General features: G+C 64.8%; 5 protein-coding genes across 15 annotated transcripts in view; 3 read left to right on the top strand and 2 right to left on the bottom strand.

The window, feature by feature from the left end:
- The window catches only part of PPP1R37 (protein phosphatase 1 regulatory subunit 37), a 38,792-nt gene extending 27,338 nt beyond the window's left edge, over nt 1-11,454 (top strand). The window contains exons 2-13 of the mRNA XM_051828466.2: nt 2,689-2,786; nt 3,761-3,806; nt 3,926-4,026; nt 4,736-4,855; nt 5,375-5,525; nt 5,620-5,775; nt 6,498-6,610; nt 7,007-7,148; nt 7,244-7,410; nt 7,492-8,200; nt 8,404-8,494; nt 9,148-11,454. Of these exons, the coding sequence (XP_051684426.1) occupies nt 2,689-2,786; nt 3,761-3,806; nt 3,926-4,026; nt 4,736-4,855; nt 5,375-5,525; nt 5,620-5,775; nt 6,498-6,610; nt 7,007-7,148; nt 7,244-7,410; nt 7,492-8,200; nt 8,404-8,486 (1,886 nt within the window). The 3' untranslated portion in view covers nt 8,487-8,494; nt 9,148-11,454. The remainder of the gene's footprint in view (nt 1-2,688; nt 2,787-3,760; nt 3,807-3,925; nt 4,027-4,735; nt 4,856-5,374; nt 5,526-5,619; nt 5,776-6,497; nt 6,611-7,006; nt 7,149-7,243; nt 7,411-7,491; nt 8,201-8,403; nt 8,495-9,147) is intronic.
- A 1,077-nt stretch (nt 11,455-12,531) lies between these two features.
- Nucleotides 12,532-21,060, bottom strand: NKPD1 (NTPase KAP family P-loop domain containing 1). Of its 10 annotated transcripts, XM_070062116.1 has the most exons (6): nt 20,499-21,060; nt 19,731-19,835; nt 17,969-18,090; nt 16,886-17,317; nt 15,408-15,539; nt 12,532-14,442 (listed from the first exon to the last, which is right to left on the bottom strand). In XM_070062116.1, the coding sequence occupies exons 3-6, from the start codon at nt 18,063-18,065 to the stop codon at nt 12,674-12,676; spliced, it is 2,430 nt and encodes an 809-aa protein (XP_069918217.1). In that variant the 5' UTR covers nt 18,066-18,090; nt 19,731-19,835; nt 20,499-21,060; the 3' UTR covers nt 12,532-12,673. The 10 variants fall into 10 exon arrangements, with proteins under 10 accessions (XP_069918217.1, XP_051684421.2, XP_051684418.2 ...); XM_051828461.2 differs by lacking the exon at nt 19,731-19,835; XM_051828458.2 differs by lacking the exon at nt 20,499-21,060 and having other exon boundaries at nt 19,731-20,041.
- On the bottom strand, nt 20,181-26,096 carry TRAPPC6A (trafficking protein particle complex subunit 6A). The gene is made up of 6 exons (XM_051828469.2): nt 25,945-26,096; nt 21,881-21,948; nt 21,682-21,799; nt 21,241-21,324; nt 21,067-21,160; nt 20,181-20,498 (listed from the first exon to the last, which is right to left on the bottom strand). The coding sequence occupies exons 1-6, from the start codon at nt 26,032-26,034 to the stop codon at nt 20,467-20,469; spliced, it is 486 nt and encodes a 161-aa protein (XP_051684429.1). The 5' UTR covers nt 26,035-26,096; the 3' UTR covers nt 20,181-20,466.
- Nucleotides 26,097-26,427: 331 nt separating this feature from the next.
- Nucleotides 26,428-28,410, top strand: BLOC1S3 (biogenesis of lysosomal organelles complex 1 subunit 3). Its single transcript, XM_017339749.3, has 2 exons — nt 26,428-26,631; nt 26,892-28,410. The coding sequence occupies exon 2, from the start codon at nt 26,901-26,903 to the stop codon at nt 27,501-27,503; it is 603 nt and encodes a 200-aa protein (XP_017195238.2). The 5' UTR covers nt 26,428-26,631; nt 26,892-26,900; the 3' UTR covers nt 27,504-28,410.
- Nucleotides 28,411-46,092: 17,682 nt separating this feature from the next.
- LOC138846698 (17-beta-hydroxysteroid dehydrogenase type 3-like) lies at nt 46,093-58,390 on the top strand. Of its 2 annotated transcripts, none has more exons than XM_070063212.1 (11): nt 46,093-46,249; nt 47,506-47,552; nt 51,582-51,657; nt 51,851-51,961; nt 52,048-52,118; nt 56,790-56,834; nt 56,960-56,994; nt 57,110-57,191; nt 57,523-57,588; nt 57,836-57,985; nt 58,078-58,390. In XM_070063212.1, exons 1-11 carry the CDS (start codon nt 46,225-46,227, stop codon nt 58,180-58,182), a joined length of 813 nt encoding a protein of 270 aa, XP_069919313.1. In that variant the 5' UTR covers nt 46,093-46,224; the 3' UTR covers nt 58,183-58,390. The 2 variants fall into 2 exon arrangements, with proteins under 2 accessions (XP_069919313.1, XP_069919312.1); XM_070063211.1 differs by lacking the exon at nt 46,093-46,249 and adding an exon at nt 47,046-47,285.
- The last annotated feature ends 6,578 nt before the right edge of the window (nt 58,391-64,968 follow it).

The raw sequence follows: 64,968 nt of genomic DNA, 5'->3' as shown, positions 1-64,968 counted from the left end.
CTGGAGTTCTCCTGTCTCCTAAATTCAGCGGCGCAGCATTTGAGGAGAGAACTAGGGGATGGAAGACCTCGCTGTCTCTATCTCTGTCTCTGTCTCTGTCTCTACCTCTCTCTACAACTCTATCTTTCAAATAAATGAAATAAATCTTTTAAGAATTGGTTTATTTATTTGAAAGACAGAGAGAGCGAGCGAGGTTGTCCATCTTCTGGTTCACTCCCCAGATGGCAGCAGCCTAGGCTTCCTCCAGGTCTCTCGTGGCTGGGACCTGGACCAGCCGGGTCGTGCCGTCCATCTTCCTCCTCCACGCACTCATGGAGTGAACAGTCTTGATAGTTCCTGGGTCCAGCCCTGGGCCGGGCGGTGCTGGCCACACGACAGCGATCCAGACGGCCTGGGCCTTGTCTCCGAGCTCCCGTCCCCGGGCAGTGGTGACCCAGGGGACAGGGCTGTGGTGGTAGATCCCTGGGGGTCGAGGAGGAGCCGTCGAAGCTAAGCACCCGAAGGCCCTAGAGCAGCTCGAGGCTTACTGGAGCCTGCTGGGTGCAGCTGACCGTCAACACAGAGGGCTGCCGGGAGCATGGCCGCCGCCCACACAAGCCCAGGCCCTCTCCCTGCCGCCCCGCGGCCTGGGCAGGGGTCTGCCCCCCTGGTGTCAGGTCAGTTTCATGGACCCTTCTCAGAATGCTGATTTCTAAAGCCAGAAAAATAAAACAAGATAATAAAGGAGGCCAGCGACAACCCCATTCAGATCCGGAACACGGTGTCTGTGACCTCTTCCTTGAGCCGCGGCGCGACGGGGCCCGTGTCCGCAGTCGTGATGGCATGCAGCGTGTGGCGCCCTAGGTGACGTGGGACCGCCTCTCCAGGACGGTTGCAAGATCTGCTAAACTGACTTCTCGCTGAATTCCAGTTGAGCTCGTGAAAAGAAGAGGGAATCTGCCCACACACGTGTGGTCCTGGGTGCTTAAGACCAGGGCATGCAAGCGCAGGGCTGGTTCCGAGTCGGAAGCTGCCTCCCAGGTGGAGCCGGCTCCTGTCCCCACCCGAGTCCCAGGACCCCCAAGTGCCTGGGCCTTGTGAGAGCGTCCTCTCCCAGGCCGCAGGAGGGCTGACCGCGGCCCCGGCCTGGCCTCTGCCGTCTCCTGTCCCGCCGGCCCCAGTCCCGCCGGCCCCAGGGCGTGGTTTCTTCCTTAGACCAGTTTCCTGTCCCGGAACGTGGCTCAGGGCTTGATGGGAAGAGGGGTGCAGGGCCTCTGGCCTAGCTGGAGCGGGAGAAGGGGTCCACACAGGGACCGTTACCAGACAGTGCTTCAGGGCCTCCTGAGGGTCCCCAGGGGCCGGGGCCTGCGTTTGTGAATGGGCACAGGGGAAACGTGCCGCGTTGCCATGGGAATGTCGGGTAGCTCAGCACCTGTGCTGTCGCCTCTGTGGCCACCCCATTCTGCAGGCCCAAGATCTCCCTCCCACTCCCCCCGCCTCTCCCCTCCCTCTCCTTCCCTCTCCCAAGAGAGATTTATTTATTTAAAAGAGAGGAAGAGAGGTCATCCATCTACGGGTTCACTCCCCACATGGCCACAACAGCCAGGGCTGGTGCAGGCCAAAGCCAGCATCCCAGAGCTGCATCCAGGCCTCTCAAGTGGGTGGCAGGGGCCCTGTCACTTGGGCCCTCCTCTGCTGCCCCCCCCCCCCCGGGCACACTGGCAGCGCCTCATCAGAAGCGGGGCAGCGGGGACTGAACCCCGCTCCAGTGTGGCCCTGGCCAGAGAGCCCCGCCCTCTCCCTGCCCTGCTGGTGACCTCTCCCGCCACCCTGGGGCAGTCCAGGCCCCAGTGCCCACAGGTGGAAACAGAGCAAGCCATTTGCTTAGCCATTCAGCTGGAGAATGGGTAAACAAAATGTGGCCTGTGTGATCGCCACTCACGGCGTCCGGGGAGGGGCCAGCTGCGGGGGGCGCAGTGTCTAATTCCGGCTTTGAAACGTTCAGCAGAGGCGAGTCCACGCAGACAGAAAACCCAGCCCTGCCTTCTCAGCGCTGGCCACGGGCTTGCCAGGGCCGGGCTGTGTGCACCTGTCGCCTGGCCCTGCCGCTGCCAGAGCACGTGGAGCTGTCGGGTGTTTGGGGCGTGGGAGTCGGCAGGGCCACAGTCATTGCCTCAGGAGCTGAGCTCCAGTCGGCTCCCTTCTGTGCCACCATGGGCACGCCGCTTCCCCTCTGAGCCTGTTTCCTCCTGGGGTCAGAGTGAGGCTTCGCTCGCTCATCAGAAAGGCATGAACACCTGCGCTGGGCCTGCTGCCACGGTGTGCAAGGGACTGGGCAGGAAGGGGTCCCCACGTGCTCCCCAGCCTCGGGGAGCTCCCTGTCACCGTCTGCAGATTTCGGTGCCACACGCAGTGTTGGGGCATGGGGTTGACCCCAACAGCCCCCACCCTGCTCTTGGGGGCTCACAGGCTGGTGGGGGCTGACACATGGAAAGTTGGATGGCACGTGTGTGGCGGCGCCCAGGGAGCCAGGCGTGCGGCGTGGAGGGCAGTGCTGGCCGGGTTTAAGGATGCCTGGGACAGCAGTGGGTGGTGAGGGGTCTCAGGTCGGAGTGTGGCCAATCTGGCAGGGAGGGGTTTGAGGGACTGGGCAGGGCTGGAGCCCCGAGCGGGGCCGAGTGGAGAGTGATGCCGGCCCTGTGTCTGCAGCCCAGAACGTGACCGTGGACGAGGTGATCCGTGCCTACAAGCAAGCCTGTCAGAAGCTGAGCTGCAGGCAGATCCCCAAGCTCCTGCGGCAGCTGCAGGTACGGCGGGGCGCCATGTTCCCAGAGCGCTGCCGGCCCCGTGGAGCGGAGAGGGCGGCCCTGTGTTCCCAGAGCGCCGCTGGCCCCGTTGAGCGGGGCAGGCTCTAGTCCAGCTCACACAGAGCACAAAACTCCATCACCAGGGGAAAGCTGGTACTTACCAGTCTGAACTAGAGACGATACATGTATCGTCTGACTTTTAAAGGTGAAAGTTCGCAGACACAGCGCAGAGTCCCCCATGTTCCTCCCCGAGACCCACGGCTCCGTGTGTGCAGGGCCCCTGACAGACACGCGGGGAGTTTCTGTTGGCGGTGGTCCTCCTCCCCACCCCGGGCGCCTTCCCTGCAGCCCGGCCGCCTGGCGGCAGGTGAAGCTCCCCAGCGCTTCTCCTCTGGACGGGCGCAGTGGGCCCCGAATGCCTGTCTCTGGGGTGCAGGTCCCTCAGCCGCCCGCCTCTGTGCGCCTGGGCTAGGGGATGGGGCCGCACAGGGGGCCAGGAGCCCTGCCTGCTTCAGATGGGCCAGCCCTGTGCTAGCCGCGTGAGCTGGCCAAGCTTGGGCCTTAGCCCCTTCGTGCCCAGGCATCAGCCAGCCTCCCCCTGTGTGGGACAGTCTGTAGCAGAGAACAGCCCTGGTGTCTATGGGAGCGCTTTGCTTTGAGCGCCCCCAGGAGGAGGCTGGGAGGAACTCGGCTGGTGCCGGCACTGCTGCGCGGAGTGCCTGCTGCGTCCCAGCCTCAGCTCAGCCTCCTGCCAGCCCTGCGCACTCTGCCCTCTGCCCGCACACCCCTCCGTTCAGCTGGGCCGAGAGGGCAGCACCCAGGCCCGCAGGGCACCGGGGTGGGCTGTATTCAGGCCCTGTGGGCACAGAGCTCCCTGGTTTCCAGCGGTGGACATGCTCTGGGCCTCCCCCGAGCCCGGCCGCAGAGCCTGGCCCTGCAGGCCGTCCCAGCCAGCGTCCTGTCTGCCTCCCCAGGAGTTCACGGACCTCGGGCACCGCATCGACTGTCTGGACCTGAAAGGTGCGTGTCTGGCAGGCGGGGCCTGCGGGGGGGCCGGGCGTGGAGCCGCAGGGCCCTTCCCGCCTCCCTTGGCCAAGCCCCCGCGCAGCGTGCGCCATGCTCATGGCCGCTGCCCCCAGGTGAGAAGCTGGACTACAAGACCTGTGAGGCCCTGGAGGAGGTCTTCAAGCGGCTGCAGTTCAAGGTCGTGGACCTGGAGCAGACGAACCTGGATGAGGATGTGAGCGGCCCTGTCCCCGCCCGTGCGGCTCCTGAGCTCTCCCAGGCCTTGGGGCAGGAGAGGCCCCTCGACACAGGCTGGGGAGTGGGGTGCGGGCAGGGCCCCTGAAGGGCAGGAGGGGCCCCTCAACACAGGCTGGGGAGTGGGTGCAGGCGGGGCCCAAAGGACAGGAGGGGCCCCTCGACACAGGCTGGGGAGTGGATGCAGGCGGGGCCCAAAGGACAGGAGGGGCCCCTCCACACAGGCTGGGGAGTGGGGTGTGGGCAGGGCCCCTGAAGGGCAGGAGGGGCCCCTCAACACAGGCTGGGGAGTGGGGTGCAGCGGGGCCCCAAAGGACAGGAGGGGCCCCTCAACACAGGCTGAGGAGTGGGTGCAGGCAGGCCCCTGAAGGGCAGGAGGGGCTCAGCAGCCTGCTGAGGGGAGAGCTGCGGCCCGCGGGCTGCCCCGGAGAGGACATCACCGCGGGTGATCGGAGCACGCCTGTCCTCTGAGACCAAGGTGTTCCTGCCTCTGGGGGCAGGGGACAGGAACAGACCGGGGGACTCCTGGGACCCGACCCAGCGGGCCTCGTCCTGCCGCAGGCTCGGCTGCTGCCGCGCAGCCGCTCCCTCCACGCTGGACACCCAGACTGCTCTCAGCTGAAGCTGGCCCCGCCCCCCCCCCCCCGGGGTCCCCGCGGCCCAGGTCCAGCCCGTGTCTCTGCCCCCAGGGTGCCTCCGCCCTCTTCGACATGATCGAGTACTACGAGTCGGCCACACACCTCAACATCTCCTTCAATAAGCACATCGGCACGCGGGGCTGGCAGGCCGCCGCCCACATGATGCGCAAGGTGGCTGCTTCCGCCCCTGAGCCGCCCCGCCCCGTCTCCCCTGACCCTCCTCCCCGCCCCCTGCACTCCGGGATCCCTGCAGGTGGCTGTGCTGGCCTCCCCCCATCACTCACACACGGGAAAGGTGGGCCCAGAGGGGAGCCCCCCATCACTCACACACGGGAAAGGTGGGCCCAGAGGGGAGCCCCCCATCACACACACATGGGAAAGGTGGGCCCAGAGGGGAGCCCCCCATCACTCACACACGGGAAAGGTGGGCCCAGAGGGGAGCCCCCCATCACACACACATGGGAAAGGTGGGCCCAGAGGGGAACCCCCCATCACACACACAGGAAAGGTGGGCCCAGAGGGGAGCCCCCCATCACTCACACATGGGAAAGGTGGGCCCAGGCTGAGCCTTCCCTTGCCAACCGTGGCTTCAAAACCAGATGACAGCTTGCTCTCCCCTGGACCGTGGGGTGGCAGGACCCTCAGAGAGCACTGGGGCCGGGCCTAACCAGCGCCCGCCCCGGCTCCCAGACCAGCTGCCTGCAGTACCTGGACGCGCGCAACACGCCCTTGCTGGACCACTCGGCGCCCTTCGTGGCGCGCGCCCTGCGCATCCGCAGCAGCCTGGCGGTGCTGCACCTGGAGAACGCCAGCCTGTCGGGGAGGCCCCTCATGCTGCTCGGTGAGCGCGGGCGGGGGCCGGGGGCTGCTGCTGGCCAAGGCTGGCGCGGGGCCTCGGGGGAGGCCCGGCCGGTCACTGCCCACCTCGCCCCCAGCCACGGCCCTGAAGATGAACGTGAGCCTGCGGGAGCTGCACCTGGCCGACAACAAGCTCAATGGTTTGCAGGACTCGGCCCAGCTGGGCACCCTGCTCAAGTTCAACTGCTCCCTGCAGATCCTGGACCTGCGCAACAACCACGTGCTGGACTCAGGTGCGTGCTGCTGGCTCCGACGGGCACACACACACGCACACACCCTGCAGCAGTGACCCTGGGTGGCAGGGCTGGGCTGGGGAGCCCAGAGATGGTGTCTGGGCCAGACTGGTAGTCGGCGGCGACTACCAGTCTGGCGACAGCTCAGCAGACCCTCAGAGCTTGCAGTGAGGTGTTGACGTGATTCAGGTGACCTTGAGTCCCCGAGAGACCACTCAGGATGAAGGTGCGGGTGGAGGAGCGCCGCAGTGTGGGGCCTTGACCTCAACCAGTCCTGTGAAAGCCCAGAAATAGAACCCAGGGCCGTGATGGCAGGTGCAAAGGCCCTGGGGCGGGGGAAGAGCTTGGGTGTTTGCTGTTTGGCAGGGGGCAGCCCCGTTAGTGGGGTGGGGGCCCCAACAGTCAGCAGGAGGAGTGCAGCGCTCCACCAGGGGCTGTGCGGGTGTGGCCCCCTCCCTGTTGAGCAGCGTCCCCTGGCCGTCCTGTGAGGACAGGGCCGGTGGGGTCAGAGGGTGACTTGGAGTCCAGCGCCCCCACAGGGCAGCGGACCCCATCTGCCAGGGGCCAGAGCTCAGAGGGCCACAGCTCTGCCCCGTGCACCTGTGAGAGGCAGGGTGCGAGTGAGCTGTCCATGGTGCTGGCACGAGCTGGCGCAGCCGGGGCGGCCCCCTGAGGGTCCCCGCCCGGGCTGCACGCCAGGCCCTGACCGCGGCCTCCTCCAGGTCTCGCCTACATCTGCGAGGGCCTCAAGGAGCAGAGGAAGGGGCTGGTGACCCTGGTGCTGTGGAACAACCAGCTCACGCACACGGGCATGGCCTTCCTGGGCATGACGCTGGTGAGTTGGGGAGGGCCCGGGGCCGCAGCCGGCCTCCGGGGGTCCCTGGGGAGGCAGCCCCTCCCTCAGTGTCGCCTTTGGTCCAGCGCTGCAGACCCAGGCAGCGCTTGGCACAAGGGGCAGCTCTTGCCTTGGCTGCTTTGCATCTGTGTGTCCCACGCTGCTGTAAGCCAGCCACGCAGGCGCACACTGGCCTGGGAGCCCCCTGTACCCAGCAGCCAGGAGGTCGCGCCCGGGGGCTGGGCCTGAGTCCTCGGAGGCCCCTGCAGCCCGGGCCAGCGCCGCGGGTGCCTGCGGGGCCGAGGCCCGCCCGGGGCTGCCTCTGGCTTTCTTCTGAGCCTTCCCTCCATCAGCGGCTTCCTCCTCATCCTCACCCCTGCCCCCCCCCCCCCCCAGCCACACACGCAGAGCCTGGAGACCCTGAACCTGGGCCACAACCCCATCGGGAACGAGGGTGTGCGGAACCTCAAGAACGGGCTCATCAGCAACCGCAGCGTGCTGCGCCTCGGCCTGGCCTCCACCAAGCTCACGTGCGAGGGTAGGGCGCCGGGCCGGGCTGGGCCGGGCCGGGGGGCGCGGGGCCGGCCTGCCAGGCACGGGGCCCGTGGCCAGCCCCTGCGGTCCCCCTCGCAGGCGCGGTGGCGGTGGCGGAGTTCATCGCCGAGAGCCCCCGCCTCCTGAGACTGGACCTCCGGGAGAACGAGATCAAGACGGGCGGGCTCATGGCGCTGTCCTTGGCCCTCAAGGTGAACCACTCCCTGCTGCGCCTGGACCTGGACCGTGAGCCCAAGAAGGAGGCGGTGAGCGGGGCTCCTCGGGGGCCGCGGGGCGTGCGGGCGGGCGGCGGGGCCCGGAGCCCTAGCCAGGCCACTCTGCCGCAGGTCAAGAGCTTCATCGAGACCCAGAAGGCGCTGCTGGCCGAGATCCAGAACGGCTGCAAGCGCAACTTCGTGCTGGCGCGGGAGCGCGAGGAGAAGGAGCAGCGGCCGCAGCTGTCGGCCTCCATGCCCGAGATCACCGTCACCGAGCCGCCGCCGCCCGCCGCGGCGCAGAACGGGGCCCCGGGCCCCGGGCCCGGCCCGGACTCGGACTCGGATTCAGACTCTGAGGGGGAAGACGAGGAGGAAGACGGGGAGAGGGACGAGGCCGGCGGAGACCAGAGTCCCTCGACCCCCTGCCCTGCCCTGGTGCCCCCCACAGACTCCCTGGGCCCTGGGGACAGGAGCCCCCCAGGGAGCCCCTCCTCCCCCTCTGAGCAGCGCATCTCCGTGTCCAGCCCGGGCCGGGGCCACAAGGTGTTCGTGGTGACCCGGGTGGAGAGTCCTCCCGAGAGGGCCGAGCCCCCTGTGCCGCCCGCCCACCTCTCCCCACCCTCCTCCCCACCCTCCTCCCCCTCCTCCCCTGTGCTGCCGCCAGCTGAGGGCGACGGCCGCCAGGACCCAGGATCGCCTGAGCCGCAGCCGCAGCCGGAGACGCCTCAGCCAGGGCCGCCGCTGCCCAACGGCCTGAAGCCCGAGTTTGCCCTCGCACTGCCCCCAGAGCCGCCCCCGGGGCCCGAGGCCAAGGCGGGCAGCCGCAGCCTGGACCACGGTGAGGCCCGGTGCCAGCACGGCCTGTCGCTTAGAGGCCCCTTGAAGGGGCAGGGAAGGTGGGGCTTGGGGCCTGCTGCCTGCCCGCCGCCCTCCCCGGGGTGGGGGCTGTGCACCTGCTGCCCAGTCTCTGGTGGGGACAGGCGGGCCTGCGGCTGGCCCGCTGCCGCCTGACCGGAGCCCCCTGCCCGGCCTCGCCCGCAGAGCTGAGCTGCCCCGAGAGCGAGAAGGAGCTGGAACAGCTGCTTCTGGAGGCCAGTCAGGAGCCGGGGCAGGAGACACTGTGACACTTTAGGTGAGGGGCGGGGCGGGGGCGGGGCCAGGGAGGGGCGGGGCCGGGGCAGGAGACACTGACACTTTAGGTGAGGGGCGGGGCGGGGGCGGGGCCAGGGAGGGCCGGGGCCGGGGCGGGAGACACTGTGACACTTTAGGTGAGGGGCGGGGCGGGGCCAGAGTGGGGCGGGGCCGGGGCAGGAGACACTGACACTTTAGGTGAGGGGGCGGGGCCAGAGCGGGCCGGGGCAGGAGACACTTTACGTGGAGGCGGGGGCGGGGCCAGGGAGGGGCGGGGCGTGGGCAGGAGACTGACACTTTAGGTGAGGGGGCGGGGCCAGAGCGGGCCGGGGCGGGGCCGGGGCGGGAGACACTTCAGGTGAGGGGCCGGGGCCGGGCCGGGGCAGGAGACACTGTGACACTTTAGGTGAGGGGCGGGGCGGGGGCGGGGCCAGAGGGGGCCGGGGCAGGAGACACTGTGACACTTTAGGTGAGGGGCGGGGGCGGGGCGGGGCCAAAAGCGGGCCGGGGCAGGAGACACACTTTAGGTGAGGGGCGGGGCGGGGGCGGGGCAGGAGACACTGTGACACTTTAGGTGAGGCGGCGGGCCGGGGCGGGGCCGGGGCGGGCGGCTGGGCGGGCTCTGCGCTCACCGCGGCCTGGCTTCTCCCCAAGTTCCTTTCTTCCGCTCGGTCTGGGAGGAGCTGAGGCCAGAGCCGTGAGAATCTGCTCACCGTCCTCGCCGCGTTCCGGGGCCCAGGACGCCAGGGGCGGGAGCCCACGACACTACCGGCGCAGGAGCCACGGGAGGCCCCGCCCTGACTTCACTTGTATTTATGTGCCCCTCACTCTGAGACTGGACACGGCTGGGGGTGGCCGGGAGGAGGAGGACGGGAGGCGGCGCCTGCGAGGCCGTCGGGCCGCCGGGCCGGGCCCTGTGGCGGAGGGGCCTGCCCGTGGTGGTGGGTGGTCCCCGTGAGCGGGCGCAGCACCAGGCAGGAGGCGTGGCGTGGGGGCACTGAGGTTCCTACATCAGCCCCAGGCGGGGCGGGGGGCGGGGGGCTGGGAGTGGAGGACCAGAGCTTTCTTTCTTAAGTGCAATAAATCTATCAGGGAGCGGGGGCGGAGCAGCGCGCACCCGGGACCCTGCTGCCCGGGCGTGAGGGTGCCCCGGAAGCACTACAGGCGGCGGGTGGGCGGGGCTGGGGGGGCTGCCCTGGCCGCGCAGCTCTGTCCACACCTTTTCTAATAAACTGGGGCTGGGCTCACCTCGCCTGCTGTGCTGCCGCCGCCCCGGGCGCCCCGTGCGCCCCGTGGTCCCCAGAGGCCGGGTGGGCCGGAGCCGCTTCTCTTCCCCGGCTCTCGGGGTGCCGGCTGTGCCCTCAGCCCCGGGTGTCCTGTGCCTCGGTGCCGGCAGACGCGCCTCGTCCCCACCAGCCCCCGACGTTCGGATGGGAACGGGCGCGGGGCCCGCACGGCTCCCGCTCCCTGCTGCCCAGTGTGGCTGGCGCGCAGCGGGAGCGCTGAGAAGTGCCGGGAAGGCTGTAGCAATGCCAGCCCCAGTACAGCCGGCTCCCCACAGACCCGGGGCCACAGTGGAGACTCCGTCTGGGTGCAGGGCTCACGCCACGGCCACTCCGCTGCCCTGTGGCACCCGTCCCCAGCCCTGAGCGTTCTCTGATGCCGGCTGTAGCTGGCTGGGAGGTGGTGTGAACATCCCGTCTGCGCCCAGCCCCCAGGATCCCGGCAGGCCCTGGGCCAGCTGTAGCTGCGGCCTGTGGCGGAGCCCCTGGGGTGCACCCACGCCCTTGGCCCTCTGCCTACACCCCTGCACCGGGGGTGCAGGGCTCGGCCTGTTCACCTTTGTGTGTGCCTCTGGGGGCTGGATCACATTCCCCCCACACAGGGGACCAGGGTCTTCAGGGAGACGACCAGGCTAAAATGGCAGCCTTGTGGGCTGCGGGCTAGAGTGATGGGTGTCCTCTAAAGTGGGGTGGAGGCAGCCCGGCAGAGCCCCGTGGGAAGACGGGATGCAGTGGGCGTGGAGGGCCCTGGACTGCCACCCACACCCTGGGAGCTGGGGGGGGGGGGGCGAGGAAGGGCGGCCTGCGGAGTGGGCCACGGTGGGCTCTCCCTCGGAGCCCCCCAGGCTTTGGCAGTCCCAGGTGTTGGGGTCCGGGTGCTGAGGGGACCTTTCGCCCTCAGCCACTAGGGTGTCACCAGGTTTGGGCCCCGCAGCCCTGGCTGAACACAGGACTCCACGTGACTGCTTGGCTGTGTGCCGGCACAAGGAACAGGTGCTGCGGGACCCTTCCAGGCTCTCGTGGCTCTGTCACTCCCTAGAGCCAGCCGACAGATGGGGGAGGGGAGAAAGCAAACAGCCCATCTCGGGCGGAGACGGGAGCCGTCGCGCGCCCTCCGTTAGCCGCTCGGCCTCCCTCACGCGAGCTCCCAGCAGCTGCTGCTGTAGAAGGGACCCAGGGCCCTGGGGGGTGGGAGCCCGGCCACGCCCAGCGGCCCAGTCGTGTGTGTGCAGCCCGCTCCAGAGCTGTGTCCTGGGCAGGCACGAGGCTCGAGTCTGCCCCCTGCTGGGCCTGGGGGTGCCCGGTCCTGCTCAGCCCCAGCCAATCCACAGGTCAGTCGCTTCCAGCCTGGACTCAAGGTGGTAAGGAGTTCAGCTCGGGCTGGCGCTGTGGCGTAGTGGTTAAGCATCGGCCTACAGCACCAGCAGCCCATGTGGGCCCCAGTTCGAGTCCCAGCTGCTCGTCTTCCGATCCAGCTCTCTGCTGTGGCCTGGGAAGGCAGTAGAAGATGGCCCAAGTCCTTGGGCCCCTGCACCCGCGTGGGAGACCCGGAAGAAGCTCCTGGCTTCGGATCGGCGCAGCTCCGGCCGTTGCGGCCATCTGCGGAGTGAATCAGTGGATGGAAGACCTCTCCCTTTTTAACTCGGCTGCTCACATAAATAAATCAATCTTTTAAAAAGTTTTGTGGTTTTTTGTTTTCCAACTCAGACTGGCTCACAGGTGGAAGGGAAGGGGGCTGTGGGTCCTAGTGACGCAGACGCAGGCCCGGTGGTGTCACGAGGCCCTGGGACTTCGTCCTTGGCAGGCTGTCTCCTACCGTTGGGGAACATCACCAGCCTAGCCCAGCCAGGACAGAAATCCACTGCAAGAGGACGCTGGCCTGGGTCCACTTGTGCAGCGGCCGCTGTGGCTGGTGCAGTCAGACGCCTGCGTGAGGCCAGGGTCAGCCCTCCGCATCCAGGCCTGAGGCTGGGCGCCTCCCTGGGCCCTCAAGTCCCTCAGAGACGGCCCCTGGGCATGCCCAGTGTTGTCCCTACCCCACTGGGCCAGGCAGGCTGAGCGTTTGGCCATTGAGGAATCGGGTTGCCCAGAGGAGCGATGCCCCTGCCTCAGCTCCCCGCGCTCAGCTCCCGCGCTGTGGCCTCCCCGCCCGCATCAGAGCTGAAAGTGCGGCTTCAGTGTGGGCACCCAGCGAGGCCTTTGGGTGGGCCTGCAGTGGCGGGGAAGGCAGCCCCCCGAACAGTTACTTAGGAGGAGGCAAGGCCAGCCAGCCCAGCCAGGCCTCTTGAACCCATTATGCTGAGGGTGGAGAGGGTGTGAGGTCACCGGGGCCGCCACCCTTGGAAATGCCAGTTCCTACCCTGCCCTCGCAGGGGCAGGCTCGGGGGTGGGGACAGGACGGGGACCCCTGAGGCCTAGGTGCTCCCGAATGCCTGAGTCACGCGGCCCGCCCGCCCTTCCTCTGCTTTTCCTCCCCACCGCCCCCGCAACGTGCTTGGCTGCCAGGGCACGGCCCGGAGAGGCCTGGCGCCCTGACGCGGAAGTGGCCTTGGCAGAACGAGGCAGGCCTGGTCCCCAGCTCTCCCAGCCAGGGAGTCCAGGATGCAACGAGCGACCAGGCCCTTTCCACACCCTCGTTTATTGCACTTGAACCCTGCCGTCCTAACTGGCTCTTCGGAACCGGCTCATGTGCCCGGGGAACACGCCCAGCGCCTGCAGGCCCCTGCCTGAGGCTGCTCTGGCTCAGAGACGCACCTGGAGGATGCGGCCACCCTGGGCCTCCCCCGGCCACTGGGCCCCGAGTCCCCAACAGCCGGCGTCCCCAGGAGGCCCTGCCGCCGGCGAGCACCCCCTTCCCCGCCCGCCTGGGCCGGATTTCTCCCCGGAGCCAAGGGCGCTCAGGCCACCGCCGGCCTCGGCTTGCCCCCGGGCGCCCCGTCCCGGGCGCGGTGGGCTTCGTTGGGGCTTCCCGCGGCCGCCGCCGCGCTGTGGGTCCGGTGGGGAGGCTCGCGCGCCGGGGACTTGGGCGGGCTGGCCGGCTTGAGCGCACTGACGGCCCGGATTTGGCCCATGCGGCGGCGGATGGAGTGGTCCAGGTTGACCGTGCAGCGCAGCAGGCACTGCGCCTCGGCCACGGTGAAGGGGAAGTCGGCGCCCAGGAAGCGCTCGAAGAGCTCGGGGTCGCCGTCCAGGTCCAGCACGTTCTGCAGCGCCTTGGTCATGGTGTGCAGCTCGCGGCTGTTGTCGCGGAACACGTCCCAGAGGCGCGCGCGGCCCTCGGGCGCGCCGCCCGCCTGCTGCCGGTCCTCCAGGCACTGCAGCACCCAGCTGAGGCGGCAGGGCCACTGGTTGGCCAGCACGACCCAGGCGACGGCCTGGCGCGGCGTGGGGCCGCCGGGCGCGGCCTGCTGCTGCTGCTGCAGCAGGCGCACGGTGATGGGCACGGTGTTGACGATGCGCCGCATGGACACCACGTTGTCCGGCACGTACTCGTACAGGCAGTCCCGCTCGTCGTGCAGGCAGAAGAGCGCCTCCTGGATGCGGCGCGCCGCCTCGGCGTCGATGCGGCCCTGCGTGCGCTCCGCCCCGGCCTGCGTCTCCACGGCCAGCAGCTGCGCGCCCTCGCCCCCGCCGCCCCCGCCGCCGCCGCCCGGGCGCCGCAGCTTGCGCGTGATCTCGCGGTAGAGCAGGTCGTCGCGGCTCTGCACCGCGTCGTGCAGGAACTGCAGCTTGGTGCGGCGGCCCATGATGGGCACCGAGAAGGGCAGCGTGACGGTGCGGTTGAGGAAGAGGTAGCCGTTGTCGGCCGTGCCCTTCATGTTGCCCGCGCTCTCGAGGCACGCGGCCAGGATGCTGGGGTCCACGACCAGGATGAAGATGAAGGGCGCGTGGCTGTCCGACAGCAGCGTGTTGATGGCATTGAGCACGCCCACCACGCGCTCCGGGTAGCACGTGTCCAGCCCGGTGACTTCGAGCACCACGCGCAGGCGGCGCCGCTGGTAGATCTCCAGGAAGCACAGGAAGTCGGTGAGCAGCTCCACCTCCTTCTTCACCTCGCACATGAAGCCCAGCTGGCTGCCGAACTTCTCGCGAGACACCAGCCGCTCGATCTTCTTGCGCTGGCTTACGAACAGGTGCTTGCCCACCGAGTACACGGCCATGAGCAGCCCCGAGCCCGACAGCGTGGTGGCCGCGCCGCCGAACACCTTGAGCACGCTGCCGCCCGCCGCGCCCTGGCCGCCCAGCGACAGGTAGAGCAGCCCCACGCCCAGGCCGAGCGCGGCCAGCAGCGCCAGCAGCGCCAGGCACACGCGGCGCCGGCAGTGCCACTCGCGCTGGCAGAGGCCCGGCGTCGTGGCCGGCTTGTTGCCCAGCACCGAGTACAGGCTGAAGGGCAGCGCGCCGTAGTGGCGCCGGATGCCCTCGCACAGCGTGGTCACCAGGCCGGCCCAGAGCTTGTCGGTGCCCGCGTACTGCCAGGCGCTGAAGCGGATGAAGAGGAACTGCACGTTCTTGCGCCGCAGGTGCAGCTCGGTGATCACGGGCTGCAGGAACACCAGGTACCACAGCAGCCGCGGGAAGCCCCAGCCGCCCACGGCCCGCGGCCGCCACCGCACGCGCTGCAGCTCCTCGGCCTCACGCTGCGCCGCCTCCTGCTGCATCAGCACTGCGGGGAGGGGGAGAGTGGGGGCGGGGCCTGAGTGGGCGTGGCCTGAGTGGCGGGGCGCTCTGCGGCGCGCGGGGGGGGGGGCGGTGAGCAGCGGGCCGGGACTTCCGGTGAGCCCTAAAAATTAGCAGGGCGCAGGTGCATAGGGTGCGGCCTGGAGGAGCTGGGGCTGGCTTTTAGCCGGAAGCGGTCCGGGGTGGGCCCTGGTGGAAGGACGAGAGCCAGAGCCGGGCAAGGGGCTAGAGGCGGGTCTGAGGTCCGGAGGGACTCTGGGGCAGTGAAGGAGAGATGCTGAGGGTGTGAAATACAAGGCCGCGGAGACCCAGCTCCTCCTCCAGGGAGCCCTCCCGGGTGCCAGGCTGAGCCGGGGGCCGGCTGCTCTGCCTAGTCTGGGACGCCAGCGCGTGCAGGACCAGGATGGACAGTGCCCCAGCAGGGCCGGGTCCCCTGGGCTCCGTGCAGGGGTGGAGGAGGCCTGCAGTGCGGATCTGGAGCCGCCCTGGGGCAGGGAATGGGAGCAGGGCGCGTCCCCAGGCTCGGCCCCCAGACCTGTCTCCTCCCAGGGCCCTTGCTGGTTCCTCTGACAACACAGGGCCAGAACCCAGGCCGGAGAGCGAGCGGCTCGCCAAGGTAACAGCCTGCACCAGGCCTGGGGACCCAAGGGAGGGGTCACGCCCAGCCCCGCTGAGCACTGAGCCCCGCGCAGCTTGAACCAGGTCAAAGCCGCCGCCTGCGGGGCCTGGCCAGGCATGGGCCCCTGTCTGCGGTGGGCATGTCCGCTGCCTTGCGGTGTCAGGGTGCAGGGGAGGGGCAGGACCAGCTGTGGTCTTCTGTAAGATTCTTTGGGGTGGACTCAGCGGGAGGGTGAGGAGGGGGTGAGACCAGGGAGGACCTGGGCAGGGGGTGTGGCTGGGGAGGGACCGGGGCTCCGCCTCTCATCCCCCACCCCCCACGCAGAGCCTCACTGGTGATCTTGTCCAGCATCATGTGCAGGCGGCAGCCGAAGGGCGCGTAGAAGCCCACGGTCACGGGCACGGGCACGTGGCACAGCGTCTTGGCCAGGCAGCTGCAGTAGACGTCATCTTCCGTCAGGATGTCTGGGGCAGGGAAACCGAGTCAGCGGGCTGGCTGGGCACCGCCCCCCTGCCCGCCCGCCCGCCAGCACCAGCATCCCTGCCTCGCTTGCGCCCACGGGCGGCGCAGGCCACAGAGGGGGCAGCGGCCGCAGGCAGCTTCCATCTCCAAGGCCACGCGTGCGTCCCTTGGGGCCCCACGGGAGGACCCGCCCCTGGAGCCGGCAGGCTGAGTCTGGGAGGTGGTCCTGGCCTTCCCTCGCCCAGGAAAGCTCCGCTGGGCTCTCTCCTCTCTCCCCCTCCACGGCCCCAAGTCCCTGCCCCCTCCCCGCGTTCCGGTCCTGGCCCCACCACCTTGCTCTGCTGCCCCCCGAGCGGCTCAGTCTCCTCTGGGAGCCGGCCGGGCCCTCCCTCAGTCGATGCCTGCGTCTCAATGGCCACTGAGGACCCGGGTTCCGCCCTGAGGGTCCCCGGGGAGCCATGCACAAGCACGCCAGGGCAGCCCTGCCCCCACCACCAAGCGCCACTTCTCGGACCCGGGCTTGAGGAGCCAGAGAGAGGACTCAGTGGTGGCTAGCACCCACATCCAGAGACCCGGGGGAGGGGGCAGGAAAGCAGCCGGGACTGGGGGCAGGGCCAGGCGGGCAGGCGAGGACTCGGGACAAGGCAGCTGAGGCGGCGGCCAGGGCGGCTCCTAGTCTGATGGCTGGGGGTGGGGCGGGGCTCTGTTGCCCTGGCTGTGAATTGGGCACCCTGGCTCCAAGGATCCAGTGACCAAGTCCCTGTCCAGCTTTGTTCCACAGTCAGACCAGGCCTGGACCGTGCTGTGTGTCCCCACCGTGGCCACCGCACGGCCCACCTGTGGCCCACGCCTCCGATCCGTCCCCGGGACAAACTCCTGGGAGCCTTGCGCCTGCACCCCCGTGATGGGATCTGCGGCCCTCGCCTCGCCCCCCCCCTCCGCCTCCCCCACTGGGCTCCTGTCACTGAGCCCCTTCTTCCCTGCACCTGCGCCCTGTCTGCCCCGCTCCCCGCTGCGCCCCCAGAGCAGAGCCTGGCCCCGGGGCAGGCGCTCGGTACCCAGTCGGAAAACCACTGCTGCAGCTGCACGCCTGGCCTGGCCCCCGCCCCACGTCCTCCACGGCTGCCGGGCCAGCAGCGGCCGAGGGCCACCCAGCCTGGGGCAGCGGCACCGGGCAGCCCTGGACCCCAGCGGGTGAGGCAGAGGCAGCCCCCAGGCCCAGGGCTGCAGGGATGTGCATCCCTCCCGGACAGGGGGCCGGAGAGCGCCGGCCAGGGAGCACGAGGCCTGGGCAGCGAGCGCGGCGGCTGCAGCGCCGGCAGAGGCGGGGGGGAGCCTGGGTGAGCACCGGAGCTGTAGGTGAAGGAGCCGCAGGCTGCCGGGGCGGGCAGCGGCCGGGCGTCCGTGGGCTCGCTGGGCTCCAGGAGGACCCCGGCTGCCGAGGGGAGGGCTGGGCCGCTGCTGGCCATGGCGGGGGCCGCGGTGGGTGCGGGGGGCTGCTGGGGGGCGGTGGCTGGTCCCACGGGGGCAGCGGTGGTCGCAGGTGGCCCCTTCTGGGCCCTGTGAACCGGGCAGTGCCGTGGGCGCGAGGGGCTGGGAGGTGGAGGCTGGGGCTGCCGCCGCTGCTGCAGGACGGGGGACTGGGGGCCCCGGCGCCGGCCACCGCTGCCGCCGCTCTGGGGGCTTTGGCAGGCCAGCCGCCAGTGTGGCTGGGGGGGTGGCCGACAGGGCCCACGGGCTCGGGAGGCCGCTGGGTCCTGGCGCCGCTGGTGGCAGCATCCTGGAAGGAAGGAAGTGGCGGTGACTGGGCCTGGGTCCCCTGGGGGCAGCGACACCGACCAGAGGGGTCTTCCCTGGAGCATTCTGGGAAATCAGAGAGACGGCGGGGGTGGGGCCAGAGAGAGGAGGGCCAGGCCCAAGGCTCCTGCATTGCGGGAAAGTGGGCGTCCCTGCCGCCCCCAGTTCCTTGGGCCCCTGAGGGTCCCCACTCAGTAGGGGAACAGGGAACCATGGGTAGTGGCACAGAGAGGGGACAGCAGGAACCGGGGAGAGACAGCCCGGCAGGAAGGTGTGGACCCCGGTAGCTGGGGACCCACGCCAGCCCTCATTGAACTGGCTGTGAGGTGAGGTGAGGGCCCCTCCCCCACTGTAGTGCACCTGCAGCTAGCGTGGGGGCCGACCCCCCCAGCCTGACTCAGGCACAGTGGGAGGGGGCGCCCTCTCCCGTCAGGCTGCTCCCCACCCTGGAGGGGGCTCCAGGCCTGGAGATGGGGAGGGGAACTCTTCCTATGCTGTGGTCAGGACCCTCCCACCCCCTCTGGCCAGGACCCTACTCTGCAGGAGCCCCCATGGGGCTGCCCCAGGCTCTCCCCAGGGCCGTCGGGACTGTGTCTGCCAGCTGCTTGGCACTGCCCCCCCAGCCCCCCTTTACCTCTCTGGCGCCCTAGCTCGGGATCCAAGAAGTAGCGCTCGGCGGTGGCTCCGGTCCCGGCGCCCTTGACGAAGTGGACGCTACAGTTGCTGTGCATGGCAGGTGGGGCCGGGGGCCTGCTCCTGGCGCGGGAGGGGGACCAGAGCTCAGGGCACCCCCTTGACCGAGGTGGGTTCCCCGGGTCATCTGGGGGGACGGAGGTGCTCCTCAAAGTGAGAGGCCGCGATGGGGAGGGATGGCGGCGGGGGGGTGCTGCTGAGCGGCCGGGGGCTCACTGGGGGCCATGGGTTTGGGTGTCCAGGAGCTCCTGGGGCTGGGACAACAGGGAGTGAGTGCTGGGTGGGCGGGTGGGCAGGGAAACAGGCGGGTGCTGCTGGGAGTGGGGGGCGGGGGAGCTGAGGAGGGGGTGACACAGCCCAGAGCCAGGTGTACCTGGGAGGTGGGGGTGGGATGGAGGGGGTACCCAGGGACCAATGAAATCAGCGCCCCCCCCCTCCTCCCGGAGGCTGGCTTCCGAAGGAACCAGACCTGCGGGGAAGATGCCACTGCCGCGGTGAGGACGGGCGGCCCGGCGGGGGGGCCCTGCCCGCCCCCTCTCCCAGCCCGGGGTCCCCAGAACGTACCTGGCGGCGGCCTCGCGGCCCCAGCGCCCTGTCCCACGGGACGCCCGCGCCGCGCTGCCCGCCCGACCGGTTCTCCCGCCTTGGCCCCGCCCTCGCGCCCACCCCCCGCCCCCCGGGCAGCCGGCCCGGCGCGCGCTGCTGTCGAGGATCCGGGGGCGAGGGCCCGGGAGAGGGCCCGCCGCGCCGCCCCGCCGCTCGGGTCTCCCGGGGGTCCTGGGCGCCCCTGCCGCGGGGCGAGGGCGGGCAGTTCCTGCACCGCCGAGCTGTGCGACCTTGGAGGTGACCTCACCCCTCTGGCCTCGGCTTCCTCATTGCTGAGTGGGCCGGGGCCGGGGCAGCCTCTGCTGGCAGGGCGAATCAGGTGGGCGTCCCCCCCGGCTCAGGGCCTGGCCCTCGGCTGACACGTGCTGGGCACGGACTGACCCAATTACAGGCACTGCTCCAAATCCTCGCGGGGTGGCAGCCCCAGCCCGCGGTGGAGGGGCTCCCCAGGCAGGCTGGCGGGAAGCCCCGCCCCCACTCGCAGGTGGTGGAGGGGCTCCCCAGGCTCCGCCTCCTGGGCAGGTACCCTGTGGATGTCTCCTTGGGGACATCTTTGGACAGGTGAGGGCCAGGGCAGGGCTGGACAAGAGGGACCTGACGATACCGTAGAAGCCCCTCTGCTCTCCGGGGGCCCATCTCCCTGCGTGCTGAGAGATGGGGTGGTCTGATGGGGCCAGAGGGGAGCCACACTGGGGGCCAGGGTCACAGGACCGGAAGGACCCCACCCAGAACGGCTCTGTACAGTCCTTTGGGGAAGGCTCTGCCCTCCCCCCACTCCCAGCACCCGGGCTGTGGCGCGTGTCCAGTGCAGGGCATGAGGTGTGTCTGTGGGTCCCCTGCCCCCAGCTCGGCACGCGCCGTTCCCTGGGAGACATCTGGGGTCCAGGGGGCACCCCCACCCACCCCACCCACGTCCCGGGGAGGCTGCCGGGTACTGACCAGGAGCCGGAGTTTGGGGAGTGGGCTGGGCAGGGGTAGGCACGTGCACTCAGCTGAGGGGGGCCGGACGGGAGCGGGATGGGGTCTAGCGGGGCAGTGTTCCGAGCAGGGGGCTTTGCCCCAGCCTCGGGTTGCGGCTCTGAGGCTGGGGCTCTTACCTGCATCGGGCACTGAGGCAGAGCGGGGAAGGCGGGGCGGAGGCCGGAGCCGCCCGGGGACAGACAGCTGGACTCTTGTCCCGGGTGAGACTCGGGGTTGCCAGGCTCAAGAAGTGCGACAGCGTGTTGGGGGTGGGTTGGGTTTGGGGCATCTGGCTCCACCCCCCCACCGTCCATCCTCAGGACCCAACCAGCCCCAGGCCCGCCCCCAGCCTGCTGCCAGGGAGCCCCGGGCCCTGCTCCCCCCGCCCCGCCCCCCACTAAGCCCAGGGCAGCCCCAGACTTGCTGGCAGGGCAGTGTTGCCTGAGAGGCTGTCAGGGCCCCCTCCTGTGCCAGGCGCACGGCGGGGGGGGGGGGACCGAGGCCAAGGGCTGAGGAGGGTGGGGGGCCCCGGGCACCACTGGGCCAGCACGGCTCCCCGCTTGCCCCCACTCCCACCGCGAGCTGGATGCCACACACAGAACCTTTATTGAGTCTGGCACAGAGGGAGACGCCCAACCCGGCCACCAGCCCTGCCCCCCCCCCGCATGACCGACGGTGGCTGCGACCACCCTGCCTCACGGACCCCCCACCTCCCTCTGATGCCCACTTCCTGAGCGCCTGGGACCCCCGCATCAGCGCCACGGCACTGGCCCGCAGCCCGGGGCCCCCGCATCAGCGCCACGGCACTGGCCCGCAGCCCGGGGCCCCCGCCTCAGCACCACGGCACTGGCCCACAGCCCGGGGCCGGGCCCCTCAGGGTTTCTGGATCATCACCTGGAACTTACCTGGAAGAAAAGGACTAGTTAGTGTGAGGCTGGGCCGTGGGGGGCGGCAGCGGGCACCCGAGCAGCCCGGAGATGCTCATCTCTGCCCTGGACCACGGCCTGGGTGGCCTGGGCCCGGCCCCGGTTTGATCAGTGGGTCAGAGGGGGTGACGCTCCCTCCGGCTGGCCTGCACCCCAGGGCTGGCTGTGTGGGTGATGAGAGGGATGGAGGCCAGGCATGTAGGCCGTGGGGAGGGGCCCAGGCCGCCGGCCTTCCCTGGCATGTGGCGCTCAGGACCTGCCCTCCTGGCCCCAGGGAGTGGCCAGCGGAACCGGAAGAGGGAAGGGCAGGTGCGGTGGGGAGGAGGCCTGCAGCCCGGCACCCCGCAGGCAGCCCGCGTTTCCCGGGCCCGGCTGCCCCGGGAGCCCCCTGGAGGCCCCGCACCGTGTCCAGCTGGGGCCCCTGGGATGCCTGGGCAGTTCTCTCCCGCTGGGTGACGAAAGCTCCCGGGGCCTCGAGTCCCACCTGTGGGACATGGGGCTGGGCTCGCCAGCTGCAGGGGCGAGGGGGACCCCTCCCCCGACTCACAGGCGGGCAGGGCTGCCACGGAGGCGGTGACCAAGCTCCTGAAGCCCAGGGTGTGCAGGCTGCCACGCAGGAGGCCACAGGGGAAGGCCAGGAACTGGGGCAGGGGACACAGACCACTGTGGGAAAGGGGGCCTGGGTTCCGGGCCCCCCACCCCAGGGCCCCTCCCCCCATACCTTGGCTGCTTCCTCCTGATACTGCAGGCCGGAGGCCATGGGCAGCAGGAGGGGAAAGCTGTTGTCCTGCAGCACGTAGGTCCCCTGGGGACAGAGGAGAGGCCGTGGCAGGGCAGCCAGGCATCAGCGCCCCGGGGGCTGAGGTCCCAAGGACCCTTCCCCTGAACCCAGGGTCACACAGGTCCAGCCTCGGAGCTGTGGACGGCACGGGGCTTGGTGGCCCCCAGGGTCTCTGGGAGAGGCCACGCGGCTGGGATTCCGGGAGCCTGGGGCAGCTGGGGACAGGCAGCGTCCCGCCCAGGCTGCTGCTGCCCGTGGGAGAGGCCCGGCCCGGCTCGGGGCTCCTCCTGAGAGGCTGAGAATAGTCCTGGGGCCCCGGGCATCCCTGTGTGGCCACGGCGGGGACTCCTGGAGCCCGCCGTCCCGGGCCGCGGTGCCCACCTGGTGATTGGTGCGCAGCCCGTCCACCTGCTTCTGGAACACGGCCACCCACAGGTCTTTGCACAGGAACTTGAGCGCATCCAGCTCCTCCCTGAGCGCCAGCGCGTCCTGGGGCAGCCTGGGTCGGGGCAGGGGCTCAGGGTGGGGGGCGCCGCAACCTTCCCCGGCCCCCGCACGCCCAGGAGTCCCCGGCTCTCACCTCTCGCCCAGGGCCTGGCCCACGCGGAAGCCCATGCCCTCCAGCACGGACAGGCTCGGCTTCTGTCCCTAGAGGGGCAGGGGAGAGAAGCTCAGGGCCCCCAGGGTGCCATCCAGGGGAGGGGACGCCGGTGGGGCCTGAGTCAGTGCCACGCCCCCTCCCACCCCTGCAGAACTGGTGGGCTCCCCAGGGACTGGGGGAGGGGCGGCTTCCCTGGTAACAGCTGTCAGGTACCATGGCCACCTGAGTCCACACGCCCTCCTCTGAGGTGGGCTCACGCGGGGACGGCACTGGCCGGGCTGGGCCGCTGGGGGTCTCAGGGGAGGGGGGCGTCACTGGTGGGGAGCAGCCGTGGCCGAGCGGTGTGGGGAAGGCGGGAGGAGGCAGGGCCCAGGCACACAGCTGCGCGGGGTCTCTCTAGCTGGTGACCTGGAGGCAGGAGGGGTGCAGGGCAGCCCGGGGCGTGGGAACCACATTCTCAGAGGAACCGGGGTGCAAGGGGTAGGGGACAGCGGAGAAGGCACAGAGCCCTGGAGGAGGCGGCTCTGGCCCCAGCTCCTGCCGGCCCTGTCCCCAGGACCCGGCTGCTCCAGCAGCTGCCATCCCAGCAGTGATGGGAGGTCTCCGTGGAGACCCCGCCCCGACAGGATGCCCTGGTCTGCTCCTGTGGGGGCCCAGCGGCCCAGGCTTCCCGCTTTGCACTCAGCCCCTCCCCACTCAGGGACGTGGGTTGTGGAGCCCAGCCCTGCCCACTCAGGGACCCGGCTCTGTGAGGCTGGGGCCCCGGGCCTGGCCCACGAAGCTGCTTCCGGGACAGGTGCCAGGCGCCAGGCGCAGGCCCCTGGGTGGAGCCAGGGCCGAGCGCCAGGCACACCATGGACCCTCTTGTTTGAGCTGAGCAACCCCACGGGTGGGCTCAGAGAACCTGCCAGAGGCCCCCACAGTCCCGGGGCTGTCGGGGAGCCACACGTGGCCACAGCACGGCTGTCAGGGCTCGGTGCGGGACTGGGGTGGCCGCAGCCTCCTATGGGACGTCACTGCTCGCCGACTGCCTCCGCACAGCAGGGCTCAGGGAAGGCTCTGGTGACAAATGACGCGCAGGGAGGTCCCTGCACAGGCGTCCCCCTCACAGCCGCACACAGAGCCCCCGGGGAGCAGTGGCTGCTGTGCCTCAGTTTCTCTCCTGGGGTCCCGATGAGGAGCGGAGGGGTTGGTGAATTAAGCCAAGTGCCAGGCGGGCTTGGAGCTGGCCCCGCCCTGGTCCTTGGTGGCCCCTGGCTCATGGTGGGGGGGAGGCCCCTGCCGGTGGGAGACCCACAAAGGAAGGGCTCCGTCATGTGCCCCGCGGCAGCCGCCACTCCTGAGCGGCCTCCAGGATTGCCCCCACAGGCGGCGTCGGTGCGCACCGACCCTGCCACTCTGTCCGGCTCCCGAGGACCCCTTCATGCGGCCCACAGCTGTTTCCCAGGTGGCCCTGGAGCTCGACTGCCGCGCCCAGACGGTGCCCACCCACAGCCTGGCGGGGCTGGGAGCCCGGGGTCCAAAGGACAGGGCAGGGCAGGGAGGGGGTTCCCGGCCGAGGGTGTGGTGAAGGCAGGGGCCGGCCTACGACGCAGCTTAGGCCTGACTCGGGAGTTCACCAGGGGCAGCCAGTCCTCAGGCCATTGCCACGTGTGCTGGGTGCTGGCCACGTGGTGCCCTGCCGGGCTGCTTGCTCATGGGCAGCACACGAGAACTGGCAGTGCAGCGTGTCCCCCTCCCCGGGTGGGGAGCAGGCTGGGCAGCCCCTCCAGGCCGGGTGGCGCCCAGGGGCTGAGCAGGGCCTGACAGGAGGCCGGGAGGGCTTTTCCTCTGGGAACGTGACGGTGCCGGCTTTGAGTCCTGGCTGCACCGCTTCCCGGGTGTGCGCCCTGTGCCCCGGCTGCCTCACTGTCCCTGCTCACTGCACTGGTGTGCCTGGCACCGGCTGCAGCTCGGCACCTGGGCTGCAAAGACCGGGGTGGGAGGGAGGGAAGGGAAGTGGGGAGCGGGCCCCACCCCGGCCCCGCAGAGCTCTGGGAACTGGGGTTCAGACAGAGGGGCAAGGCAGGGCCGCCCCCGCTCTGGGTCTGGCGCGCGCTGCACCTGCCGCTGGGCAGCTGGGATGGCGGTGTGAGATGGGGGGCGGGCAGGACACAGCGCCAGGGGCTGAGGGAGATTCTGGTGTCTGGGGTTTTGCTGGGGTGGGGGTGGGGGGTCAGGGTGGGCCTCTGTCCAGGGCAGGGGCAGGGGCAGGGAGACAACAGCTCCAGTACACCTGCTGTGTCATTTCCCTCTCCAGTCTCCTCCCGGGGCTGGTCGCTGGCTGTGGCCACTAGAGCCGGTACAAGCCGGTTTTGTGGATCTGTCAGAGTCAGGAGGGGGCTGGGGTCCAGAGGCTTGATCGACGGGAATGGGCTGTGTCTGGTTAGGGGACAGCGCTGGATTCGCTCACCCTGGCCAACTGTGTTCCCAGCCTGCCTCGCCAGGAGGCAGCCACGATGGCCCCGTAAGTGGGTTCCTTCACCGATGGGAGACCTGCCCCGAGTCCCTGGCTCCTGGCTCTGACCCAGTCCTTGCAGGCACCTGGGCAGTGAGCCAGTCTGCTTTTACAACCCAAACCAGTGCCGTATCCACAAGCCAGGCCTGCACTTGGCTCAGAGGAGCACACGCTGGACCAAGGAGAAAGGGTGGAGAGAGGAAGTGGGGCCGGAACAGGAGAGACCAAGCACGGAGCAGCCGGGGGGCCCAGCCAGGCCCTGAGAGTAGGGGGAGTGCTGAAAACGGCACTGGGATCTCGCCGCCGCTCAAGCCACGTCCATTAGACCGGGTATGGGTCCAGCATCAGAATCCCCCCGGGCACGGCCTCCTGCAGCCCTGCGGTGAGCCAGGCTGAGTAACCCACCCGCTGGACCACAGGAAGCCATCAAATCTTTCCAGACAGCGTGGGGGCCCAGCCGGCAAATGCAGCCAGAGTTCACGGAGGCCCGGCCCCGTCCCTGACCCTGCGACCCGAGGGGGAGGAGGGAGGAGCTCTGCCCATCAAAGCCGGGGCCCCTTGATCTGAGCGTCACGCCCAGCTGCGGAACGAGCAGTGTGCGGCCCCAGCACCTGCACGGCTTCAGCAAGTCCCTAGCGAGGCCACACTGTGTGCCAGGCCTGGTGCTGGCCCCCGTGGGGCACAGGCCGGCCCGGGAGACAGGCGTCCATCAAAGGGCTGCACACGGGCACAGTTCAGATCCGTACGGAGTGTGATGACGGCTGTGAGGGTGGATGGGGTGGGGGGACCCAGACTCCACGGTGGGGAAGGGACTTGGAGCCAAGAAGGCCTGGGGGCAAACGGGAGGTGAGGGGGAGGCAGGTGTTCGGAAGCTATTAAGGACGGGGAGCAGAGGCACACGTCGCCCTCCCCAAGCCCGGGGCCATGCACACACTCCTGAGCCCACCAGGAGGGACTGGAGTTCCGAGCGGGTCACCGCGGGCTCCCCGGGGCCTGGCACCCTGCAGGTCTGTCTTGCTCCCGGTGAGGACCCCGGGGGGGGGGGGCAGGGCGCCCGAGTGTGGAGGGCTGTGGACTGGGTGCTGCAGCAATGACCACTTCTGACTCGCTTATTCCTCCCAAGGACCACCTCCGCGCGCTGAGCCCACTTTCCTCCCTTCTAGAAGGTTCTCTCCCCTCATCCATGGGACCCCTTTCCTCCTGGCAAATGGCAAAGGCTTTCTGCATCCCCCTCCCCGACCCCTCTGGCCAGCTGGTCGCGAGTGTGTCCTGAGTCCACACAGGACAGGATGCTTGTCTGAGCGTCCAGCAGGCGCTCAGGTATGGCTGTGAGGTCCGGGTGACAAAGGGGGAGACCGAGGCAGAGGGGTTACGTCACGGTCCCACGCCCAGCACGAGCGGTGGTGGTCACTGCCCACGGCCTCCACGCCCTCCACTCCGGCCGCAAGCCGCCGAGTCCCGCCTCGCACACCCGGAAGCCAGAGCAGGGCCGGCGCTCGGACCCCGGCGGCGGCCGCGCCCCCTCCCCCCAGCTCCCGGCGCTCACCCCCGGGGTGGGGTCGGAGTCGGGGTCGTGATCCCACAGCTCCGCCACCATCTCCGTGTGCAGAAACTCGAACAGCACGGAATCCGCCATGCGCCAAACGCCCGCCCAGCGCTTCCTACTCCCATTGGCCAGGCTGGGCAGGCCCCGCCTCCCGCCTCGGCGCGACCCCGCCTACCTCCGCTTCCATTGGCCTTTTGGACTAGCCCCGCCTTCCCGCCCCGGGCTCACGCGCGCACAGCGTGAGCCTGGGCGACGGCGGGGAGGGCCGACTCCGTTCATTGGCCACACGCGACAACGTCTTCCGCCCTTACCTCAGTTTGTTCCCTACTTCCGGGTCCTCGAGCATTCCCATTGGCAGAATCAGTATTTACACGTGACACGCTTTTTTTTTAAACTCCTATTTGCCCGCTACAGACTGCTTGCTGCACAACCCGGAAGCGCCAGCGCAGGCGCTTACCTATTGGGCGAACCTCTGATCACGTGACTCTCGCGCACTCCAGGCTTCAAAGCTCGTCGCGGACAACTTGCTTCCTGGTTTGTAGCCGGGCAGCACCACGTGACTTGGCTGCCAAGGCCCGCCCAACCCGCGTCCTATTGGCTGAGCCCGCAGCCCTTTCCCTGCCGGGGCGGGGCCGCCGCGCTTCGGCCAGGGAGCGGATTCCGCGGCCTCGGAGCTCCGGGGGTCTGGTAGGTCCTCCGGCGACGCGCTGCCCCTGGCCACCGCGAACGCAGCCTCCCTAGGGTCCCGCCGGGCTGAGGCCTGAGCTTCCGGGTCTGGGTGTGGCCTCCGCTCGGGCGCAAACGGCTCCCTGGGGCCGGGTCTCGGTTCCCCCCGCTGCACGCTGAGGGCCGGGGTCCGCGTCAGCACGCAGGGGGCTGGAGTGGGCGCGGGGCGGGGGGCCCGGACCCGCGCCTCACGCCGCGCCTCGGTTGCTCTTGTCCCCCAGCTCCGCGGCATGGCGTCGCAGGGTCGTCGGCGGAGGCAGCCGCGGAGGCCGCAGACTGTGGTGCCGGGGGAGGCGGCCGAGACGGACTCGGAGCTCTCGGCGTCCTCGTCCGAGGAGGAGGAGCTGTACCTGGGGCCCGCGGGCCCGACGCGCGGCCGCCCCACGGGGCTGCGGGTGGCGGGCGAGGCCGCGGAGACCGACTCGGAGCCGGAGCCGGAGCCCACGGCCGCGCCCCGGGACCTGCCTCCGCTCGTGGTGCAGCGCGGAGCGGCGGGCGAGGCGTGGGGCGCGGAGGAGGCCCCGGCGGCCGCCCCGGCGCGCTCGCTGCTGCAGCTCCGGCTGGCGGAGAGCCAGGCCCGGCTGGACCACGACGTGGCGGCCGCCGTGAGCGGCGTGTACCGCCGCGCGGGCCGCGATGTGGCCGCGCTGGCCAGCAGGCTGGCGGCCGCGCAGGCGGCGGGGCTGGCGGCGGCCCACAGCGTGCGCCTGGCGCGAGGGGACCTGTGCGCGCTGGCCGAGCGCCTGGACATCGTGGCCAGCTGCTGCCTGCTGCCGGACATCCGCGGCGTCCCGGGGGCTGAGCCCGAGCAAAATCCGGGGCCGCGGGCCTAGCCACGGCCCTTCTCCCCCACCGGACTCTGCCACCTGGGGGTGGGCCTTCCCCCGCCTGTCCCCTGTCGCCTCCACCCCCGCCTTCCTGTTGCCCTCGTGGCTGACCCGCCCGCTGGGGAAGAGCCGTGTGTTGGGTTCTGGCCGGGCTTATGTCCTTCCCGCCGGGGGCCTGGGGCCTGGCCGGGGTGACCCCCCCTTCTCAGCTGCACCTAGGGGGCCAGCCCCAACTCCTGAATTTCACCCCCTAGGCTTGGTGGGGCTTCCATCTCCAGGCGCTGGTCTTGCTTGGCCACCTCGTGGCTCCTCCCCCTTGGGTTTAGCCCCACCCCCTCAGCCTGACGCTGTACCTGAGGGTGGGTTTTGCTTCCTCTGGGGTTTCCCATCCTACCGACACCCCCCCCCCCCGGGCACCCCCCACGCCTTCCCTCCTCGGGCCCCCAATGAAGCCTCCCCACTCCAGACCTAGTGCTTGGGGCCGGTGCAGCCCGGTGCTCTGGGTGGGAGGTGGCACCGCTTTGGAGATAACCGCGGGCCTGGTGCTCACTGGTTCCCAGACCTCAGAGGTGCCGGGTCTGATTCTGCCAGGGGCTGCTGCTGCCGCTTCTCACCCGCTCCCTCCCCTGGGTCCTGGGCACCCTCCAAGTCTGGAGCCCGAGATCTAGGGAGAAGGGGGGGGGGTGTCGTGGGCTGGTGATGCGGCGTCCCGAGACCCCCGGGCCTGCCTTCTCAGCAGTGGGCTGCAGCTGGGCGGGCAGGGCTCTGCTGTTGTGCACGGGTTGTTTTCCGTTCATTCACTTGCGTTTGGAGATGGGCACTAGGTGGGGGGAGCCCCCAGCCCTGCCGCCCTCACGGCCCAGCGGGGGGGAGGGGGCAGATGTGAATAAACCTGAACCTTGCTGGTGCCGGAGCTTAGGTGTGCTGCTTCTGGCGCTGTGGTTAGAGCCACGAAGACGTGCAGGCGCCTGGTGAAGGGAACTTAGCGTGGGGAGGGGGTGTCCGGGGCTTCCCTGGGCCGTCCAGAGACGTCGGAACGCACAGGTGAGATGGGGGCGACACGAGTTTCAGGCAGGAAGCAGTGTGTGCAGAGGTCCTGGGGAAGTAGCCGGAGGGGGAGTGGGGAGAGCAGTGGGGGAGCGGGGGCCCCAGGGGCCAGGCGGAGGCTCTAGGTCTTCCCTGAGTAGCCAGCAGAGCTGCGTCCTGTGTGCCTCTGATGAAGCCTGGTGCTTCTGCCGCCCTGGGCAGCGCCGGTTCAAAGACGGACTGCGTCCCCGCCAGCGTCCAGCCAAGCTCGGGAGCGGGCGCGGCCTCAGCCCGCAGCTGCCTGACAACGGTGTCGGCCAGCACAGAGATGCGGGGGTTCGCGGTGGCCAGGCTGGCGGGAAGGAAATGGGCCCTCGCGTGGCCCTCACTCCCTGAAGAGCTACATGGTGTCGGGGGCCTCTGGGCCGTTTCCCCGGAGCCTCGGAACAGCAGGCCTGGCTCTGCCCGCGTGGGGCTCGGAAGCCCCAGGCAGAGAGGAGCTGGGAGCGAGGTCGGCGGGAGCGAGGTCGGCGGGAGCGGGAACCGCGCGTGGCAGCTCCGTAGCTCAAGTTCCCGGTGGGAGCCGGCAAGCACCCACGGGGAAGAGATGGCGGGCGAGTGTGGGCTGCCGGTCCCCGCGCCCGGGTCGGGCCGTGGGGGGACGGAGGCGTGAGCCAGTGCCGTGAGGGTGGGGGCCGACAAGCCGCGGAGGCACGGGGTCCAGGGTTCACACGCCGGGAGTCCCAGCATCTCTCACCTGCAATGGTGGCTTTGTCTTTTTTTTTTTTTTTTAAAGGTTTATTTGAAAGAGTTAACAGAGAGGGAGACACACAGAGCTTCCATCTGCTGGTTCCCTCCCCAGATGGCCACAATGGCCAGAGGCGGGCCAGACGGAAGCCAGGAGCGTCTTCTGGGCCTCCCACGGGGATGCCGGGGCCCAAGCACATGGGCCGCCTGCCTCTGCCTTCTCAGGCACACTGGTAGGGAGCAGGACTGGAAGTGGAGCAGCCGGGACTTGAACCAGCGCCCATATGGGCTGCTAGCGTCCCAGGCAGCAGCTTTACCCGCTGCGCCACAACACCGGCCCCTGACAGTGGGTCTGTAAGAAGACATCATTGGGGCAAGTGTTGGGGTGCAGCGGGTAAAGCCACCACAGGGGACACCCACATCCCATATCAGAGCGCCAGTTCCTGTGCAGCTCCCTGCTACTGCACTGGGAGGCAGCAGGTGACAGCTCAAGTCCTGGGCCCCGGCCGCCCACGTGGGAGACCCGGATGGACCCGGACCCCACACACACACACCACCGCTATCAGATACATAAAAGAAGGCATGAGCGGGTGGGAGTATCGTCAGGATGCAAAGAGCGGCAGACAGGAAGAGGTCGCTGTCCACGGGAGGCCTGGGCACCCTTGGGTCTCGCTCCAGCCGGCAAACAGCAGACGCCAGCGAAAACCAATAGGTTGCGTGCACGCTGTTGGCACCGCTCCCTCCTGAAGTCCCTGGACGTGGGGACGAGCCCCACGCTGCAGCCATGGCAGCATGTGAGTTCGGGGGTGGGACACAGGAGTGGAGGCACTGAGAACCCATCCTTGGGAGCTGGAGAGCTTGTGGGAGCGCCGGCTCCCACGTGAGCTACAGGCAAAGAGAAAATGCACCCCAGCCCGCCCCCCGGGACCCCAAAGGCTCAGAACCCGGTGACCCTGACTGCATCTGGCAGATTGGGGGGCAAGGAGCCTCTGTAGGAAGCTGAGAGGTTATCCAGTGGAGAACCGGGGCCGGTGTGTGCCCGAGGTTAAGCTGCCGCCTGCGACGCCGGTACTGCGCATGTTCGCTGGTTCCAGTCCCGGCTGCTCCACTTCTGACCCAGCTCCCTGCTCATGAGCCTGGGAGAGCAGTGGAAGATGGCCCACGTGTTTGGGCCCCTGCACCCACGTGGGAGACCCGGATGAAGCTCCTGGCCCAGCCCCAGCTGTTGCAGGCTTTGGGGGGTGAACCAGCAGATGGAAGATCTCACTCTGTCTCTGTGTCTCTGCCTTTGGGATAAATGAATAGGATTCAAAGCCTCCTTCTCCAACTACAGTCACATTCTGAAATGTCGGGGGTTAGGGCTTCAACCTAGGAACTTTGGGTGGACACAGTTCACATCACACAAAGACATTTTCCTGCCAAACTCCATGAAACCACGAGTCGGGAGTCGAACTCACTACTGCTCTGCAAACTTCAGACCCCTGCAGTTTCCCATGCTGTCCCCTCCACGCGTCATGCACGCATGGTGTTCTTTTAAAATTGTATTTGTACATGTGAGAGACACAAGATTTCCCATCCACTGATCCATGTCCCAAACTCCCACACTCAGCAGGGGCTGGGCCAGGCTGAAGCCGGGCGCCCAGAACTGCATGTGGGTCTCCCACGCGGGTGCAGGGGCCTCACCGCCACCGCCTCCTCCCAGGGTGCGCATTGCTGAGTTGGGAGCCCCGCTCTGATGTGGGATGCGGGCGTCTACACCGGCGTCTCCACTGCCGCTCAGACACCCAGCGAGCATCGCTTTGCTTTGACTCAGTCCCTGCTGTTCTGTTCTGGTTTTATGGCCCAGGCCCTTTTGAAGCGGACAGGCTGGTCATTTTACGGAGTTTGATGTTTCCTCCGAAGGCTCAGATCGGACGTCTGAGGCAGGGCTGCCCACGGACGAACCCCAGCCCCGGCGAAGTTCATGTTCACGGCTCGGTGAGGGCGGTGTCCGCCGGGCGTCTCCACTGCACTCTCCCTTCCTCTGCGTTTGGTGCCTTGTGGGAGGTGTGTTTTAAAAGATTTATTTGATTGAAAAGTGACAGGCAGAGAGAGAGAGCTTGCATGCACTGGTTTACTCCCCCCAAATGGCCTCAGTGGCCAGAATTGGGCCAGACGGAAGCCAGGAGCCTGGAACTCCGTCCAGGTCTCCCTCATGGGTGCAGGGTCCCAAGCACGTGGGCCATCTGCTGCTGCTGCTGTCCCAGGTCCCTCAGGGGGGAGCTGGATTGGAAGTGGAGCAGCCAGGACTCAAATGGGATGCCAGTGCTGCAGGTGGTGGCTCAAAATCTTAAATCTTAAACAACAACAAAACCCTGAGCCTTAAAATCTAAATTTAGGGCAGTTTGAAGTTCACAGCAAAGTTTATCAGGAAACACAGGGAACTCCCTACACACGTGCAACCTCTCCTGCTAAGGGCAGCCCGCCAGGTGCCCCGTGCGTTCCAGTCCGCAAGCCTGCGAGGACCCAGCAGCACCCAGCGTCCTCATGCACGCCGGGGCCACCCGTCGGCACGGTGCGTCCTGTGGCTTTGACAAACCTGCCCCTGCCTGGAACCTCCCCTGTGCAGCCTACCTGGCTCTCCCCAGCGCGGGCACCTGGCATGCATGCAGTCGGCCGCTGCTCCACAGCGCCCCCCTCAGGCGGCTCCACTGCCCATCCAGCTCTCTGCTGTGGCCTGGGAAAGCAGTGGAAGACGGCCCACGTACTTGGGTCCAGGCACCCACATGGGAGACCCCGATGAAACTCCCGGCTCCTGGCTTCAACCTGGCCCAGCCCCAGCCATTGCGGCCATTTAGGGATTGAACCAGTGGAAGAAAGATTTATCTTTCTGTCTTTCCTTCTGTCCCAAATAAATTTTTTTTTTTTTAAAAAAAGGCTTTACCTGCTGTGCCACAATGCTGGCCCCGGCAGCACATTTCGTTTCCACACAGAGTGAGCGCCCACTGGACGCACCGCAGCCTAGGTACCCAGGCGCCTGCCAGTTTTGCCCCTTACACGTGGAACTGCCACCAACGGCCGTGTGCAGTCCTCAGCCTGAAGATGGCCAGTGCCGTGGCGTTTCCATGGTGGGTCAGGCACCATGCAATATTTTAGGCACAGCCGGGCGACTTCGTCAAGTTCATGGGAGACGGAAAGGTGGGGGTTTTTGCTACAAAGTATTTTGAAATAACTGCGTACGAGGGGGTCTTCCAAAAGTTCATGGAAAACTCATATTATGAAAACGCTACGCATGCATTTCAAAACTATTTTTTTAGAGATTATTTATTTATTTATTTGAGAAGTAGAGTTACAGACAGAGAGAGAGAGAGACAGAGAGAGAGGTCTTCCTTCCGCTTGTTCACTCCCCACATGGCCGCAATGGCTGGAGCTGCGCTGATCTGAAGCCAGGAGCCCGGAGCTTCTTCCTGGTCTCTCACGTGGGTGCAAGGCCCAGGGACTTGGGCCATCGTCTACTGTTTTCCCAGGCCACAGCAGAGAGCTGGGTTGGAAGAGAAGCAGCCGGGACTCGAACCAGCACCCATATGGGATGCTGGCACCACAGGCGGAGGATTAACCTACTTCACCATGGCACCGGCCCCTTCAAAACTAATTTTTGCACTAAAACAGACTTATCTTTTTGTTCCTAATTTATCTGAGAGGCAGAAAGAGAGAGAGAGCTGCCGTCGACTGGTGCACTCCCAAGTGCCTACAATGGCCGCCACTGGGCTGGGCTGAAACCCGGAGCCAGGAACTCGGTCCAGGGCTTCGGTGTGGGTGCTGCCTCCCAGGGTCTGCACTGGTAGGAAGCCGGGGTCAGGAGCCAGCGCCTGGAGATTTTATTTATTTATTTTTAATTTAGTTATTTATTTGATAGAGTTACAGAGAGAAAGGGAGGGGGGAGGGAGAGTGCTTTCATCCGCTAGTTCACTCCCCAGTGGCCACAGGGGCCTGGGCTGGGCCAGGCAGAGGCCAGGAGCCAGGAGCTCCATCCGGTTCCCCTACGCGGGTGCAGGGGCCCAAGCACTTGGGCCGTCTAATGCTGCTTTCCCAGGCGCAATAGCAGGGAGCTGGATCAGAAGTGGAGCAGCAGGCTGGCACCGCGGCTCACTAGGCTAATCCTCCGCCTGCGGCGCCGGCACACCGGGTTCTAGTCCCGGTCAGGGCGCCGGATTCTGTCCCGGTTGCCCCTCTTCCAGGCCAGCTCTCTGCTGTGGCCCGGGAGTGCAGTGGAGGATGGCCCAAGTGCTTGGGCCCTGCACCCCATGGGAGACCAGGAGAAGCACCTGGCTCCTGGCTTTGGATCAGCGTGATGCACCAGCCGCGGCGCATCGGCCGCAGTGGCCATTGGGGGATGAACCAACGGAAAAAGGAAGACCTTTCTCTCTGTCTGTCTCTCTCACTGTCCACTCTGCCTTCCAAAAAAAAAAAAAAAAAAAAAAAGTGGAGTAGCCGGGACTCGAACCTGCGCCCATGTGGGATGGCGGTGCCGCAGCTGGCAGCTCTACCCGCCACAGCACACGCGGGCCCCATGACGTGGGTTGTGGCTGGCTCCTCATAGGCCGGTTTCAACCCAGCAGCCCAGCTCTCCGGCAGAATAAGGGCCGTCCTGACAAGGCTGGCAGGGATCTCCCTAGGACCAGTCGGGGTGGTTTTGGCTCCTTCCCTGCAGGGGCGTGGGTGTGAATGAGTCAACACTAGGATTTACACTGGCATTGGGTTTTGCTAATTAAGTATGACAAAGCAAAGGCAGGCCAGGAGACCTTAGAGATGAAAAGACCAAACTCCAACAGTAACTTGGCCCAGATCGTAAACCAGGGAGTGGCCGGCTTCAGTTCCAGCCTTATCTAACTTGAGAGATTTATTATTAATATATTTGAAAGGCAGAGTTAGAAAGAGAGGGGGAAAGATTTGCTATCCGCTGGTTCACTCCCCAGATGGCCGCAACAGCTGGGGCTACACAGAGCCAGGAGCCAGGAGCTTCCTCTGGGTCTCCCACACGGATGCAGGGCCCCAGGCACTTGGGCCACCTTCCACTGCTTTCCCAGGCCATTAGCATGGAGCTGGATGGGAAGTGGAGCAGCTGGGACTCGAACCAGCGCCCATACGGGATGCAGACGCCACAGGCAGTGCCACAGTGCCTGCCCTTAACTTGGAAGCTGTCACCTTTTCACTATAGGGTGCCTTCGAATCGCGAGCTGCAACACATGAAACGTGTGAGCAGATCCATGGAAAACACACCTCACCTCTGAATTCCATTTGTCCGTGAGCTTCCTGCCACCCTCCTGTGTGTAAACTGGCGGAGTTTAATAACGGAACACACGGATGAACCCGCCAACACCGTTTAGGGACCGGATCCGGAGCAGGTGTCTGGCCTCTCGGATAAGATGCCTGGGTCCCGTATCCGAGTGCCTGGGTCGGCCAGCGGGCTCCAGCTTCCTGCTGAGGCTGGGGGTGGTGGTGGTGGTGGTGGTGGTGGTGTTGCCATGGTGACAGAGGCCCGCACCTCGGTTCACAGCCGGGCAGCTTCCTTTTCCCTTGGCGGGAAGTCAGCCTTCCTACCAGTGATGGAGGGTGTGCTCAGGGCGGCCTGGCCACGCACCTTGCTGCCCGTGTCCACCACAGGCTGGCCGGGGCTCGCCACTCAGACACCAGGCTAACAGAGCCGCCGCCTCTGGGCCACGCACGACTGACCTCATGGCAGAGGTAAAGGACTTCGATTTGCTTTTTCAGTTTGTTTGATTGTTTTTGCTTATTTGAAAGGCAGAGCACCAGAGAGCGAGCTTCCATCTGCTGGTTCATCCCCCACAGGCCCGCGACAGCCAGGCTGGGGCCAGGAGCCAGGAGCTCCATCCAGGGCTCCCATGTGGCGGGCAGGGGCCAGGCACTCGGGCCTGAGCACTTCACAGGTCGCTGGCCAGAGGGAATCACACGACCACAGCGACAGTGAGGCGATGTTTGTCTTCACTCACTGTCAACACCCAGCCCCTGGGAGCCCAGTAGACCGGCCTGGTGCTGGACACCCTGGGGGCCGAGCGGACCGGCCTGGTGCTGGACACCCCGGGGGCCGAGCAGACAGGCCTGGTGCTGGACACCCCGGGGCCGAGCGGACCGGCCTGGTGCTGGACACCCCGGGGCCGAGCGGACCGGCCTGGTGCTGGACGCCCGGCACTGGAAGGAACGGACTGCTCTGTGCCCCCAGGGAGCCTGCAGGAGAAACAAAGGTCAAGCGGGACTCCAACGTGGGCTCTCTGGGCAGGAGGGAAGCCGCGGCTGGGGGAGGCCCCTGCCCCCTAGATCGAGGACAGGGCTATGGAGGCCTGGGGACACCTCACAGATGAGGGGCGCTGCGGTCTGGCCTTGAAGGATGACTAAGAGATTTCCAGGAAGCTGGGGAGTTTCAGGCTCTGGGAACAGAATGTGCAAAGGCCCAGAGGCACAGCACAGCCCTCCCTCCTCCCACCCCTCCTCCCACCCCTTCCGGTCCTCCCTTCCGCAGGGCTCCCCGCCTTAGCTTCTTAAGTTTCTCTTTTTATTTAACAGCGTTAAAACTTTTTACTATTACTATTACTAACTTCATGTGCAAGGCAGAGAGAGGCAAAGACAGACAGATGGAGAGAGATCCTTGGGCCAGGCCAGCGGCGAGAGCTGGGAGCTCAGCCGGGTCTGCGCCGTGGGTGGCAGGGACCCAGGGACTTGAGCTGTCGCCTGCTGCCTCCCGGGCGCTCCGCGGCGGGATCTGGGCGTCCTAATCGTCATCTCAACTGCCAGGCCAAACCCGGCCCCTTCAGCACCGCTGTCCATCCGGAAGTGGCGTGGGACAGAGCCAACCAGCCAGATGTGACTTGCAGTAGCTTCGGAATGTGTGCTGCCCCTGCCCCTAGGAGAGGCACGGGCAAGACCCCTCTGGAATCAGGGCCCCCATCCGGGTCTCCAAGAATTCCCAAGACAATTTTTTTTCCAGGACAAGGAGGAGCATCCGAGGGGAAGTCATGTATTCCCCGGGGAGGGAGTGAGGGCTGAGCGAGGCCAGAACAAAGCAGCCCACGCGGCGGCGTGCAGGGCTCCGGTGTTGGAATCCCCAGGGTCGGAACCCCGGACACAGGGCTGTGCCGGCCGCCGGCGAGAGAATCCCCGGACGCAGGCCGGCGCCACGGCTCACTAGGCTAATCCTCCGCCTAGCGGCGCCGGCACACCGGGTTCTAGTCCCAGTTGCCCCTCTTCCAGGCCAGCTCTCTGCTGTGGCCCGGGAGTACAGTGGAGGATGGCCCAGGTGCTTGGGCCCTGCACCCCATGGGAGACCAGGAAAAGCACCTGGCTCCTGGCTCCTGCCATCGGATCAGCGCGGTGCGCCAGCCGCAGTGCGCCAGCCGTGGCGGCCATTGGAGGGTGAACCAACGGCAAAGGAAGACCTTTCTCTCTTTCTCTCTCTCTCACTGTCCACTCTGCCTGTTAAAAAATAAAAAATAAAAAAAAAAAAAAAAAGAATCCCCAGACGCAGAATAAGCGACCCTGCTCGCCAGGCTCGAACCCTGAAACGTGCACTAGGAGCAGGTCCCGGAAGCGGACGCGCCTGGGGCCGGGGCAGGGCGCGGCAGGCTGAGGGAGCTGCTTGCGATGCCAGCACCCCACGACGGAGCGCCGGTTCCATCCCAGCTGCTCTGCGTCCGATCCAGCTCCCGGCTAATGCGCCTGGGAAAGCAGCGGAGACGGCCCAAGTGCCTAGACTCCTGTTACCCACGGGGGAGACCCGGATGGAGCTCCTGGCTCCTGGCTTTGGCCTGGCCCAGCCCTGGCCTTTGGGGGAAGTGAACCAGCATATGGTAGATCCCTCTCCTTGTCTCTGTCACTCTTTCAAATCAATACTTTTTAAAAAGTGACCTGAATATTTGACAAAGAACTGAACCGAATTCCTTGGGAGAAAAACCACAGTTGTTAAAATGCAAAGTTTAGGGGTTGGTGCTATGGTGTAGCAGGTAAAACCACCGCCTGCAGTGCCGGCAGCCCTTATGGGCACCAGTTCAAGTCCCAGCTGCACCAGTTCCAATCCAGCTCTCTGCTGTGGCCTGGGAAAGCAGTAGAAGATGGCCCAAGTCCTTGGGCCCCTGTACCTGCGTTGGAGACCTGGAAGAAGCTCTTGGCTCCTGGCTTCAGATCAGCTCAGCTCCAGCCATTGTGGCCATTTGGGGAGTGAACCAGCAGAATGGAAGACCTCTCTCTCTCTCTCTACCTCTCTATGTAATTCTTTCAAATAAAAATAAATCATTTTAAAAAGTTTCATTTATTTATTTGAAAGCCAGAGTTGGGGGGGGGGGAGAGAAAGGGCTCATCTGTCCGCTGGGTCACTGTCCAGGTGGCCACAACAGCCAGGGCTGGGCCAGCCTGAAGCCAGGAGCCAGGAGCTCCATCCGGGTCTCCCACACGGGTGCAGGGGCCCAAGCACTTGGGCCATCTCCCACTGGTTTCCCAGGCGCAGTAGCAGGGAGCTGGATTGGAAGTGGAGTAGCTGGGGCCCCAACTGGGGCTCCTGTAGGGGGCGCCAGCATTGCTTGTGGCCACTGAACCCATTGCGCCGCAACGCCGGCCCCGAGAGTGGGTTTTCCGCATCGCCCTGGCAGGTGCTCCTGTGTGGCAGGACCTTGTGAGTGAGAGGTGAGGCGTGTCGCCTGGCTGCATCTGCCCAGGGAGGGGCCGCGACAGTTCTCATCACAGAAGCTGAAAGGGCCAGAGGTGGGGGGGAGGGCACTGTTCAGCCTAGGGGTTAACCCACACCCCCATCGAGAGGTGGGGGGAGGGGAGGGCGCTGTTCAGCCTAGGGGTTAACACACAACCGCCATCGCAGCTCCTGGCCCCAGCTTCCCGCTAACGCAGACCCGAGAGGCAGCGGTCCTAACTCAAGTGACTGGGTTTCTGCAACCCTGCATCGAGTTCCCTGCTCCTGGCTTTGGCCCAGACTTATGAATATTTTATTTATTTGAAAGTCAGAGTTACAGAGAGAGGGGGACAGAGAGGTCTTCCATCTGTTAGTTCATTCCCCAAATGGCTACCATGGCCAAGGCTGGGCCAGGCAGGAGCCAGGAGCCAGGAGCTTCATGCAAGACTCCACGTGTGTGCCGGGGCCCAAGCACGTGAGCCATCCTCCACTGCTTTCCCAGGCCACAGCAGGGAGCTGGGTCAGAGGGGAGCAGCGTGGAATCGAACCGGCGCCCATGGGGGATGCCGGCGTCGCAGGTGGAGGCCTTACCCGCTGAGCCGCAGCGCCGGCCCCTTAAGGCGGATTTAGTCTTGTTGAGGGTGCCCCTGTGGCTGGGAGAGTCCTTCCTTCTATCAAATCTCCACTCGGGGACCCAGAGGACAGGTGCCCACCCTGAGAACTTCCTAAAGCCACTCTGCATTACAGAAGTGTCGCTCGGCCAGGGACAAATAGGGCTTGTACGGGCGTCCCCGTCCCGGCCTTTCCGCGGGAAGACGGGGTGGGGGTGGGGGGGCGGGGAGCACTGTCTTCCATCCCCTAGAATAAAGCTGCGCCCCCAAGGCAGGTGCGGCAGGCACAGCGCGACCCACAAGACCACGCCCACAGGCGAAAGCCAAGCCCCTCGCTGCGCAGGCGCAAATGGCACGGTTCTTGGAGACTCAGGCCTCGGGTCGCCATGGGAAGTGGGGTGCCCCCAGAGACCCCGGGGAAGGGGACGTTCAGGCCTCGGGTCGCCATAGGAAGTGGGGTGCCCCCAGAGACCCCCAGGGAAGGGGATGTCGCCATACCCAGAGGCCGTGGCGGGTGCCCTGCCGATCTGGTCCCAGGCCTGGAGTCCACCAGGGTTTGCCTTCCTGCTCAAGTCCACAGAAACCACTGGAACATCGAGAACATGAACTTCGCCCATGGGAGACACACGTGGTGGCAGGCGGCCGTACACGCTCTCGGGGACGGTCGGTTAGGAGCCCTCCCTCCATGGGGAGACTTTGTGGTGCGGGGGTTAAGCGCCTCTTGCCGGCCATGCCATATTGGAGCGCCAGTTCCAGGCCTGGCTTCCCGGCTTCCAATCCGGCTACTTCTAATGCACTTGGCCAGGCAGCAGAACGTGGCCCAAACGCTGGCCCCCTGCCCACCACGTGCAAGACCTGGATGCAGTTCCGGGCTCCCGGCTTGGGTCTGGCCCAGCCCTGGCCATTGTGGGCATTTGGGGGAGTGAACCAGTGGACAGGAAATGGCTCTCTGCCCTGCAAACAAAGTCATTATAAACTGTGCCCTTTACTAAGTCAGTCTGCCCCAGGGGAACTGGTGTGGCCGCTGGGGCGAGCCCAGGAATTTTGCCCCAGGCTGGTGGAACCCAGAGAGAACATTCTCCCTGGTTAGAAAGCCAAGCTCTCAGCACGCAGGAGGGGAATGTCCAAGTGGACTTTAAAGGGGCGACTGCGGGAAGGGGCGGAGCCTAGTGGGAGGTCCTTAGGTCAATGTGGGGGGGGGGTCCCTGACCTGGAAGGGATTCCGGCAGCTCTCACGCGGGAGTGGGTTCTCGCGAGACCTGAGTGGCCCTCAAGGTACGCGGCTCTTGGTGCCCGGCCCGTGGCGCGGTCGCCTGACTGGTTGGGTGGCACAGCCGCAAAGCGGTGCTCCTGGAGCCCCCAGTCTTAGCCTTGGCGCCTCCCAGACTGTGAGCTAAATAAATCTCTTTTGTGTATAAAGTTGGGCTGCCCCAGGCACGCTGTCACTGTAAGAGAAACCTGACCAGGGCCGCGCCACAGCCACGCCAGTGGCGCCCCTGTCCCCGGCCCTCATCATGCCCCTGTGGGTGACCATGAGGAGTAAGCCCACCTGAGACCCCCTGCCCACCCCAGGGTGGACCCGGAGAGCAGAGGGAAGCCGGAAGCTGGAAGCCGGGCTTCCTGGTAATGGCCGTCGAGGGCCCTGGCCAGCTGGCCGAAGCAGCCAGGGTTTTCAGGCTCTCGGCTCGTCCCCTATTCCTCACCGGTTCTGAAAGCCGCGGGTTACCGTCGGACCCGATGTGGTGCCTAAGGTGAGAGGGGGTCCGGGGAGGGAGCCCCCAGACCTGTGGCTGGGCGGAAAGGGGAAGGGAGGGGTTGGCTGGGGTAAAGAGACCAGGGCAGCAGAGGGAGGGGACTTGTGGTATCCAGGAGGGTGCTTTGTTATTTTTTTTTAAGGTTTATTTATATTTATTTGAATGGCGGAGTTACAGTGAACTGTCAGCTGGTTCACTCCCTAGATGGCCTGAGAGGGCTGAAGCCAGGAGCTTCTTCCGGGTCTCCCAATTGGGTACAGGGGCCCAAGCACTTGGGCCGTCCTCCGCTGCTTTCCCAGGCCACAGCAGGGAGCTGGATCGGAAGTGGAGCAGCCGGGACGGGATGCCGGTGCCGCAGGTGGCGGTGTAGCCTGCCGTGCCACGGTGCCAGGCCCGGGAGGGTGCTTAGGTTCAGACTGAATCCGGGAGCTGGGGCGGCAGACGCCGTGTGGCTCCTGGTTACAGAGCTGGGACACTGGTTAAAGAAAAAGTAAAGTGTGAGTGTTTGCAGGGAGCTCAGCAGTCGGCCTCCTCTGGGGCTTTTGCATTTTTACCCCGGGTGGCACTGGGGCTGGCGTTGTGACCACACTGACGCTCAGCTCCTAAGAAAATACACCACTGTGCCATTTCTTACGGTGACAAAAAGCCCATTTTGGGGTTGAAGGATCGGTTACTGTCAGCAACACTGAATCAGGGCAGGCGTCGATGCGCCCGCAGCCTACACCGGAACGCCTGGTGTGAGTCCCGGCTGCTTTGCTCCGTCCCATCTTCCCGCCAGGGCACCGGGGAGCCAGCCAGTGCCGGCTCTAGTGCTGGGGTGCCTGCCACCATGCCGGAGACCCGGATGGCGTTCCTGGCGTCTGGCTGCCACCTGACCCAGAAGTGACCATTGGCAGTTTTTGGTAGTGCCTCCAGCTCTAGCTCTCTACCTTTTAAATAAATATGTACAATTTTTTTAAAGTAAAAAAAAAAAAATCCAGCAGTACACAAGTCACAAGGCTGGCTACCCCCACAAACGGGTCACTCAAATATTTTCTCTTGCTAATCTACATTTGGAACAGGAGGAGCTGGGGAGAGACTTACCTTGGCTTGGTGCTCCTGGCAGAGATTTGGAAATTGATGTGATTTTTTTTTTTTTTTTTTTTTTTTTTGGACAGGCAGAGTGGATAGTGAGACAGAGAGACAGAGAGAAAGGTCTTCCTTTTGCCATTGGTTCACCCTCCAATGGCCGCCGCAGCTGGCACGCTGTGGCCGGCGCACCGCGCTGATTGGAAGCCAGGAGCCAGGTGCTTCTCCTGGTCTCCCATGGGGTGCAGGGCCCAAGCACTTGGGCCATCCTCCACTGCACTCCCGGGCCACAGCAGAGAGCTGGCCTGGAAGAGGGGCAACCAGGACAGAATCCGGCGCCCCGACCGGGACTAGAACCCGGTGTGCCGGCGCCGCTAGGCGGAGGATTAGCCTAGTGAGCTGCAGCGCCGGCCAAGGAAATTGATGTGATGAAAAATCCTGCGTTTTGCCAGCTCCGTCAGGCCCCAGGGTCTGTCAGCTACGGGCAGTCTCCTGGGCAAGCAGAAGGGCTGTGGCGGCGCTGGCATCCCACAGGGGTGCCGGTTCCAGTGCTGGCTGCTCCAGCTCTCTGCTATGGCCTGGGAAGGCAGTAGAAGATGGCGCAAGTCCCTGGGCCCCTGCACCTGTGTGGGAGACCCGGAGGAAGCTCCTGGTTTCTGATCGGCTCAGCTCTGGCTGTTGTGGCCATCTGGGGAGTGAACCAGCAGATGGAAGACCTCTCTCTCTCCCTCTCCCTCTCCCTCTCCCTCTCCCTCTCCCTCTCCCTCTCCCCCTCTCTCCCTCTCCCCCTCTCCCCCTCTCTCCCTCTCTCCCTCTCCCCCTCTCCCCCTCTCTCCCTCTCTCCCTCTCCCCCTCTCCCCCTCTCCCCCTCTCCCCCTCTCCCCCTCTCCCCCTCTCCCCCTCTCCCCCTCTCTCCCTCTCTCCCTCTCTCTGTAACCCAAATAAATAAAATAAATCTGAAGAGGAGGAAGTGCTGTCCTCTTGGCACTGGAAGCCATGGGGGAGGAAGCCCCCGCCCTCTCTGGCCAGTGGCCGGGTCTGAGATGAACCGACAGCAGGCAGATCCACGGGAGAAGAAGCCTAACGGGTTATCAGTTCTCAATTTTGCATGCACAGTGGTATCACAGAGAAAGAAAGTACAAAGGAAAAGTGACCCTGCCGGCTTAGCGGGGCCCTCAGGAAGGTGGGCGGGGGGCGGCGGCCTGTGACCGGGGCTGTCTGGATTTGGCTAAGAAGAGTCAACATTTACCGGTTGGTGAAGCTCCCCGGGAGGGGACTTAGGACAGCGGTGACCCGTGGGTTCTTCCGAGGGCGGCCGAAAAGCTGAGCTCCGAGGAAGCGTCTCCCAGGCTCCGATCCTCTGCCGCCCCGTGCCGCGTCTACACGTCCGCAGGTCTTTCTCCCGAAGGCGGAGGGAGATGCTGTTGAACTGGGCCCACTCCTGGAAGACAAATCCTGCTCTCTGCAGTGCACAGAAGAGCGGTTCGCAGCACCAGCGACAGAGGGGCCGTGAGCTCCAGGGGGACAGGTTTTGTATGCGACAGCGCTAACTTGGTGTCGGATAGGATTCCATATGGTAATATGTCAGAGGAGAAAAAGAAAGAAAAAGAGAAATCAGCGTGGGGTAGCAGATAAAGCAGTAAAAGCAGGTTTTTAATTTTAAAGTAAAAAACAGTTTCTTAAAAGAAAGACATTTATTGGAAAGATTGAGCGGCAGAGAAAGATTTTTCATCCAAAGGTTCACTCCCCCCATGGCCACAACAGCTGGAGCCAGGAGCCTGGCGCTCCGTCTGGGGCGCCCGCGTGGGTGGCGGAGGCCCCAGCGCCTGGGCCGTGTCCTCTGCATTCCCAGGCGCAGTAGCAGGGCGCCGGGTCGGGAGCGGAGCAGCCAGGGCTGGAGCTGGGGCCCTGGCACAGGTGCCGGCGTCACAGCGGTGCCTGACCCTCCGCTCCCCTGTCAGCCCCACGCACAGCAGGGTGTGTGCAGAAACTGGAGCAGGGAGGAGAGGCAGTGGGCTCCACTCCAAATACTCTGAAAAACACCTAGAAGGGCAAATTTAATGTTATACGTATATATATAAAAGATTTATTTTATTTGTTTGAAAGAGTTACAGAGAGAGAGAGAGAGAGAAAGAGAGAGAGAGAGAGAGAGACAGGGGTCTTCCATCTGCAGGTTCACTCCCCATTTTTGGCTCCAATGGCCAGAGCTGTTCTGATCCAAAGCCAGGAGCCAGGAGCTTCTTCCGGGTCTCCCACGTGGGTGCAGGGGCCCAAGGACTCAGCTCTTAGGCCCATTTTCCCACGAGCTGCGCGGGAGCTGGGCTGAGGGCACACGCAGAATCACCGTGTGGGGGCTCCACGGCTGTGACTCCATGGCCGTTCCCACTCCTCCCGTGGGAAAGGCCCGGCTCCGATGTGGCTGCCTGGGCCGTGGTCAGGTGATACCACGACCTTTCTCTGTTTGACTCCGCAGCGGAGTTTAACCCAATGTTCCAGCTGTCAGTTTTCTGGCCGCAGGAATCCAATCTCCCTCCCGGCAAAGTCAACATTTGCCTGCTGGTGTCAGAACCCTCTGTGTCTTGGCACCGCCTTCTGTCGGTGACTCCTGGGCACCCCGGCACCCTCTGCCCCTCCACACAGGGACCCCAGGTCGGGGGGCAAGCGAAGGTGGGGCTGTGGGAGATGGGGCGAGCCTGGACACGTGGTAGGTCACTGTGCGGCCTCCCAGACGGGTCTTCGCGGAAGGCAGGCGTCCTGCAGGCGGTGAACACGAGCAGGGGCCTGTGTGAACCGGCTCTGGCCTGGCAGCTGAGACGCCTGGGAGCCGGCCGGGGAGCCTGGGTCCAGTATCCCGCTCCCGACCCCAGCTTGCACCGGCTGCCGGGCAGGAAGTGGCCACGGACCAATATTTGGCCCCTGCCACCCACGTGACCCCAGGTGGAGCTGGGCTCCTGACTTTGGCCTGGCCCGTTTCCAGCTGTTGCAGGCATTTGGGGAGTAAATGAGCAGGGAAAATCTCTTATCTCTCTGCTTCTCAAATAAGTACATTTTTTTTTTTAATATTTATTGATTTATTTCAAAGGTGAAGTTACAGAGAGGCAGAGGCAGAGAGATCTCCCATCTGCTGGTTCACTGCCCAAATGGCCAGAGCGGCCAGGAGCCAGGAACTCCGTCCAGGGCTTGGACCGTCTTCTGCTGCTTCCCCAGGTGCATTAGCAAGGAGCTGGATGGGAAGTGGAGCAGCTGGACTTGAACTGGCGCCCATGTGGGATGCTGGCACTGCAGGTGGTGGCTTTACCTGCTATGCCACGGTGCCGGCTGCATGTTTTACAGAGAAGAGAAAGAGAGAGATGTTCCATGCGCTGGTTCACTCCCCAGATGACCAGGGCAGAGCACGACCAAAGCCGGGAGCCAGGAGCTTCGTGGGGGTGCCCCGTGTGGACGCCGGGGCCCAGGCACTTGAACCATCTTCCAGCGCTTTCCTGGGTGCATGAGCAGGGAGCTGGACTGGAAGTGGAGCAGCCAGGATTCAAGGTGGCGCCCGTATGGGATGGCAGCGTGGCACGCGCTGTGAGCCCCAGTTCCTGCACCACAGCGCCAGCCCCAAGTAAACCTCTTTAAGAAGAGCACCGTGCCCGTCAGTAGCTGCAGTGCCCACGCTGCACCCCCAGGGGCACTCTTGAACTCGTCCCTTTGACCTCTCCAGCTTCCCCACCCCAATCCCTGCAGCCCTGGCACCCACCAGGCACCCCCACTGCTGAGTCCTCCTTGTGAAGTCCTTTACTTCTTACATTCTTGTTTATTCTCGTCTGCTTGAGTGAGAAAGAGAGAGAAACATGAGCTCTTTTTTTTATTTTATTTTATTTTTTATTTATTTGACAGGTAGTTACAGACAGTGAGAGGGAGAGACAGAGAGAAAGATCTTCCTGCCACTGGTTCACTCCCCAAATGGCTGCAATGGCAGGAGCTGTGCTGATCCGAAGCCAGGAGCCAGGAGCTTCCTCCGGGTCTCCCACGCGGGTGCAGGGGCCCAAGGACTTGGGCCATCTTCCACTGCTTTCCCAGGCCCTTAGCAGGGAGTTGGATGGGAAGTGGAGCAGCTGGGACTAGAACCGGCGCCCATTTGGGATGCCAGTGCCGCAGGCAGAGGATTAACCAAGTGAGCCACGGTGCCGGCCTCCCTTTTGAGTATTTTATCATAGATTTTTTTTTAATAAAGAATAAAGGCCTGCACCTGCCTCCTGGCTTTGGATTGGCACAGCGCACCGGCTGTAGCGGCCATTTGGGTGGTGAACCAACAGAAGGAAGACCTTTCTCTCTCTCTCTCTCACTGTCCACTCTGCCTGTCCAAAAACAAAACAAAACAAAAACATAAAGCTAAGTGACGTAAGCCAGATGCAAAGGACACATGTATGGTTCCTTTTAGGTTCAAAACAGGCAGAATCAGCGAGACAGCCCCGGGCCAGCGCTGTGGCTCAGCGGGTTAGGCCGCCTGACTGCCCCAGGTGCCGGCTGCTCCACTTCTGATCCAGCTCCCTGCTGTGGCCGGGGAAGGCAGCAGAAGCCTGCGTGCTTAGGCCCCTGCAGCCATGCGGGAGACCTGGCTTCAGATCAGCTCAGCTCCAGCCGTTGCGGCCACACGGGGAGCGAACCAGGGGTCAAAGACCTCTGTCCTCTGTTTCTCTGCCCTTCAGACAAGTGCTCTTTTAAAACATCTGTCTATGCCCAGTGTCTGGGAGGACCGTGCGCGCTTCTGTTTGTGAGCAGTGAGAGGCTGGGGTGAGCCTGGGCTCTGGGGCCCCACAGGGCACACCCAGGTCGCACACGTGGGAAATGGCCGAAGCGCTCGCATGCATTGCGGGAGCGATTTGATAGGTGAGTGAGCGGTTCTCCGCGTCGTCGACAGTCATTCCCCAAACCAGCACTTTTTGTGAAAGACCCAAGCTTGGATTAAAACATGTTTTTGCATCGAAACGGCTCAGCTCTTAGGCCCATTTTCCCACGAGCTGCGCGGGAGCTGGGCTGAGGGCACACGCAGAATCACCGCGTGGGGGCTCCACGGCTGTGACTCCACGGCCGTTCCCACTCCTCCCGTGGGAAAGGCCCGGCTCCGATGCGGCTGCCTGGGCCGTGGTCAGGTGATACCACGACCTTTCTCTGTTTGACTCCGCAGCGGAGTTTAACCCAGTGTTTCAGCTGTCAGTTTTCTGGCCGCAGGAATCCAATCTCCCTCCCGGCAAAGTCAACATTTGCCTGCTGGTGTCAGAACCCTCTTTGTCTTGGCACCGCCTTCTGTCGGTGACTCCTGGGCACCCCGGCGCCCTCTGCCCCTCCTGGTCCCAGGGGCTTCCGTCTCCACAGTCGGGGGTCTCGCCCGGTCCAGGGAATATTTCACAACAAATATGGTGAATTGCAGGCTGTGCCTATTTTAGCACAGTCATAGTTGTAACAGAACTGAAATGTTAAGAACACCTGAAAATCGGAAACATATAACTTGCAAAGGTGGGAGGAGTCGGTAGGGGCACGGCGGGGGGGAACGCTGAGGAGCCAAGGACCCCCCGCCAGCAGTGATCTGAAGAGCCCCCCACCCCCGCAGGAGCAGTGGGGGGGTGGGCGGGGCCGGCCCGTGGGCACGGAAGCCCGGGGTGTGGCTGAACGTTGGACCCACGGCTGGGGAGGAGCTGAGCGGCACGTAAATACCTGCTCCGTGGGCAGCGCCGGGTTCCCCGCGCGGGTCTGGTGGGGGCTGCGATGGAGTCCAGGTGGGACGTGCTGAGCGCGGTGGGCGCCATCACCTGCGCGTGGCTGCTGCTGCGGGTGGCGTGGGGAGTGGCCCGCGGAGTGTACGTGTACCTGCTGCCCCAGGCTCGCAGGGGCAGCCCTTGGCTCCGGGCGCAGGGAACCTGGGCAGGTGAGGCGTGCGGGAGGCCCTGGGGCGGGCAGGGCTGGCGCACGAGGGGTCCCTGAACCTGTCCCGTGAGGGGAGCAGGTGGCAGCCGCCGGCCAGGTGCAGGACCGCGAGGACAGCAAGAGGGATGGGTGGGTGTCGGGAAAGACGGCAGAGGGCGGAGGGCAGGCACGGGCGGGCACGGGCATCAGAGAGAGCCCCCGTTCCCTTCTCTCACCTCTAGTGGTGACTGGAGCCACCAGCGGCATCGGCAAGGCCTACGCGCATGAGGTGAGCTGGGCTGGGCGGGGCTCCTGGGGCGGAGGGGGCCCCCGCAGGTGCTCACCCGGGCTCCCGCAGCCTGCCCTCTCGCCCGCGCCCTCTGTCCCCTGACTCGTTCCGTCAGGACATAAGAGGGGCTCTTAGGGAAACAGGCTAGAAGCTAACCCAGGGAGGGCGTGGATCCCGAGGGCATCTGGGACTGGGACAGGCCGAAGCCAGGAGCCTGGACTCCACGGAGGACTCCCCTGTGGGTGACAGGGACCCAAGTGCTTGCACCATCACCTGCTGCCTCCCAGGGTACCACTAGCAGGAGGCTGGGGTGGGAGGCAGAGGCGGGACTTGAACCCGGGCCCTAGGGTAGGGGACGCTGGCGTCCCAGGCAGCCTCTCGCCCTGCACAGAGCGCCTGCCCCCAGGATAGATGCCAACAACTCGGGGGACCCCGCCCTTGCTGAGCATGTGTTCTGCAAGGGAGGCGGGTGTCGGCAAGGTGAATAGACCGCGGCCTGTGTCGGGCGATGGCTGCAGATTACCGGGAAGAGTCAGGAAAGGAGGGGGCTCTGAGAGGGCACGCCTTGCGCTGGTGTAGCGGGGGGGGGGGGGGGGGTTGTCAGTGACAGCCTCTCTGGGAGGCGGGGTGAAGCAGCGGGCAGCGGAGGGATCTGCAGGGTGAACGCGAGCCACGCAGCGCCCCGCCCCCAAGCCGGGGTGGGGGGCGAGGAGAGGGTGGGGGCCGTGGGAGATGGGGCGAGCCTGGACACGTGTAGGTCACTGCACGACAGACAGACGTCCTGCAGGCGGTGAACACGAGCAGGGGCCTGTGTGAACCGGCTCTGGCCTGGCAGCTGAGACGCCTGGGAGCCGGCCGGGGAGCCTGGGTCCAGTATCCCGCTCCCGACCCCAGCTTGCACCGGCTGCCGGGCAGGAAGCGGCCACGGACCAGTATTTGGCCCCTGCCACCCACGTGACCCCAGGTGGAGCTGGGCTCCTGACTTGGGCTGGCCCGTTTCCAGCTGTTGCAGGCATTTGGGGAGTAAATGAGCAGGGAAAATCTCTTATCTCTCTGCTTCTCAAATAAGTACATTTTTTTTTTTTTTTGACAGGCAGAGTGGACTGTGAGAGAGAGAGAGAGAGAGAGAGAAAGGTCTTCCTTTGCCGTTGGTTCACCCTCCAATGGCCGCTGCGGCCAGCGCACCGCGCTGATCCGATGGCAGGAGCCAGGAGCCAGGTGCTTTTCCTGGTCTCCCAGGGGGTGCAGGGCCCAAGCACTTGGGCCATCCTCCACTGCACTCCCTGGCCACAGCAGAGAGCTGGCCTGGAAGAGGGGCAACCGGGACAGAATCCGGCGCCCCAACCGGGACTAGAACCCGGTGTGCCGGCGCCGCAAGGCGGAGGATTAGCCTAGTGAGCCGCGGCGCCGGCCTAAGTACATTTTTTTTTTTAATATTTATTGATTTATTTCAAAGGTGAAGTTACAGAGAGGCAGAGGCAGAGAGATCTCCCATCTGCTGGTTCACTGCCCAAATGGCCAGAGCGGCCAGGAGCCAGGAACTCCGTCCAGGGCCTGGACCGTCTTCTGCTGCTTCCCCAGGTGCATTAGCAAGGAGCTGGATGGGAAGTGGAGCAGCTGGACTTGAACTGGCGCCCATGTGGGATGCTGGCACTGCAGGTGGTGGCTTTACCTGCTATGCCATGGTGCCGGCTGCATGTTTTACAGAGAAGAGAAAGAGAGAGATGTTCCATGCGCTGGTTCACTCCCCAGATGACCAGGGCTGAGCACGACCAAAGCCGGGAGCCAGGAGCTTCGTGGGGGTGCCCCGTGTGGACGCCGGGGCCCAGGCACTTGAACCATCTTCCAGCGCTTTCCTGGGTGCATGAGCAGGGAGCTGGACTGGAAGTGGAGCAGCCGGGATTCAAGGTGGCGCCCGTATGGGATGGCAGCGTGGCACGCACTGTGAGCCCCAGTTCCTGCACCACAGCGCCAGCCCCAAGTAAACCTCTTTAAGAAGAGCACCGTGCCCGTCAGTAGCTGCAGTGTCCACGCTGCACCCCCAGGGGCGCTCTTGAACTCGTCCCTTTGACCTCTCCAGCTTCCCCACCCCAATCCCTGCAGCCCTGGCACCCACCAGGCACCCCCACTGCTAAGTCCTCCTTGTGAAGTCCTTTACTTCTTACATTCTTGTTTATTCTCGTCTGCTTGAGAGAGAGCGAGAGCACGCGCCCTTTCATCCTCTGATAAATCTCCCTAAATACCTGCAACAGCCGGGCCAGGCCCCAGCCAGGAGCCCAGAACTGAACCTGGGCCTCCCATGCGGGTGGCAGGGACCCAGGTACTTGGGCCACCACGTGCTGCCCCCAGGGATTGGTGATCCAGCTGGGACTCGAACCCGGGCACTCCAGCACGGGCTGTGGGCCTCCCCAGTGGTGGCTTCACCTCTGTGCCAAACGCCAGCCCCCAGGACCTCTAACTTTGAGACACCCAGGGTGAGACATACAAAGTTACTTCAAGATGCTCACAGAAAACTGAAACTAAAAGATAGGTTTGTTTCAGTGCCCAAAATGCTTGAAATCTGTGCATAAGAAAGGTGCGCAGGAGGCCGGCGCTGTGGGGTAGCCGGTAAAGCCGCCACTTGTGGTGCCGGCGTCCTCTGTGGGTGCCAGTTCGAATCCCGGCTGCTCCACGTCCAATTCCGCTGCCTGCTGAATGTGCTTGGGAAGGCAGTGGAAGATGGCCCCAGTCCACGGGCCCCCGCACCCGCGTGGGAGACCTGGAAGAAGCTCCTGGCTCCTGGCTTTGGACCGGCCCAGCCTGGCCTTTACAGCCATTTGGGGAGTGAACCAGTGGATGGCAGACCTCTCTCTCTCTGTCTCTCATGAAAAACGTGCACAATGAGAAGACTGCAAAACTCAGAAACAGTGGTCCGTGCCGCGTGGCCCCGGGCAGCCCCAGCGGGTGCTGGGCAGACAGGAGGACGCCCTTTGCGTGGTCTGGCAGTAGCAGCCCCTGTGTGCCGCTGGTGGGCGCCCAGTCCCGGAACGCGCCGCCCTCGCCGTGCGCCAGCGGCTCAGCTGCGCCCACTCCACAAGTACTCGGGAACTCTGGTTCAGTGGGAAGGGCGTTCGGTGCAGAGGGAACAGCATGTGCCAAGCAAGCAAGGCCTGGAGGCAGGAAAGCCAGGGGTGCTGGCGGGGGCTGTCCGGCCGTAGAGGGCCACAGGCAGGAGCCAGGCAGCAGCAGCTGGGCGAGGAGTCTGGTTTTGTTCTGAGCAGGAGCCAGGGCAGGTCCCTGTTTTTAAGGACAGACAGAAACAGAGCTCTCCCAACCACTGCCCATTCCCCAAAGGCCTACAGCCCCCTGGGGCGGGCTGGGCCAGAGCCAGGAGAGCCGGACCTCAACCTGGGTCTCCCACGTGGGTGGCAGGGGCCCAGGGACCTGAGCCATCACTGCTAACACACTAACAGGAAGCTGGAGCCGGAGCTGAGCTGGGGCTTGAACCCAGGCATCTGGCAAGCAGCGACGGAGCCTGTGTGCACACAACTCCCCCAAGGCGGGTTCCGAGCACCAGCGCCAGGGGCACGGGCAGTTTGTGCTGTGGGAGTGAGGGCCCTGCCCGGCTCTTGTCCCCAGTGCTACCCAGCAAGGAGCAAGTGCTGGGGGCTGGCACTGGGGCGCCGCGGGTTAAGCGGCCACCTGTGACACCCCCGCCCCATATCGGAGCCCCTTTCGGTCGTGGCCGCTCTGTCCATCCAGTTCCCTGCTAATGTGCCTGGGAAGGCAGCAGGAGATGGCCCAGTGCACGGTGGGAGAGCTGGGCGGGGTTGCGGGCCCCCAGCTTTGGCCTGGCCCAGCCCCACTCATCGTGGCTCATCATGGCCATTTGGGGAGTGAACTAGCGAGTAGAAGACCCCCCGCCCTCTCCCTGCCCTGTGCTTGTCGCTGCGGGCCAGGCCGACAGCCTTGTCTGTGGGCTTGGTAAATGATGACTCCGTCCACCCACCCATCCCCACTCCCTGCCCCCCACCCCCCGCCCCCCCCCAGCTCGCCCGGAGAGGACTCGATGTGGTCCTCATCAGCCGGAACCTGAGCAAGTTGGAACTGGAGGCAAAGGAGATAGGTGAGAGGGGGACTCCCCGCAGGGCTGAGGGGCGCAGGCTGGGCAGATGGGGGCGGGGGTGCCGCGCGGGCCGGGCGGATGGCCGGGGGATTGTGGGGGGCCGGGGCCGGCCGAGGGTTGAGTGCGAATACCGGGGCTGCAGCAGGCCGAGGCTGTGCCCCCTGAGAGCCCGCCCCTCCTCACCCCCTCCCAGAGCGGCTGCACGGCCGGCGCACTCGAGTCATCCAGGCCGACTTCACGGGCGGCCTGCAGATCTACGGGGACATCGAGGCGCAGCTGCAGGGCCTGGAGGTCGGCGTCCTGGGTGCGTGCCCCGCGGGCTCACCCCACCCCACCCCCGGCTCGGCCCACCTAGGGCTGTCCAGTGACCCTCTGTCTCCTCGCGGCCAGTGAACAACGTGGCCATGACTTACGGGAGAGGTGTGCTGAGAAAGCTGCTGGACTGCGAGAACCCGGCCAAAGTGAGTGAAGCGGGCGCGGCCCCTCTCCCTCCGACTCGGTACTGCCCTCTGTCGGGCAACCCGCGCCGCGCCCGGGCCCGGTACAGGTGCTGTACCGCCGTCACCCAGGACGCCGGCCGTGGCCGGGGCTGCCTGGGGTCACCCCACCAAATGCCCTTCTGCGGGGCGCCACCCGCACAGCTGTTCGAGCTCAGCTTGGTTCGGACCTTCCCTGTTCCGTGGTGCTAGCTTTACAGAATGACCCACGTGGAGGAAGGGCGATGGGCCCAGCAGTCATGACCCCCCCACTCCGGGGCCCCAGCCTGGCTCTGAGCCCTGACTCCACTCCCTGCTAACGCAGGCCCTGGGAGGCAGGCGGGACGGCTCCAGTGGTTGGGTTCCTGCCACCTGCCTGGGAGAGCCGGCCACTGCACTGCACGGACTCAGGACCTGGACCAGTGGACAGGATCTTGCCACCTCTCTCTCCGCCTCTTTCTGCCTCTCGACTTAATTAATTAATTGTAAAAAAGAATCACCACATGGCAAACCAGTGTGCTGCCAGCTAGAAGGTGTGGATTTTTCCACGTCTCTTTGGAGGTTCTTTTTTTTTTTTTTTTTTTTTGGACAATGAGAGAGAGAGAGGGAGAAAGGTCTTCTTTTTGCCGTTGGTTCACCCTCCAATCGCCACTGCAGCCAGCATGCTGCGGCCAGCACACTGCACTGATCCGAAGGCAGGAGCCAGGTGCTTCTCCTGGTCTCCCATGGGGTGCAGGGCCCAAGCACTTGGGCCATCCTCCACTGCACTCCTGGGCCACAGCAGAGAGCTGGCCTGGAAGAGGGGCAACCGGGACAGAATCTGGCGCCCCGACCGGGACTAGAACCCGGTGTGCTGGCGCCGCAAGCGGAGGATTAGCCTAGTGAGCCACGGCGCCGGCTCTTTGGAGGTTCTTGATCAAGGGTCAGCTTCATTCTTGCACGTGGGGGTGGTCAATGTTCCCACCACTATTTGGTGGAAAGATTCCATTGTGTCTCCATTGAACAATCTCCGTGCCCTTGTCAAAATAATTTGGTCACATATAGGAGATCAGTTCTGGACTTTGCCATAGCACTTGTGCCCCGCCCCTTGTTTTTAAGATTTATTTATTTATTTGAAAGTCAGAGTTACAGAGAAAGAGAGAGAGAGGGCTTCCATCCGTTGGTTCACTCCCAAAATGGCCGCAACGGCTGGAGCTGAGCCAATCAGGGGCCGGAGCTTCTTCCAGGTCTCCCGTGTACACGGCAGGGGTCCAAGCACTTGAGCCATCTTCTACTGCTTTCCCAGGCTCATTAGCAGGGAGCTGGATCAGAAGTGGAGCAGCTGGGACTCGAACTGGCGCCCATATGGGATACTCGCACTGCCGCGGAGGCTTAACCTGCCATGCCACAGTACCAGCCCCAGCATAAGGTTTTTTAAAAAGTAAAAGTCTTTGGGCCCCTGCACCTGTGTGGGAGACCCAGAAGAAGCTCCTGGCTCCTGGCTTCGGATTGGTGCAGCTCCGGCCATTACAGCCAATTGGAAAGTGGACCAGCGGATGGAAGACCTCTCTTTTTCTCTCTCTCTGCCTCTCCTTCTTGGTGTGTGTAACTCTGACTTTCAAATAAATAAATAAATCTTTTTTTTTTTTATTTGAAAGACAGAACTATAGAGAGAGGTAGAGCCAGAGAGAGAGAGAGGTCTTCCATTCCGCTGGTTCATTCCCCAAATGGCTATAACAGCCAGAGATGAGCTGATCTGAAGCTAGGAGCCAGGAGCTTCCTCTGGGCACCCCCATGCAGGTGCAGGGGCCAAGGACTTGGGCCATTTTCTGCTGCCTTCCCAGGCCATAGCAGAGAGCTGGATCAGAAGTGGACCAGCCAGGACTCGAACTGGTGTCCACACGGGATGCCAGTGCTGCAGGCTTGGGCTTTAACCCACTGCACCACAGTGCCGGCCCCAATAAATAAATCTTAAAAAAAAGTAAAAGTGGTAAAGTCAATGAAGAGATACAGCTGGGGGCTGGCGCTGTGGCTTAGCGGGGTAAGTCTCTGCCTGCAGTGCAGCCGTCGCTGTTACACAAAAGAACCCGCCGGGGTTTTGTTTGGTCTTGGGTTGAATCTGGGAAGAGCTGACGCACACGCAGCCGTCCGGTGTCCCCGCGTGGCCCCTGCTGTAATCGGGCTCGGTTTCCGTCAGTGGCGTGCTGTGATTTTCTGTAAAGAAGTGGGGTCTCGCCTCCTGTTGTCAGAGTCGTTGTGGGTATTCACTGTGCCTCCCTGGTACGTCGGGTCTCGGAAACTAATTGCTTGCCGTTTTTCAGTGACCTGAGCGTCTGCGCCCTCCGTCCCCAAGTCCTACGTAGAAATCCCAACCCCCAGCACGGAGCCGTTAGGAGGCAGGGCCTCTGGGAGGTGACGGGGTCTGCGGGGCGTGTGTGCGGAATTGCAGAAGGCCAGGAGTATCTTGAAGCAAAACTCAGCCAGGAACCAAGAGTTCTTACAAAGCCCCAAGGCCCCGGCGAAGCAGGGAGCTAGTGGTTGGTGACAGCCACAGGTCGAGTGGGCCAGGATAGGCTCAGACGAGAGGACCTCAGAGAGATCGCAGAAGAACTGCGTGGAAAGAATTTAAATTCATGCATTTTAAAAACATATTTATTTATTTGAAAGGCAAGATAGAGAGGGGTCTTTCACTCAGTGGTTCACTCCCCAGATGGCTCAGCCAGGGCTGGGACAGGCTGAAGCCGGCCTCCAGGAGCTCCATATCGGTCTCCCGTGTGCCTGGCAGGCGCCCCAGCACCTGGGCTGTCCTCTGCTGCCTTCCCAGGCGCATGAGCAGGGAGCTGGATCAGAAGCGGAGCAGCCGGGACTCCAGCCAGCGCTCCTGTGGGACGCCAGCTTAACCCGCTGCCCCACCGCGCCAGCCATGACAGTGGCAAGCGTCACTGGCGCTCCCACGCTTTCCTGGGGGTGGGGGTGGGGGGTTTCCGTTTGGGCGGTGTGGGGAAAGCCTCTGTCACGACCTCCTACGATCAGGAGAGCCCTCCGCGTGCCAGCCGCTGCTGCAGGGGACGCGGCGCGAGCTGGGTGAGCTGCTGGCTGCAGCCCCGCGTGCACGCGCCCCAGCGTCTCTCCACGGTCGGCCGGATACGTGGCACACGCTGTGTGACAGCGCCGACCGGCACAGCTGCACGCCGCAGTCGCGCCAGTGAGGAAAGAACACGCGCCGTGTGATGCCCCTCACGTCCAGGGCAGAGCCCGAGAGGGGCCGGGGCGTGGCTGGCTGAGGCCGCAGCAGTGACACGTGGGAGACACTCAGGACTTTGTTCCTTCGTAGGCGTGGGGGTTAAGGATCCATCTGTGTTCACTTTGCACACGAGATGTTTGTGCACGGCGGTGTGTGTGTGTTATAAAATGTTGACAGATTAGGGCCGGCGCCATGGCTCACTTGGTTAATCCTCTGCCTGTGGCACCGGCATCCCATATGGGCACTGGTTCTGTCCCGGCTGCTCCTCTTCCAGGCCAGCTCTCTGCTGTGGCCCGGGAGTGCAGTGGAGGATGGCCCAAGTGCTTGGGCCCTGCACCCCATGGGAGACCAGGAGGAGGCACCTGGCTCCTGCCTTCGGATCGGCACAGCGCCGGCTGTAGCAGCCATCTGGGGAGTGAACCAACAGAAGGAGACCTTTCTCTCTGTCTCTCACTCACTCATTGTCTAACTCTGCCTGTCAAAAAAAAATGTTGACAGATTAAAAGTCATAGGAGGAAGCTGATCCCATGTGGTGGGAATCTCCCTCCTCCCTCCTGTCCCACTCCCCGGAAGTGCCCCTCAGTGGAAGACATCGTAGGTGTGTTCCTCTGTGCGTGTAGAAGCGTGTGGGTGTTTTCTCCACATACATGTGTAGTGGTCTGCATTTTGCCTTTTTCAAACAGGCCTGTATCTTGGCCAGCATTCTTTTTTTAAAAAGAAAAGGTTTATTTTTTATTTTATTAGGCAGAGGTTCATTCCCCAGATTAGGCATGCATTTAAATTGTGCATGGATTTAAAACCCACATAAGCTCACCTTTTTTTAAAAAAAAAAGATTTATTTATTTATTTATTTGAAAGTCAGAGTTACACAGAGAGAGGAGAGGCAGAGAGAGAGAGAGAGAGAGGTGTCTTCCATCCGATGGTTCACTCCCCAGATGGCCGCAACGAAGCCAGGAGCCAGGACCTTCTTCCGGGTCTCCCATGCAAGTGCAGGAGCCCAAGGACTTGGACCACCTTCCACTGCTATCCCAGGCCACAGCAGAGAGCTGGATCAGAAGAGGAGCAGCCGGGGCTAGAACTGGCGCCCATATGGGATGCCGGCGCTGCAGACCAGGGCGTTAACCTGCTGCACCACAGCGCCGGCCCCAAGCTCACCTTTTAATTCCACTTTTCACTGGCTGTCTTTGAGGCCCCAGGTGCTCAGCAGCCAGGGCGCTCGCTGTTCCTGACTCCGCTTAGCACTGCAGTGGTCTCTCTGAACGGATTTGTTTTACACACCTGTATGCATCCTGGAGCGACTTCCAGAGGCGGAGTGGACGGGCGTTAGCCTCCAGGGGGCGCTGTTTCGTAGAAGTGCGCTGGGGAGGCAGGAGCGCGTGGGAGCCGCGCGGGGCCGGGAGGGGAGCGGTGACCGGTTCCGTTCTGTCCCCTAGATCACGGCGGACATGGTGAACTGCAACGTCCTGTCGGTGGTCCAGGTGAGGCCGGCCGGCTGCAGGCCAGCGCCAACCCCGCAACCCCGCCGGGAAGGGGGCGCTGGGGGCGGGGCGGGGCGGGGTGGGGTCTGGCCGAGGGGCGACCCACTGCCCGCTCTTCTCCGCAGATGACGCGCATTGTCCTGCCCCAGATGGTCAGCAGGTGGGAGTCAGGCTGCATCCCCGCCCCCGCCCCACCCCAGGCGCCCCCTTCTCTGGTGCGGGGTTGGGGGAGGCCTTGGGCGGGGTCGACTTGCCGTTGCTGCGCCCTCCCGCAGGCGCAGGGGCGTCATCATCAACCTGTCGTCGGTGGCCAGCCTGCGGAGCATCCCGCTCCTGGCCACGTACGCGGCTTCCAAGGTGCGCAGTCCCCCCTACCCCAGAGCCGAGCCGGCGGGAGGGCAGAGGGGTCGCGGCCGCCAGACTCTGGCCAGGCCCAACGACGTCACCGGGGCACAGCCCAGCGGCCGAGCCAAGAGACGGCCTGGGAGGGGCCGGAGTCAGGGCCGGAGTGGGGAAGGCAGGGAGGCACAGGCCGCGGGGCTTCGGGTGCCCAGGTGAGGCGGGGGCCCTCGGTGGCCGAGGACCGTCCTGGGAACAGCAGGGCTGGAGCAGGCCGGCTGGATGGACCAGCCCGCCGGCCCCAGGGGAGGCTCTGGGTCCAGGGATCTCCCGTGTGCTTCCCCCGCAGGCATTTGTGCGAAGCTTCTCCTTGGCGGTGGCCACAGAGTACCGCCCCCTGGGCATCACCGTGCAGGTGCCAAGCCGGGCCGGGGCGAGGGGCAAGGGGGGCGGCTCAGGAGGAAGGGGTGGGAGGGGCGTCGGAGATTCCTCCGCAGGCGTGGTTCCCGAGGAGGCGGGGCTCTGGTCAGGGGTCCTACGGTGTGTGTGGGGGTGCGTGGGCTCGCGGGGCGGGGCTAAGGGCGTGGTGTTGCAGGGGGTGGGACCCCTGGGAGGGGCGGGATTCCGTCAGGGATGGCAAGCGGACCCCTCCTTTCCTGCAGAGCGTGAGCCCCTTCGTGGTCTCCACAAACATGACCAAGCACCCCACACCCGGGCTTCTGATCAAGCTGCCTGAGGACTTCGCCCGCGAGGCGCTCGACACCCTGGGCCTCTCCTCCGATGTCTCGGGCTGCCTCAGCCACGCCCTGCAGGTGCCTGGGGTGGGGGTGGAGGGGTCGCTGGCCCCAGGCTCCGGGAGACCCCCGCCTGGACCGCCAGAGCTAACCTGGCTCCCCCTCCCCAGGTCCTCCTGATGCCGGTGGTCCTGCCGCAGTGGCTGCTTCACAGTCGGTGGGGGGACCAGATTTTGCTGAAGGTTTTCAGCTGGTTATCGGATTCAAGGAAGTGAGCAGGTGCGGCGGCCTGGCCGGTGTCTCCGCACTCCAGAAGCCTGGGCCGGTGCTGGCTGGCCTCCCAGAGATGTCTCCCACGTGGGAACAGACCACCAGGCCCGTGGCACAGTCAGAGCCCAGCACGCCCTCTGGCAGCGAGGCCTGCTGACAACCGAGCCACTGGAGAAAAATAACAATGAATAAACAGACACACGCAACACTGCAGTACCGAGAATCATTGCACCGCCTGCCTTAAAAGCCTGAATTAGGGAACACCCCTCCCCCACAATGCACAAAAGTTAGTGGGAGGGGCCGATGTGGCACAGTGGGTTCAGCACCCCGCACTGAGGCAGCAGTTTGAGTCCCGACTGCTCCGCTTCCGATGCAGCTCCCTACTAATGCGCCGGGAGGGCCCCTGCCGCTGGCATGGGAAACCCAGACGGGCTCCTGGCACCTGGCTCCTGGCTCCTGGTTCCTGGCTCCTGGCTCCTGGCTCCTGGCTCCTGGCTCCTGGCTCCTGGCTCCTGGCTCCTGGCTCCTGGCTCAGGCCTGGCCATTTAGAGAGTGAACCAGCAGATGGAAGATCTCTTTCCCTCTGTCTCTCCCTCTCGCTCTCCCTCTGTCTTTCTTTTTTGTTTGTTTGTTTGTTTGTTTGACAGGCAGAGTGGACAGTGAGAGAGAGAGGGAAAGGTCTTCCTTTGCCATTGGTTCACCCTCCAATGGCCACCGTGGCCGGTGCGCTGTGGCTGGTGCACCGTGCTGATCCGATGGCAGGAGCCAGGTACTTCTCCTGGTCTCCCGTGGGGTGCAGGGCCCAAGCACTTGGGCCATCCTCCACTGCACTCCCTGGCCACAGCAGAGAGCTGGCCTGGAAGAGGGGCAACCGGGACAGAATCCGGCGCCCCGACCGGGACTAGAACCTGGTGTGCCGGCGCCACAAGGCGGAGGATTAGCCTACTGAGCTGCGGTGCCAGCTACCCTCTGTCTTTCAAATACAGAATTAATTCATCTGTTTTTTTTTAAGTTTATGGGAAAACGGGATGAAGATATTTGGGTGCGCAAGCCTGTAGGATCCATGCCCAGGGTTTTCACATTGTGCATTCTCCATGAACTGTTCGAATGTGGACCGGAGCCAGGGACGGTCTCAGCCCCGAACGAACCCCAAGTCCTCGCGTGAGGAAGGAGACCGAGGGATTCGACCGCGGGAGCCGGCGCGTTTCCATCTTGGGCGCAGGAGACGCTTTCTTGCTAACAGGGAAAGTTACAGCCGCTAACAATACGGAACTCTAGTTCATGACACACAGGTTGAATTATCGGGGGTAGTATACTGATGTCTGCAACTTTTTTTTTTTTTAAGATGTATTTATGTGTTTGAAAGTTTATAGAAAAAGAGAGAGAAAGAGAAAGAACCATCCACTGGTTCACTCCCCAAATGGCTGCTACAGCCAGGGCTGGGCCAGGCCCAAGCCCAGAGTCAAGAACTCCAGAAGCTTCCGCCGGGTCTCCCCCATGGGTGCAGGGGTCCGAGCACTCGGGCCGTCTTCCGCTGCCTTCCCAGGTGCATTAGCAGGGAGCTGGATCGGAAGTGGAGCAGCCGGGACTCGAACTGATGCCCATAAGGGATGCCGGCATCGCAGGCGGAGGCCTAACAGTGGCCCCGAAATTTTCCATAACAAAGCGTGGGGGGGGGGCAACAGAACAGCGCTTCAGTGGAGGGAGCGGGGCAGGGACTGAGCCCTCGGCCCACGGCGGTGTTCCCGTTCAGCTGCGGCTCCTGGCTCTGGCGTCCTGCCCAGCCAGGCCCTGGAAGGCAGTGGCGCCGGCTTAGGTGGTTGGGTTGAGTTCTCCTGGCGTGGGCCTCGGTCCAGCCCCGTCTGTCGCAGGGAGTGAGCCAGCGAATGGGATCTCTCCATCTCCGCGGCTTTGTCTCCCAAGTGAAGATAAAGGACCCTTTAACAGCTTCAGCAGATGTAGAAATCGCTACAGAAAAGATGCTGCCGAGCCGGCGCCGTGGCTCACTAGGCTAATCCTCCACCTTGCGGCGCCGGCACACCGGGTTCTAGTCCCGGTCGGGGCGCCGGATTCTGTCCTGGTTGCCCCTCTTCCAGGCCAGCTCTCTGCTGTGGCCAGGGAGTGCAGTGGAGGATGGCCCAGGTGCTTGGGCCCTGCACCCCATGGGAGACCAGGAGAAGCACCTGGCTCCTGGCTCCTGCCATCGGATCAGCGCGGTGCGCCGGCCGCAGCAGTGGCCATTGGAGGGTGAACCAGCGGCAAAGGAAGACCTTTCTCTCTGTCTCTCTCTCTCTCACTGTCCACTCTGCCTGTCAAAAATAAAAAAAAAAAAAAAAAAGAAAAGAAAAGAAAAGATGCTGCCGCAGCCACGTAACAACGAGAGAACACCAGGAAACAGCTCGGGTGTAGGGAGGGGGCTCTCTCACTTTCAGAAATCCCGAAGGCCAGACTCGGGTTTCTTTTTAAATGTCCCAAAGGCACAGACAGATCACAGAGAGCAGTTCAGAGCGACGCCCATGGAAGCCACTGCGGCCGCTGTCACCCGTGGACCCCGCACAGCATCAGTGCCCCGCGTGTGGGGCTGCGGGCGCGGGAAAGGGCCCCACCCCCGTGCAGGTGCAGAGAAGCCCGCCTGCAGCCAGCCGCGGCCTGCACCGGGTCCCTGCGCCCTCGCCGCCAGCCTTGGGGTGCCCCCAAGGCCATTCCTGAAGGGCAGAAAGGAGGCGCCAGCTCGGGAGGGCGAGGCTTGGTCTGGGCTTTTCTTTTGAGTGTTTTCTGTTACGGAACCGGCCCGTAGCCCCGTCACCGGATCCACCTGTGCTCTGTGCCCGGTGCTCACTGGCACCTACCCGCTTTCCCGTCTCCGACTGTGCGTGATGGTGGCGGAGGTAGTGCTGGGGACGTGTGGGCTCTCAGAGCCGCGTCGGGACACCGCCCCCCAGCCCCCGCGTCAGCAGCCGGCTCCCGAGAGCAGAGCCGCTGCCCCACGTACCAGCAGCACTGACCAAACCCCGGACCTTGGCCACTGACATGGACACTGGCTTTGCCCCACGGTGCAGAGCCACAGGCTGCCCGTCCTTCATCCGAGAGCTTGTAACGGATTGCTCCGTCCTTGGGCGGTCAGACTCCATACCCTGGAGGGGCTGCTGTCTGGTTTTGATCTCATCAGACGAGTGGGCGAGCACTCTGTCCACTTCTGTCCTACAGGATTTTGTGCAAGATTGGTGCCCTGTGATCGGTGCTCCATGGTCAGTGCTCCATGCTCGATGCTCCGTGGTCGGTACTCTGTGCTCCATGGTCGGTGTTCCGTGCTTGGTGTTCCATGGTTGGTGTCCTGTGGTCAGTGCTATGTGGTTGGTGCCCCGTGGTTGATGTTCCGTGGTCGGGTCTCTGTGGTCCGTGGTCGGTGCTCCGTGGTTGGTGCTCGGTGCTCCATCATTGGTGCTCTGTGCCCGGTGCTCCGTGGTTGGTTCGTGTTCACTCTGCCTCCGTGTGTGGTAGGACTCCGGCCCTGACTTTTTCTTCGTGGGAAGGTTCCCGTTGTGAGCTGATTGCTGTAATAGTTACGTAGTCGGTGCTGGTGCGTTCAGCCATGCGCAGTCTCTCCTCCTGTCCATTACTTTTTTTTTTTTTTTTTTTGACAGGCAGAGTGGACAGTGAGAGAGAGACAGAGAGAGAAAGGTCTTCCTTTGCCGTTGGTTCACCCTCCAATGGCCGCTGCTGCAGCCGGCGCACCGCGCTGATCCGATGGCAGGAGCCAGGATCCAGGTGCTTTTCCTGGTCTCCCATGGGGTGCAGGGCCCAAGCACCTGGGCCATCCTCCACTGCCCTCCCGGGCCATAGCAGAGAGCTGGCCTGGAAGAGGGGCAACCGGGACAGAATCCGGCGCCCCAACCGGGACTAGAACCCGGTGTGCCGGCGCCGCAAGGTGGAGGATTAGCCTATTGAGCCACGGCGCCGGCCTCCTCCTGTCCATTTCTGTAATCTGTGGTTCCCACGGCGGCCTGTCCGGTCCAGCCAAGCTGCCGGACGCGCTGGCGTCTGTTGCCCGTGACTTTGGAGGTGATAGTGGGTCTTGATTTCCTGAGGAGGTGCAGCGCTGTCCCGCCTTCCATTTCTTCCCTTGATTTCATCCAGCGAGAGGTGGCTGCGGTTGGATAGGACGTGGCTCCTGACCCAAGCACACGGCTGAGTGCCCAGGTTACCGAGTGCATGGCACCGAGGGTGGGGGCTTGATGGCGTCTAGGGTGGGCCTGGTGGGAGGTGCTCGGGGCCCCGGGAGCCACAGTTCTTGGTGGGGAATTGGGCCCCACTGCCCTGTCCACCCGGCTCGCCAGGGACCCACCCTCGCCAGATGGGAGCCGGTGGGGCCGCCCCCTCCAGGGCTGTGGGATCCAGGATGAACCGCGCTCCGGGATGAAGTGCGTGAGCGGCTGGGTGAGGCGTGCCGCCACGCGGCAGAAGTGTGCCCGGCAGAGGACGCTTCCCGGTCCCGTGGCGCCTTTCGGAGGACGCCCCTGCGGGCTGTGCAGCGCGTCTGCCTGGCGTCGGGCATCAGGCGCCTCCTCCTCTTTGTCCCCGGTCACTTCCCCTCTACTCTGCTCTCCCCACCGCTGGCGAACGCTGGAGGGACCTGGGGGTTTGCTTTCTCCTTTTGCTTCGTCCCCGCTCTGCACGGCTTTGCCACACCTCGCCGGCTCAGATGTCCTGTGGGTTCACTGTCACTCAGGCTGGGGGTCTTCAGTGGGCTCTGAGGCTTCTCCCGAGCTGTCAGGCTGTCCCCTTGACATCCCAACGTCAGCCCGCTCCGGTCTGGCCGTTGCCACACGACTCTAGTTAGGCGTGGCTTCCTCCGCGGCCCGGCGCGCTATGATGGGTGTCCCGTGGGTACCACTGAAGGTACCGTGTGCATTGCAGTGAGCTGGGCGGCTCTGGAGATTTCCATCTAGGTCAAGTTGGTTCACAGCATTGCTCAAGTCTCCTGTGTTCTTACTGATATTTTTTTTTTTTTTTGACAGGCAGAGTGGACAGTGAGAGAGAGAGAGAGAGACAGAAAGGTCTTCCTTTTGCCGTTGATTCACCCTCCAATGGCCGCCGCGGCTGGCGCGCTGCGGCCGGCGCACCGCGCTGATCCGATGGCAGGAGCCAGGAGCCAGGTGCTTTTCCTGGTCTCCCTTGGGGTGCAGGGCCCAAGCACCTGGGCCATCCTCCACTGCACTCCCTGGCCACAGCAGAGGGCTGGCCTGGAAGAGGGGCAACCGGGACAGAATCCGGTGCCCCAACCGGGACTAGAACCCGGTGTGCCGGCGCCGCAAGGCGGAGGATTAGCCTAGTGAGCCGCGGCGCCGGCCTTCTTACTGATATTTTTAAAGATTTGTTTATTTATTTGAAAGACTTACACGGAGAGGCAGAGAGAGAGAGAGAGGTCTTCCATCAGCTGGTTCACTCCCCATTTTAGGCTGCAATGGCCAGAGCTGTGCTGATCTGAAGCCAGGAGCCAGGAGCTTCTTCCAGGTCTCCCACGTGGGTGCAGGGGCCCAAGGACTGGGGCATCCTCCACTGCTTTCCCAGCCACAGCAGAGAGTTGGATGGGAAGTGGAGCAGCGGGGACTCAAACCGGCGCCCATATGGGATGCGGCACTGCAGGTGGCGGCTTCACTGCTGTGCCCAGGGCTGGTTCCAGTTGCCTGCCGTGGCGTCCAGACAGCCAGTGCAGTGTGCCCGCCAGGGCGGCAGATCTGCTGCCCTCCCAGCTTTCCTGTCCGTCTTTCGGCAGCATCGGGTGTCTTCTCTGATGCCGTCCTGTTTCGTCGTGGGCGCACTAGCACTCACGCTCTGCTGTTCCAGTGCGCATCCCCCACCGCTCACAGGACGCGGTGACAAAGTGACAAAGCCCCGCCCACTGTGCACACGGCCTGGGGACCTCCCAGCAGCACCCGAGGGGACTCCCAATGTCTCTGCAAAGTGGAACTTACAAGACGAGTTTATCGCGGGCCGGCGCTGTGGCGTAGCTGGTAAAGCCTCCGCCTGTGACACCAGCCTGCTCCACCACCATCCTGCCCCCTGCTGATGTCCTGGGAGGGCAGTGGAGGACGGTCCAAGTCCCTGGGGCCCTGCGCCTGCGTGGGCGACCTGGAGGAAGCTCCTGGCTCCTGGCTTTGGATCGGCGCAGCTCCGGCCGTTGCAGCCTAAAATGGGGAGTGAACCCCAGTGGATGGAAGACCCCTGTCTGTCTGTCTGTCTCTCTGCTTCTCCTTTTCTTTCTGTGTAACTCTGACTTTCCCCCCACGTGGCCGTCTCCTGTCTGTCCCCGCCCCCGTGTGGCTGTCTCCTGTCTGTCCTGTGCCCCAGGGCTGCCTCTGACCTTCCTGGTGGCACAGATCTGCCGGCGCTGAATTCCTTAAGTTTCACTGTGTCTGAAAAACTCTTTATTTTTGCCTGCAGCTTACTTTAAAAAAAATTGTAGTAAAATGAACTCAACGTGGAATTCATCATCTTAGCCATTTAAAAAATTTTTGTTTGCGAGACAGAGGGGGTGGGGAGATAGAAAACTCCCATCTGCTGGTTCCCAATGGCTTGGGCTGGGCCGGGCCAAAGCCAGAGGCTGGAGCCCCATGCAGGCCTCTGCGCGGGTGGCGGGAGCCCAGGCTCAGGCGCTCTCACTGCCGCCGCCCCCCCCCCCCCCCCCGCTGTGCACGGGCAGGAAGCTGGAGGCCAGCTGGAGCCGGGGACGGACGCGGGATACAGCCCTGTGGGGCCAGGTGTCTAAGTGCTGGGGTAAATGCTGCATC

The sequence above is a fragment of the Oryctolagus cuniculus genome, chromosome 18 (genome assembly GCF_964237555.1).
Source record: "Oryctolagus cuniculus chromosome 18, mOryCun1.1, whole genome shotgun sequence".
Classification (NCBI taxonomy): Eukaryota; Metazoa; Chordata; class Mammalia; order Lagomorpha; family Leporidae; genus Oryctolagus; species Oryctolagus cuniculus.
The sequence above is the reverse complement of the archived record's forward strand: the minus strand, read 5'-3'. Positions and strand labels throughout refer to the sequence as shown.

What these genes read in the sequence shown, in the direction of transcription:
- BLOC1S3 (XM_017339749.3), top strand. Translation starts at nt 26,901, where the DNA reads ATGGCGTCGCAGGGTCGTCGGCGGAGGCAGCCGCGGAGGCCGCAGACT.
- TRAPPC6A (XM_051828469.2), bottom strand. Translation starts at nt 26,034, where the DNA reads ATGGCGGATTCCGTGCTGTTCGAGTTTCTGCACACGGAGATGGTGGCG. An exon ending in GGCCAGGCCCTGGGCGAGAG is followed by an intron (nt 21,800 to 21,880) that starts GTGAGAGCCGGG and finishes GCCCCGACCCAG; the next exon opens with GCTGCCCCAGGACGCGCTGG. An exon ending in GGCTGCGCACCAATCACCAG is followed by an intron (nt 21,325 to 21,681) that starts GTGGGCACCGCG and finishes CTCTGTCCCCAG; the next exon opens with GGGACCTACGTGCTGCAGGA.
- NKPD1 (XM_051828458.2), bottom strand. Translation starts at nt 19,882, where the DNA reads ATGCCCCAAACCCAACCCACCCCCAACACGCTGTCGCACTTCTTGAGC. An exon ending in CTCCTTCACCTACAGCTCCG is followed by an intron (nt 15,540 to 16,885) that starts GTGCTCACCCAG and finishes TCCCTGCCCCAG; the next exon opens with ACATCCTGACGGAAGATGAC. An exon ending in GATGCTGGACAAGATCACCA is followed by an intron (nt 14,443 to 15,407) that starts GTGAGGCTCTGC and finishes CCCTCCCCGCAG; the next exon opens with TGCTGATGCAGCAGGAGGCG.
- LOC138846698 (XM_070063211.1), top strand. Translation starts at nt 47,126, where the DNA reads ATGGAGTCCAGGTGGGACGTGCTGAGCGCGGTGGGCGCCATCACCTGC. An exon ending in ACTGCGAGAACCCGGCCAAA is followed by an intron (nt 52,119 to 56,789) that starts GTGAGTGAAGCG and finishes TCTGTCCCCTAG; the next exon opens with ATCACGGCGGACATGGTGAA. An exon ending in CCACGTACGCGGCTTCCAAG is followed by an intron (nt 57,192 to 57,522) that starts GTGCGCAGTCCC and finishes CTTCCCCCGCAG; the next exon opens with GCATTTGTGCGAAGCTTCTC.